The following is a 69,525-nucleotide window of genomic DNA, read 5'->3' as shown; positions in this document are numbered from 1 at the left end:
CTATTATCAATCCAAACAAAAACCCCTAGACCTAGTTTTTAAATTCATTTAACCTTACCCCCCCCCCCCCCCCCCCCCCCTCTTTTCTACCAGAAAATCAAATTTATTCTTGACGATGACCTTGATGTACTAGACTCTGATTTCAGGATACATTGCAACACAGCAAATATACATGAGAAAAAGGTGCAGGTTATGCAATGAATTAGCTAGACTTGTAATTTGAATTTTTGGTTTGTTTGAGGATTCAATGTACTATTGTTGCCATAGACATTGTTTTGTATTGAATTTGGCACACCATATCGCTTAATCAAGCCCAAAGTAATTACTCTCTCAGCTCTAACTGTTTCTGAAAATCCTAGGCACTTTAGAAAGCATCCCTTGCTGTCCTGCATCAATAAATGCAGTACATGCTTGTTGTTGGACGAGAGGAATAATAGCCATTTGGACGATATGATAATTGTCATCAAAATATTGATGTATTTATTTTTTGGTGCACTTGTCTTTGAATGTGTTATCTACTCTCTCGCACATCCAGCTTGAAAATTTCAAGTCAAAATGTAGTGAGAAGTCAATGCATTAAGCACACATCTTAGATGAATCTTAGGCATGGGAGGGACCATAGGCAATACATGCACGAAAAGAAATAAAAAACGGCAAGTGCACACGAGTGTGGGTTGGAGGGTGGTGGAGGTGGGGAGGGAAAAAGAGAAAAGGTAAGTGAAGGAGGGAGAGGAAAAGGGGGCAGGTGGTTTTCCACTTCAAATCAATCATGACCCATAAATCACTAAACCACTCCAGTACTAACTGCAAGAAAAATGTAATATTGCTACAATATTATAGAACTTGAAAGACTTTTTTCAACTTTCCTAATGAAACTATGCTGGTGTGGGCACCATCATCCAAGTTAATAGTCTTTATTCTTATCGTGGGTTACTTAGAGACCAATATCGTTTAGCGCAGAGGGACTTCCTAGTTGAAGGCGTGTGATATCACAATCCATAATTACTCTAAACAGGGTGGTAAAGACCAGATTAGCAACCAAAATCATTTAGCGAAAGAATGATTCAGTTAAAGCATAAAAGCATCCATTCCAAAGTGGGCAAGATAGCTTGCAGTGAAATGCAGAGGGAAACCCTAAAAATTACAGTGAAAATGAAACACCGTCATAACTATTATCCTTCAATATTTTCTGTTCTGCAATACTACAAATTTAAGCCAAATCTATCTTAAATTGTTTTTATATATGTTTCTCTTTTTACCCTTTTGCTAAATCACTCATATATGTGCCCAAATCTAACACTTGTGTTGCTGCAGCATTACATTAAGTACCCAATATTCTTCATACATAAAAAAGTGAACTGGCTTTAAAGTCACTTTTGGGTCTAGAAAAAGACACCATCTTTCTACAAGAATGAAATGAGAAACTTTTTTGATGGCAAGCGAAAGACTTTTAAGGAAGCTTGTATATTCGGTAAATGGACCGTCTTCTATAAATTCAGTATGAACGTTTCATGGAACAAAATAGCTGGGAAGGATATACAAAATATCGATATGCTTGATGCCACATAACTGTTGGTACACTTAAGCTGATTATTGATGGTTTCTCAAGTAATGTTTGATCTACTTGGTTAAGTATAAGCACTTCCACTCGGAAATAGGAAAGAGACCTTAGTGACATATATAAGAGTAACACATAGCAATATCAATGGACTGAAACAATGGTTTGTTTTCTGAAAGATCAGGAATCAAGATTAAATACCTAGGACAATAAACAACACTTTTAGTAAAAAAACAAGGAGATAGGGTTTGCATTGATATATCTCTTCTTGATTCAGCTATAACTCTTCAAAACTTAGCTATATTTTCCCCCTTTTTCTCATTTGAACTTTAGTGTAAGGAGATGATACAAAGAGTAAACTCTACAATCAAGATTTAATTCAAATATTGGATAAGAAATTTTCTAAAGTGACTACCTCCCGTTCTATAACCTTCAAATCATTATTTGAAGAAGAAATTAAGAAGATATTACAGCTAGCATGACAGATGAAGGTAAGATTTTCTTTCGACACACCACAGAAAACAAAAAGAAAAAAGGTGAGGTAAAAGGGCACCCTCATATAACAGTCAGTCAAGAAGAGGGTGCATGAACCTTTTTTTTTCTTTTTTGAATGAAGAGGGTATAGCAAAGATAGAATGATGAGGTGGAGTCATATGTAAGAGATTCACAAAATTAAACTTTAAGATATGTAAGAGCCAAAACTTGATATGAGCAATTGAAGCATAAGAGGCTTGGAATTGTGAGAGAGTCAAAAGAGGCAAATGGAACATCTAGGTAAATTTGAATGAATGCTGTATGTTATAATGTTTTTGATAAAGTTACCATTTATGCACTGGAGACATCCTCTAAGCCAGAACCTTATTTATTATGCAAAGCATGTTTACAATTAATTACTAACTATGAGGTGACGTATCTAAGTTAAAGGGATGCCTTTCTTGTGATGACTTGTCATTGATTCAATTTCCACATTTCTATCTAAATATTAATATGTTTGAATTTTGAAATATCTTCTTCTAAAGGTCATTACTATTACAACCAAGGTATGTTAAACCCAAGCTTGGTGAACCTATCATCAGTAAGAGCAAGGTATGTCATAATGTACCGAACTAGACGGTACGGGACATACTATACCATACTGATTCGGTATATACTGATTCGGTATCCGTACATAGTAAGGGGGCGTACCCATACTTGGTAAGCCGAATCTGCCCCCATACCAGGCGTACCGACACAATAACAAAGTGGCACCGGTATGAGGCCCGGTACCAAGATGGCGTACCTTGAATAATAGTAATAAAATTAAGTACAGAAAAGTCTGGAGCTATCAAACTGATTACGAGTGATGAAGGCCAAGACATTCAACACGTACTAAACTTCTATAATCTACAATTCCCAATGCATGAGATAGCTTAGAAGTGACCAAAGAGGAAAACCAATTGCAAACTAAAAATCTTGAACTGTCATAAAATCATCTGAATTATGTCGTCCCTTTAAAGTCTGTTAATTCTCACCTTTCATAATTCATAGTGACCACCACATGGAAGATGGAAAGCTTTCCAATGCAAAACAAAAAGATAAGAAGATCCATTTAATCTAAACAAAGGGCAATTTGGGCATATACTAGAGTTTCATATTTATATTGCGTCAAAATTAACAAACTCACTGAGATTGACACCGACATTTGTGATGAGAAACAATTAACTTTTAACAATCCATATTTTCAAATAGAGGTCTTTATTAAGAGACTCCCCTGTTCATCCCATTATCATTTCCAGCAAGGAGCTAGATTTACCAGCTTGTTTTACAACTTGCATAGTTTTTTTAATTTCTAACACTCCACAATAAAAAGAGTAGCTTGTCCATTCAAGTGATTGCGGTAGCATGTCCATTTTCTAGCATAAAACAAGTCAGTAAAGCTTTGCGTTGAATTATAAATATTATTCAAAGATCTAGAATAGAAGAAACATTTTTATCATTAAAAATTAGAAATATACTTACTGTGACAATATGATGCCCCCATCATCAATTCCCCCATCTTTTTTACCAAATGCAGCAGGTTTAATTCCTATAACAAGTAACAAGGAACTTATATATGTTAGCTCCTAAAGTGATTATTTTGAGCATATGCTTAGTTGCAACTTCCAGATAATAAAATTTTCCAATTTATGACAGCAGAGTATATGTTTCGGAACACTGAAGCAACATGAAATCAGCATTTGTAAGTATTGCAGACAACAATCACTAGTTGCAAATACTCTGAAAGAAACTACACTAGACTGAATCCAATCAGTATAGTCTAGGCTCACAGAACATGTCTAGTAACACATTCAGAAATTTGAGGTGCTAAAGAAAATATATCTGCACTATTACAACTCAGATTTTAAACAAGAATTTAGCTTTTCTATGATCCTAAAAATCTTTCTCCATTAGCTAGCAGATAGAAAATAGAGATAGCAGTGAATGTCCTAATTGGTTGCAACTGATGTAATGATCTGGAAGTGGCAAATTCCAAAGTACAACTATAATAGGTTATAGCCCTCAATTGTGACGCAAACATGTGCAATATAATAAAGAAACAAATCAGTTAATCAAGCCATAAATCCCATTAGAGGGTTGCCCGATGACTAAATCTCCCTTAATTATTAGCTTATGAATCAATCTCAAAGTTAATATTACACCAGTCATAAAATCATGAACTCCGTTTTATTAGAAGAAGATTACAAGCAAATCATCACAATTATATCGCAAAGCATGGTATATAAGGTCCTAAGGTAATGTAGAATGCAGGTTAACTTAAGCTGCCATAGAAAGCTTAGTCTTCCATTCCGTTCTAAAAACATTCAAGTTGTGGATGTTCAAAGACCTAGTCGTTTGTTTGCTAAAATAGGTCAAGCATCTAAAATCACTATCATGGTTTTCCTCTAACCATTAAATTAAGACTTAAATTTTGTGTTAGCCCGTAAATCTTGCTTACAAATTAACTACCAAATTGAGGGTAAGCCTTGGCATAACGGTAAGGCTGCTCTGTTGTAACCTAGGTGTCACAAATTCGAAACACATAAATAGCCTCTCCACATGTGGGCATAAGGCTATGTACACCTAACCCTCCCCAAATACTATAGTAGCGGCAGCCTCATTCATTGGGCTGCCCTTTTTTACACTAGCTGCCAAATAAAGAATTTGACTGACATGCTATTAGCATAAATGCAAGTCAGACTTTGGTAAGTAATGTCTAGCCCAACAGGAGCAACTTAATTATGAGGCAAACCAAGGCATGCATTTCCAACCTATCAAGTCAGCCCAAGCCTAAATTTTTATACTTGCATTGAGTTTTGAACCAAGACTGGGCTTGCTCCAAGAAAATTCATTCATACCATGCCCAAAAGTTAATTTTAAAACTAATATTAATATATATTGCCTAAACCACATTCTCAATACTAAAAGGCCTCTCTCCTTTATCTCGATCTCCCTCTAAGGTACACCTCTTCCTCATTCTTGCTTATTCTTTCTCTTCCTCCTCTCCATGGTCCGACGTACTGGCCCGAACCGGACGGTATAGCGCATACCGTACAATACCGATTCGGTACCGATACACGAAAACAGAGGCATACCAACACTCGGTACACCGAAAAAATCCCATATTGTATCGTACCAACACAGTGCTAGAGTGCCACTGGTACAAGCTCCAGTACCGAAACGGCGAACCTTACTCGACTCTCTCCCTCACTTTATTGCCATCAAAACCACACCATCTCTAAATCCCCCAGCCACCCACACTCCACAACTACCATCCCTTACCTTTAACCTGCCCTGCCTCTATCTCTGCCACTATTCCTACTCCTACCCTGCCCCACCCCTCCTCACCAATGCTGCCATTAGCACTCTCACAAGTTACCACCATCCTTGCCTTTGTCTTGGAACCTTTCCTCATAAGCATCAACCCCAACTCTCATAAACCTCTCCCCTCCCCCCTCCCCCAACACACACACACACACATGCTTGCCATGGTTGGGCAGTAGCATCATTGTAGACAATTGTCTACCCTAGGAGACGAGTAAACTAGGCATATACCAAGTCAGTTGGAGCTTACTACAAATAAAGGTCCAAGTATGAAGCCATGCCTAGGCTGCAAATAGTTACCAAAAGACAAGGCCAAGCTATAGTCGAGTCAGCATGCTGGGACTTGATGTTTAGGTCGAAGCCTAGTCCAAATCCGAATGCCTATTTCTTCGATGCCTAGAGCTAAAGTAACTTAAATTTAAAAATCTGGATATTTGATTGTCCGTACACTTATGCGCTTAGTCAAAATCCAAATGCCTCTTTCGTCAATGCCTAGACCTAAAGTAACTTAAATTTAAAAATTTGGATATGCAATGTGTCCATACACTTAAGCAGTAAGACACTTCATGATACTCCTGGACACTTCAAATCAACAAACTGTAGTGTCATTATTGTCAAGTATCAGCTTTAGCCACTTAATACCTAGAAGTTTTCAAGTCAAAAATAATACTTAGCAAAAAATTATTAATTTTATGGAATTTGAAAACAATTTTCCAAAATAATATGCGTTATATACTGAGCACTTATCTACATACACATCCATATATTATGTATGTGTCCCCATATCCTATTATTTGAAGGTTGCTATGTCAAACTTTATTGGACACTTTAAGACCTAAACCTATGTCACCTGTTCAGGTAACATTCTCAAACCTAAAGGCAGAACTAAGAGATCAAAGTTGCAGCCCACTAGATAGCCAAGGTGATCTTTATGTGAAGATAGAATGTATAATAATGATTCACCAAATGGTTTCCATCTAGATCATAATTTTCATTAGAAAAAAAAAATAAAGGATCTACGTATCTGATAGAGCTTCATAGAATTCTCAAAATAATTATTTAACAACTAATATCAATGATAACATGTTTAATTGATATTTCTCCAAACCAAGAAATCCTTGAAATTTTGGGCTAATCAATTCTACATTTTGAGTAATGAAGTGGGGATACACAATTTCAGAGCTGCATAATTGCATATATAACTTTGTCAGTAATGCTTATAGTATAAAATCTCATATAAATAGGAGTCATTTTTATAGAAGATTAAATGCACAGTACAGTTTACAGATGAGTTTGCCATCGATTGAGTGGACAAATATGTTTGGAAGGAGAGAATTAGAAACTATAATGCCAGAAGTACAGAACTGTCCCAGACAGGGAATAACTTGGGAAACTTCAGTTCAAATGATTATGCATACAAAGTTAGATACAAATCATATAAGGATTAACCTTCAATCTATGCACAGAGCCAAGAAAAGGGAAGATCTACAATAGGCCCGAATGGATATGGGAAAGAATACAATTCCATGAATCTTTTGTGCAAAAGCTCATGACCTCAGATGGGAATAAAAGTTTTAAAGAGGACAATATTTTACTCCAAATAGCACGGATATGATTTATCTTGGTGACATTAACAATTCCCTTAGGTTATGGCAAACAAATTCCAACATAGCACATTGAAAAGGTTGCAGCCCACAGCACATCATTTATGACGAACAAACCCAGATGCATCTAACTAATCCGTTCAGTTCATACTGAAGTAGTACAGTATTTTTCTAAATGAAATAAATTCAAAAAGCTTAGAAACTAAGAATTACCCGTACCTATAGTTTGTGTTTCTTCAAGGTCCCCATCTGAGTCAGCAGATGTAGATGAATTATCTGAGATTGCTTTCATATGATCTTCTCTGTTGGTAATCACAAACTCATCATCAGTACTTTCGCTTGTATCATCATCAAAGATTGCACCAGGAGTAGCTAACGAGGGCTTTTCTTGTTTAGAATGATTAAGAACCTTCCCAAATCTTTTACTTGGAACCTTCCTAACTGCAACTCTATATCGCTTTGTTCGATGTGGCGTATCTTCAGTGCTGTCACTAGATGCGGACAGATCAGCCACTGCATCTTTACAAGCAACATCAGCACTATCACCCTGAGTGGCAGGTGCACCTACAGCATCACCTTTGATGACAGCATTCATCTTCCCAGGATGTGGGACTTCATCTGTTGAGTGCACAATGGCAGTGCCATCCTGATGGTCATGAGATTTAAGCTTACTGTCAGAAGCAGAGGTCTTTTCTTTGGGGTGACGCACATGCTTTCTTTTCTCATCCCTTGACAAGGATGCCTGATGGGAAGTATCAGATTTGTACTCTTGAAGCTTCTTTTCAGGCCTGCTATCATCATGTGAGTTTTGTGGTGGCCTCAAAATAGAAGAAGTATCACCAAAATTCATATTTGATTTACTTGACCTCTCTCTAGTTTTTTCATCATGTGTTGTTTTAGTTTCAACTTCCTTATTTGGGAGCTCTGCCATAGAATCAATCAGAATATGATTACCAGGATCAGCATCCTGGTATTTACTTTTATGCACATGCTGCTCATTTGAACTTAAAGGCTTTACAGTATCAGCAATGGAATCTTGTGAATGCATGTTTAACTTTCTTTTCCTTTTACTTTTATCCTTTTGTAATTTCCCAGTTTCAGCCTCCTTTAATGGAAGTTCTTTTGCAGAAAGAACAGATTCATGCTTGGTAACTTTAGGGAGAAAAGAATCGAAGTTAGTCTTGCCACTACCAGACTTGGAAAGATCCATTTTTTCATTTACTTGAACAGAATTCTCATCAGTATTTCCCAACAATTCCTTTCTGTTCTCTTGGGTTATGTTTTTTGTTGAATGGTGGGCAGTCTCATGCTTGTTAGATGAATCATTTAACCATCCAGTTGAATCTAGTTTAGAAATAGTTCCATGAGATATATTCTGGGAAGCATCTTCAGGAAGCATCACTGCATTAGATGTATTACCTGATTCTCCGTTAGTAGTTCTGAATGCTTTCTCAAAATTCTCTCGAGTACTCTGATCCCCTGAAAAGAGATCATGATTGCTGGATGTGCTATAAAAATGTTCTGCTTTGGCTAACTTTTTCTTGCGGTGACGCGAGATTTTATCATTGTTACTTGAAGGAATGACTAAATCTACTTTTGAAGGACTTCCAAGAACTGCAGGTTCTCCATGACTCGTCGTTGCCTTAGATTCTTTACCCAAATCTTTATGGCTGGTTTCCAATGTTTCTTTGGGCTTCTCTTCAACAGGTTCTTTCCCCAGAGAGTAGGCAGATTCTTGTTGGATGAACTTATGATTTTGAAGTTTGGATTTTGTTGATTTTTTGCTTCTCCGATTTGATTTTCGGTCATCAATATTAGAAAGCGTACCAGAATCCACTACAGGAGAATTTTCAAGAGCGACAGCCTCTCTAAGAATAGTTGCTCCCTCAGATTCTTTACCAAGTTCTCTATGGTGGTCACATAATGTATCTTTATAGTCCTCTGCACTGACTTGATCACCTGAAGGATGAGCAATCCCATTTTTATTAGGTTGCAGATTGGTCAGTTCAGCTTTCTTTGTATTCTTTTTCCTCCGATGATGTGAGCTTCTAATATTAGTGCCAGAAGGAACTTCAATATCTAAATTTGCAACCTTATTAGGATCCCCAATTTTTTTTGAAATGGTTGCTGCATCTGATTCTTCATGCAGATCTCTACAGTTGTCTCCAGATGCTTCATAAGGATTCACATGTTCCGAAGGATCAGCAGGATCAAACCTGCTCGCTGTGTTATTTGGTAATTCATTCTTGGACCTTTTCCTGCTGCAAAATGAGTTAGTTGGAACTTCAGGACCAACTACTGCAGGATTTGTAAGTGATGCAGAACCATCTAGAACATTAGTTTCTACACTCTGTTCCGTATGGCTATGATCAAGAGGATCTTCATGGTTCTCTTCAGTGACATTCTCTGTAGCTTCTTCAAAACGGGCTGCAGCATCAGGCTCTTTGGTCAGAGTTTTATAGTTGTTTACGCCTACCTCCTCAGCATTACCTTCAATAGCTTGTTCACCTACTGGAACAACAGCACCAGTTATGTCCACTGAATTAACGGATGGTCCAATTTTGATATGTGGTTCTTCCGTGCAGTGTGATAAACTAGTATTACCATTTTTGGATGGAACAGCTGACTCAACTTCATTGTGATACTTGGATGACTTTTTTCTCTTTTTCTTTTTCCTTTTATCATCAGTTAGATTTTCTGGCAATGAGGAGTCACCTTGGATTAGTTTACCAGATAATCCCACGAAAAAAGCCAGATGTTTCTCCTGAGAATTAGTTCCTGGAGGAACATTTTCCAATTTTGATGTCTCCTCGTCATGGACAGGCCTTTCAAAGTTATTTCCTGTTGCAGGAGCCTCAAGAAGTGACTCCTTAAAAGAGCCATCTTTTTCCTTCTTCTGCTTTTTCTTCTCTCGAGAAAGATGTTCTGAATCTACATCCAAAATGAGATTGTTCCCTGAGACTTTACTCCTTTTACTGATTTTTTCTTTCTTGGTATCAATAATAGAAGCACCTCCATCACTTGCTCCAACATCGGGATTCTCGCATCCTTCCTCTCCACCATCCTTCTCCTCTTGACCCCCAACCAGGCTAGTGTTGTACTGTTCTTGTGGTTCAACCTCTTCAATGACCTTACAAGTTCGTTCTTCATGCATATCTGTTACATCAGGAATATGATCAGGTTCAGACACCACTTTTTCTCTTAAGTTCATGCCCTTTGATGCACCAACATTTGTATCACCCATATCAATCTGATCATGTGAAGAACCTTGCATGCTATCAATTTGACAGCTTCTAGCATTTGGCAATGATGAGTTACCATGACTGGCTAATCTGTCCAGAGAAGTTTCAAGCAATGATTGCTTCCCATCAACAACACATTGAATCTTATCACTGTTGCAACCCGGCAAGTCACTAACATTAGGCTCCACATGAAGCTGATCGTGCTTTTCTGCTTGCTCAACATTCTCACTCACAACATTTTCTACAGTTCCTGCTTGACCTTTCACCATAGAGGCAGGAGAAGCATCAATGTGAAGAAACCAAGTCCCTTGGATACCATCAAAAGCACTTCTAACAAGCATTGAATCTGACAAATGATAGAAGGACGATCTGCGCTTGACCTGCCAACATTAGAATGTATTCATAAGTTAGTGACAAAAGGCATTTCCATACGAGAACAAAAAAGGAATATGACAAGATAAGCGCATCCAAGGACCCCAAACTTAAAACTTCACAACAGCTTCAACTTGCAAGCATACCTTTATTGCCTGGATGGTGATTTCTCCGGCATTTGGAAAGCAAAGGGCATGCTCTATCCTTATCTTCCCTAAGCCACAAAAGTATGAAATTTATACTGAATAACAAATCTCTAGACAAACAAACAGACCAAATATTTAATACAAGTGGAAACAACACAGCACAAATTACAAACTCTTGCATGAAGTATGAGAAGCAGAAATGAAGATAGAACTGAAATGGAATCACAAACCATAAAAAAGAGGATAAAAATATACACATATAGCATGAAAATGTTATAATTTACTGCGAAGCAATTAATCGGTACAGTTACTACACATCTCCAATTGTCAATACCACAAGGAGTTGAAGACCATAAATTGATAATTTATACGCAAATGACCCAAAAAAACACAATTTCTATAAATTTACGAAGAAAAGAAAAACATAATAGGATCGAGGGAAAAGAAAAAATAAACATCGTACAGAGATTACAGAATGCATGGAAACAAAAAAAAAACATTTGGAGCAAAAGGAAAAGGAATCCGAACTGAGGAACACAAAGAGGCGACGAGACAACCGTATCCAGATCGAGAGAAAAGATTCGAAGAAGGGGGTGAAGGGGATCGGGGTCTCACTCTTGAGATCGGCGACGGTGTCGTCAGGGGACACGACCATGGCGAGATGAGTATCGAGGTTCGAGTCGACGAAGACCGGGAAGGACGAAGCAGCCGCCGGCGGCGGAGAAGGGCTTCCTTTCGCCATTGGAGGTGGTTCGTGAGCTCGTCTTCTCGCCGGAGGGGAGGCGAAGGACGAAGGGTTTCTAGAAGGAGAGGGCTTTAGTGGCTTGGCTTGCAATAATATTTTGCACTGGAGTGTGCATATATAAATATAAACGAGTTTATGGAATCTGGACCGTTGATTTGTTCATGGCTGAATCATGGTTCCATCTCAATGGTCAGTGATGAATAATTGCTCTTCGGATGCATGGAATAGTGGCAATAATATCCTGCACACTATTGCAAAAGTAATATGAGCGGATGCCAGACACGTGTCTTTGAGTGTTAATCTCAAAGCACGAAAGAACCACTCCACGGCGGGAACAAAAACGATCCTGGGCAGGCACTTCAGAATATAGTGTGGACGGGATTTTTATTTTACCATATTTTAAAATAAAATCCAAAAATCAAATAATAACGAAACTCCTTTGTCAATTTCTTAATTTTAAAATAACAATAAATTGTACGGACCAAGAGAAATCATTCATGTAGAGTATGGCGGAAATTAGATCGGATACATATTTGTTTTGTCTGATGAATATAGATACAGATACGGATATTAGTCGGATACAAAAATTTATATCTATATTTATTTTAAACGAATATGATACAAATTGGATACTGAAAACGTAGATATAAATATGGATATAAATTGGATAATTAAATTTTATTACCATAGAATTAAAGATATTACTAAGTGAATGATAAATCAAGCTAATAGCATATTCATGTGATCATTTATTTTTCTTAAAAATTCATGAGTGTAGTAAAAAATTAAATAGGATTACAAATAGAATCGGATATTTGGATAAGAATCTAATAGTTTTTTATCCATATCCTTTTTTTTATGGGATATAGATATGGATACCGATATTAGTTAGATGCTCAAATTTCTATTCATATCCGAATAAATTTGGATACAAAAATAGATCCAGATGGATATTATCCGATCTACTTTCACCCCTAACGAAAACTGATCGTCCACATCTTTTTTCTTCCTCATCAAATCTCTTCATTTATTCTCTTTCTTATCAAGTTGTCTATCCCATCCCATTCATGAGATCTTCCTTCTCCTCTCAAGTTTTTTTATCCTCCAAATCTCCCTCTTTTTTTTGGAATCTTTGCACCTAAAAATTCATGAAATTTAAGAAATAGTACATATAGAATTTCTTATAAAATTTAAGAAATAGTATGTATATAATTTCTTTTCTAGAAAACCATGCATTGGTACTGATGAATATCGTGTTTTGAAATTATGTATCGATTTATTTAGAGATGTGTATTAGTTTGTTAGACAACTAATTTGTTTGGTGTGTATCATTTGCCTATGTCGTGCATATAGGTAAAAAGCATATTCTGAAAATTGCATATTGATTTACCTGGAGGTGCATATTGAATCATCATTAAGTATGTATTGAGAAGTCGATGAGTATATATCACCGGCCATGTAGTGTATACTGGTAAATATGATATTCTGAAAGTTGTGTATTGATTTGCTTAGAGATGTGTATTGGGTTGATAAATGATTAATTTATTAAACATGTATCATCTGACCATGTATTGTGTACTGGTGAATATCATGTTCTACAAACTATATATCAATTTACCTAGATGTGTGTATTGGTTTGCAAAATAACTAACCTGCTTAGTGTGTATTACTTGGCCATGTAGTATGTACCAATAAAAAATATATTTTGGAAACAAGGAAGAAAGAGGATGCCACGAACAATTTCTTTTCTTTTTTTTTTTCTGTTTTATCACGAAATTGACGACTCCATTAGTAGAAGTCTATAACTTTTGGTTTTCTTCTTTAAAATGAACACTAAAGGAATCATGGTAAAATAGGAAGCCTATCCTATATTTTTTTTCTTTGGTGCCTGCCCCATATGGTTTTTATTCCTACAACGGAAGAATAAGACGAAATAGCGAAAAAAAATAAAAAAAAATAAAAACATGTTGTGTCTTGCCCCTCCTAGTATCATAAGAGTTTTGCACCATAGAATCTTACCATCATGGATAGCCACCACATTATCCATCTCGGAGATGGACAACTCTCATTTATCCTGAAAATATGTCCATGGACATTTTAGCATGACATACGACATGTTGTAGAGATGAAGGAGAGCCACCCATCTTCGAGATGGATAATGTAGCGACCATCTATAATGGTACCGTACTCTTCAGTGCAAAAGTTGCACCATAGAGGATAGCTCTTTCCATTGTCCCTCTTCTTCCACACAATGATGCGTCCAAATACTTTTCAGTATGCCACACGATGCATTGCGAGGATGGAGAGCCATCCATCTTCAAGATATATGATCTGGTAGTTATCGACGATAAAAGTTGCATTGTAGAGGATCCTGTTCATCCTCCTCCTCCCCCTCCCCTTCTCCCTCCTCTTCCATGCTTTAATCTAACTGTTTAGGAGCCACAACATTGTCTCTCTCTCTCTCCCTACCTCCCTCCCTCCCCTTCTCCCTCTTTGCAAAACATTTCTTTCCCCCTAATTCTATCTATTGCTTCATACAAGGCCAAAATGTAGCTCCATTTGCCTGAATTATAAATTTGTGCTCTCTCCACAACAACCAAGGAGCAAGACATATAGCAACTTATCTCCAAATCAATTATCCTCCTTTACCTTCTTATATTTTTTATAGAGTACCACGGTCAGCCGGTTCAGCTCGATTTCAGCCGACCTCAGATTCGTCCAAGCTGCGCTCCAACCTTAGTCAACAGTAGTTTTATCACTGATAACTACCAGCAGCATCAAAGAAGAGAAGAATGAAAGAAAAAAAAAAGAAAAAAAAATAGAGAAGACTTGGAGAGACCTCTTCTACATAGAGGCTTCTAAGTTACATCTGCTGAGATGAAACCTGGTCAGTGCTGCTACAGTTTGCTGCTGCTCATGAAGCTGTTATTTCTCCCGTTACCCAATGAACCTGTTATTCGACCAGGTCTAACCCCAGGCACCAAGTGATTCCGTAAGTGCAATATTCACCACAAATCTTGACCCATGAGAACCATGCATGTGAATCTGTGACCACTCAGCCATATCTATCTGTGGTTCATATTGCCATCCTGCAGGACCAACCTGTGGTTCAGATTAAACAAGCTTGACAAATTCAGCTGTTGCACCATCATTTAAAGGAGGCTTTATTGCCCACACTATTCTAACTGTTGTGAAAAATTAAGTGATGCAATCAGCTGATGCCAACATCCCTTTTCAGATAATTATGTACAACCAGTAGCATCATTTCTTCCTTGAAGGGCAACAACCAACTCACCTACCTTGGCCTCCCAAGTCAGCCACATCTAATTGTATTGATAGAACCTCAGGAAAGCTACCTCTTCTGCATTAAGTTTTACAGTCTCTACAGGTTGGTGAATAACATATACACAAAACATATATGCATTTTTAACCCTAAGCATTAGGCTCTGATACAGTCAACCACTGAAATACCAAGAAGAAAAATGAGAACTAATTGAGCTTTGCATCCAAGTATACAAATTAAACTACTGAGAACAAGGGAGATCATCAAAACAGATACACTGAAAAGTACAGAACAGATGTTCTAGGTTGATGTCATCGAGATGCTTGGGCCGGATGCTATTGTTCTTTCTTTTTGGCATCTTTGAGCTGCCCCCTCTTGCGGATGCCAAGGCAGAAGCCCAGGCGCCATTTGTCAATAGCAGCCTCTGGCAGCACGGAGAGCAGACACCATAGGAGGGAATGCGGCCAGTAGGGTGTGCATCTTGGTTCGTAGCCAATCCAATGTAAGGCAGCACGGGCATAAGTGTCTGATGATGGCACAAAGAAGGAAGATCTCCTGATGGATGCCATTTTTGTCGCCACGTACAAGGGTACCTGTTGACAAGGAGTAATATGTGATCAAACAGAAGAATTACAATTCCAGAGAGATGATTTGCTGAAGTGGATTAGTCTGACAGAAGAGGACGTGCATGCAGCCTATGTCATTTGCAGATATTTACCATTGACATTTTTTTTCCTTGACACTGATATCAGACCTAACAACAGCATTAAAGCCCAAGAAATTTATATTTTTAAGGACATCATTAGAATACTTCCGAAAAAACAAAATACCAGTTAATGTTGCAAAATAACAGTTATAATTTCTGGAAATATTATATGCATGCCCTTCGATATATAGGTAGTAGAGGCAAGTTGACCCATAAAAGCGATTTCTAGAACATTTAGCTCCTCTAATTTTCCCATAGCTAATGCTTGGAACTAATTCCAGTTCATTGTTATAAAGATTTTTTCTTTAAATTTTCAGAAATATATAGGCATGCTATTCTTCTCAGTGATTTACCATGTCATTACTTAAACCATAAGAAACATTTGAAAATATCTACAACTGAAAGCACCACAATTTAAATCATTCAAGTCTGCAGCTGTGTTTTTGCCAGAACTTCCAGACAGAAAGCATGCATCAGACAGAGAGGCAAGTATAGTGGTAAATCCTGTTATCCTGAGTAGCATCTATGTTGCACTCGTACAGTCATATGATCTCAACATCTTCCACTTCAAAATTGGATAAATAACCCTATTAAAGGATATCATTAAGACATCAATAGCAATTGTTTCTGAAGTAGAAGCTAACATTTTTAAATACACATAGAACCGTTTTGGCCTTAGGATCTTTAAGGGGAATCAAGTTTAATAAGATGAAAACCTACTTCAATATTCAGGATGTCATGAAAACCGGTCCATGGAATAAATTTTATTTACTTATTTATTTATTTATTGCTGACACTTGAGGAAGAAACAGTATATGCTATGCCCAAAATTTTCTATAGCTAAAATTTGGATTGAAAAAAATAGCCTTTGCTTTAAAGAAGAAAACTTGCATTGCAGTTTGCAGACTACAACAGCAGCGTTCTTTGGAAAGCTCTCCCGAAAAAAGATCAAACAGCATATAGATATCAAGAAGGTTTTCTAGGAACTGCAAGGAAGCTGCACCGATGATGACAACAGTGTTTAATCCACTGATGCATATATCCTTGGTCTTTCACTGCAAAGCATTCTAATAATTTGCACCAGGCTTATTTTTTACCTTGAGACTGTAAATCATCTATTAAAACAATGTGCAGCGGTTACTGCCTGCCTTGACATCACAGCTATGATATCATTGTCCGCAATTTCCACTATTTTAAATAAGGACTAGGACGTTAAGCTGTAAAGATGACTGCTGTCCATTATAACAAAGTAAAAGAAACAGGGTACTCAGGTTTCTAAATGATTTCCTAATCTAGGTGAAGAGGAGCAAAGGGAGGTTGAGGGGAAGCTGATAACATTTTCTCCAATCTATAGTAGATGTCTGGCATTGTAGACATCATATAAGCTACTAAACTAATCAACCAGATTCTAGAAGAACTTTCTAAAAGTTTTCATCCTTTATGTGTTGTTATTAAATTTACTCTGACTATGGCATCTGCTTAGAAGGATGAATGTGGTTCTCACAGAAAAACTTGCCTTTTCCTCCCTCGTCTAGACTACTTTCAAGTGTAGAAAAGCCTTGAAGAGGCTTCCTCCCTGGTTATATAAGCTTAAACTACTAATCTTTGAATTCCTGCCGGCCAAGTAACAGTATATTATTCCACAAGGCCCTATCTTGTCCGGATATGCCCATGAAAGGAAGTGGAAAACAATTTAGAAGGATAAACTGAGGTAAGAGCTGGTTGTAATGTTGTCTTGAACTTAGATGGACTTTACTTTGGTCCTTAATGGAAAACACGTCGATGATGCAACGCATGTTGGTTTCAGCTATCTTAATAAGTATTTCATCTAATGAACACATTATCCAATCCCTGGGTTTCTTTTTAATTATCTTCAATTATCTAAATTGAACAATGAAGCATATCCATTATTTCTACTCTGTTTATTAGTCTACTACTCTAGAAAAGTTCCCAGTAAAGAAGTTTATGTAATAACTTTATTATTACTCTCTCAGCCAAGATTGAATGACCTCCACTCTTTTTGCCCCCGATTTTATTGGTATCTCCATTTTTTCCTACATAATATTACCAGCTTGTAGGATTCATTTTGATTTTCTATGAAGTGCAACCTATATCAAAAGTCAGAAATATGGCATTACTAGTTTTCCGCCCTCTTTGGTTTACTTCTCAAGTCTTTATGTCATTATTAGAAGAGAATAAAATGAAGAAATCAGAGAAAACAGAATTGTTAAAAATGCTTGCATAGTCGTGCCCTATACACCACAGTGTTGACAGATTAAAAGAAGATGAAAATAAGACAAAACAAATTGTCTTTTAACTTTATGAATCTAAGGGAAACTAAATCTATGTAGGAAATTAGTGAGTAACAACAAACTTAAAAGAATATATTAAATATATGTCAAGGACAACTAACAGTATTGGAGAGAGTAAAATAGCAGCACAAAGCACAGACAAAGGTCATATAAGAGAACCTTAGGCTATCTGAGTAACTCAGGTATAATAAGGCTCCAAGGAGCACCAAAAGGGGCAAGTAGCCTATAGCAACCATTTAGATTGTGCTTTACTTCTAGGCAATCTTGCACCATTTATACCTATTTCAAGGATAACCAACAGAGCCACAAAAGAAAGTAAAATAGTAGAGTAAAGCTTGATCAAAAGCTGTATAAAAAAGCCTCATGCCATCAGAGTAGAAAGGTTTATGAGGCTAAAATGGAGAACACTAAAAGAAGCAAAAACTTATGCCAGCTGTTTAGATAGTGTGCTTTGTTATAGATAATTTTGCACAGTTCTCATGGATAACTGACAGAGTGAGAAAGTAAAGTGACAGACTAAACTTCAGTCAAGAACCGTAAAAGAAAACCTCATGCCATCTAAAGAATAGATGTACTCATTGTACTCATCAATGATACATAAGCAAAACAAAGAACAAGTTACCTGGCATTGCACATCTATCCCCTTGTTCTTGTACTCAACATAGAGGCATCTCGAGAATTGATCGATGTACCTGATAACAAACAAGAAACCCTTGTTAGCTGCAACAAAGAAAGGGACAAATGCACATCTTTCAGCACTCAATTCCATATAACACATCTGTACCAACCAAACCCAGGAGAGAAGAAAAGCCAAAATGATTATGATAGATCTAATCCAAGCAATAGCTCATATGAACTAAATGATTTGTTTCAGAAAGCTGGCTCCTCTTAGGATTTTATCCCTGATAAAATGCAACCATTGAAAAAACAGTTATATGAACCAATCTTCCAAAACCAGAAGTGCAAAACACCAAAAATAAATTGGGGTTTTCTAACAAATGGTATGCTTTTTATAAGGATCACCAAACATCACTTATGCAGGGACTCCCAATGATTTCAAAAAACAAAAAAAAAAAAACCTTTTTTTTTCACCTCCTCTTGCCAATAACCCGGATCTCTCCCAAATTTTTTCTTCCGGTCATCCATTTCTCACGCTAAACTAAGCCACAAAAGCCATCCAACAAAATCTTTCATAACAAATTCAAATCTAACAACTAAAACATAAAAATAAAACAACAAAAAAATAAGTTGCATGTTCAATAAGGATCACTATATACCACCAATCTACAGTCTCCTAATGATTTCTTTTTTCTAAAAAAAATATTTTTTTTTATGATCCCTCATTTCCCTTCCCTCGAATCATCCATTTCTCACACTAAACTAAGTTTCCAAAACTTTCGAACAAAATCCTTGTTCCCAACTTCAAATCTAACAATCAAAACAAAAAATCTAGCATCAAAACTACCAAACAAACACAAAACTTACGCTTTGGTGGCAGCATAGACAGCATAGAGCGGATCAGATGGAATAACAACGGCGGCCCCCGAACCGATGTTCACTATGGCGCCGCGTTTCCTCTCCAGCATCCCCGGCAACACGGCGTGGGTGACCCTGGTCACCCCCCCGACATTAACCTGAATCAAATTCCTCATCAACTCCTCATCCACCTCATGGAAAAACCTCGCGTAGGGGTACGACACGCCGGCGTTGTTCACCAACACGCCGACGTCGAGCCCCACGATGGCCTCCCGGAGGCGGCGGACGCCCTCGGCCTGGTCTCCGGCGAAGTCGATCACAACGGTCTCGATTCGGCAGCCCGCGTGCTTGGCTCGGATGGCGTCGGAGACGTCACGGAGCTTGTCGGGGTTACGGGCGACGAGGACGAGGTGGAGGCCGCGGCGGGCGAGCTGGAAGGCGAAGGCCCTACCGATGCCGTCGGTGGATCCGGTGACGACAGCCCAGGAGCCGTAGCGGGCGCGGAGGTTCTTGGCGGGGCGGAGGAAGGAGACGTAGAGCCAGCGGAGGACGGCGAAGGAGAGCTTGAGGGCGGAGAGGAGACCGAGGGAGAAGAGGAGAAGGAGCCATGACGGCAGGGCTCGGAGGCTCTCAAGGCAAGTGCAAAGCTCCATCTTTTATTCCTTCCTTCTCTTCTATGAAGAAAGAGAGTGAGGAAGATAGACAGGGCCGCGGGCGGTTTATAAGAATCCGAAGGAGACGAGGTGGGATCGGGCGGTTGAAGTAGCTGAGCTGAAATTAATTATTGTCATTTAAGATTACCGTTGGCAGCCAGAATTTATTTATTTTATTATTTATTTATTTACTTATTTACTTATTTATTTATTTATTTATAGGATTTTTTTGGCACCTGCAAAAAAAAAAGGCCAATGAAAAGAAATGAAGAAAGCTCCTCGTTTAGTTAGAATTTTCAAAAAGAAATAGCTATCAGAATAAAATTTTCATATTTTATATAAAAAAATTTATGAAAGACTTAGAAATTAAATTTTTTTAAAAAAATTATTTTTAAGTTGATATTTTTTTATTAAAAATATAATGGATATTTTACACTATTTTTTAAAAAAATAGATGCTTAATCAAGCATGAGCCAAATGTGTCATTTTTAATAATCAATCAAACATGTCAAAATTATTTTTTAAAATATTATATTTTTAAAAATTAAATTTTTTAAAAAATATTTTTGTGAGAAAAAAAATTTAAGAGGAATTAAATGGGCCATGGTCCCATGGATGATGGGGGTTGGAGCTATTAAATGCTGCATTGGAGAGGTTATTAGGTGGGCCGGATATATTATGTATTTATGGTGAAATTGTATATATAAAAATGTTATTTTATTCTAAATTTATAGTTGATTTGATCCATATAATAATTTCTCGTTGAAGAAAATTTATCGTGCGTACAGCATGAGGTGGTGCATGGTGCATGGTGCATGGATGGAATGGAAAAAAAAAAATTGCTGTTGGATTTTATGTGACAATTTATAGAGAGAGTATTATATTTTGTTGTGCAGCATGCAATGTGGAATATATTTAGTTATCTTTAGCATATATTTCGAGACTTTTATAGGTAGAGAATCCATGGGTTGAGTCCTTAACTTTGACGGGATGCACCAATATAATTAATCATATATTACTAATTTACTATATCGAAAAGTGGAGAAAACAATGAAAATATAAAAATAAATTAAATTCAGATCTGAACAAAGAGCATATCTTTTTGTCATTACGATTTCTAGTGATCATAGTTACACCGTGCTAAAGCACCAAATGCATTGAGCATCAAAAGCTATCGGAATTCGGTAGTAGATCTTTTGCATATTGGTGGCTCAATCTACTGCATCATTTGCCTTTCTGCCATGAATTTGGGCTTGGCAATGATCAAATATTGGATCCATTGAGAAAGCTTTTCTAGCATCTCTTCCTTCGACTAGCAACATCTCCCAAATGGATCGCACACCATGATTCCCAGCTCCAGCTAGCTTATAGAGGAGGAAGAAGAACCATCAGTATTGAACTCATAACAATCCAATGGTGTTGGAGTCCATTTCACCTAAATCATGTCTTAAACTCTGGGTTTACCTTTTATTTTTTCACTTTTATTGTGAAGGTAATCAAACTAACAAACCAGCTTGTGAACATAAGAGCCCTAGGCAGAGACAAATTGCTATGAAGATACAATTTCTCTTGTGAGCTAATTCTTGGACTTTTGGGGTATGTGCAAAAGAGTACGTTGATTGAGAGTAAGTTTTTTTTTTTTTTCTTTATGTTTCTACTTCTCTTTGGAATTATGGGCTTCGATATTATTAATAATAACCATAATAATAATAATGGTTTTTCTCCACATTACAAATGCATGTAAAAATACCCACATTCATAATTCCCTTTGCGAGCATGGAAGAAATTTTTTCCGAATGAAAAAATTTTATAATTAACAATTTTCTAAAATAATCAATGACTCTCTAAAATAACTCTACATTTATTTTTTTTCTTTATGTGCATGGACTCTAAATGGTCCATACTTTTTTTTCTCAAATAATTTAAAAAGATTCTCACTCAAATTCAAATTTATTTCAATTTTTTTCTCTGTATAAATTGAATTAGTTAATAGCTTTCTGAAATAAATTTTCTAAAGAATTTTTTTTGTAATTAAGTTTAATATAGCTTCATAAAATAATTATTGGCTTTCTAAAATAATTATAAATTCAATTTTTCCTCTATGTGCATGGATTTTGTGCGATCAATAATTCTTTTTAGAATAATTAACATCAACAACTTTCGAAAAGACCTATAAATTTGAATTTTTCTAAAATAAGTAAGAAGATTCTCACTCAAATTTAAAATTTATTTTTATTTTCTTCTATCTGCTTGGAGAGAAATATGCTGAAAAATAAAAAAAATTCCATCAGCTTGCATGGAGGTTTCTTGCAAGAAAATTTTTCATAATTAATGACTTCCTAAAATAATTAACAACTTTCTAAAATAACTCTAAATACAATTTTTTCCTCTATGTGTGGACTCTAAATAGCTAATAATTATCCTAAAATAATTAAGAAAATTCCTATTCAAATTCAAATTTATTTTAATTTTTTTATAAAAATAAAAATATAAATATAAATTAATGTAATAGAATAATAATTAATTTCTCAAAAAATAGAATGAAAAGTAAATTATTAAGTGGAATGTATTTAATAATTTAAAAAAATCGAGGCGAGCATTTTCTTCGGCCTCCTGCTTGGTCGTCGTGATATATTTTTTCCCTATATGTTGTAATTTCTAACATACTTACATAATTTCACCATATTTAACTTTATATCTAGTTACTTTTAATTTTTATTTAGAATTTTAGATAATTTTTCTATGACAGGATTAATATATAATTTTTTTAAATTTTTATAATAATATACAATATAGAATATGTATCATACATCCAAGAAGAGCCCATAGGTACTCCAAAAAATTTGTTCGAGTGGTCAAAATGTTTTTCTTAGAAAAGATTTAATAAATCTAGATACTCGAAATTTACTTATCACTACATAAAACAGTATATGTTATAATAAATAAAAATTAAATTTCTTCCGTAGATAAAGAAATTTTAGAAGAATATTCAGCAATATGGATTGTTATCCTTCCAAAAACTTTACATATTTATTTCCTAACTTCTATAATTTTTTATTAAGTTTTTTTTTAAGACAGACGCCTTACCGTACAAAGGTACGAATACATCTAATAAAATTTGAAAATAAAATATTTCGAAGAGCTCTGGGCAGCTCTCCACTCTACGTCTATAAAGTGCCGCCTGAATGATTAACGTAGGAAGCCATCCCAGCTTTGTTGGCCTCTTTAAAAACATATTTGGTAGGGGGGCCCGACTTTTTTATTAGAATTTTTTAGGTTTTTACTGGAGAGAGAGAGAGAGAGAGAGAGAATCCGGAATCTTCTCGTCACCAACCCCTAGTCCCGTACGTCCGTCCCGAGGCCAAATCCCTTCCTCCCGAACGCGCTTTCTCTCTCTTCTTTGCGTCGACCTGCGCTGGCCTTGACCTCGCCCTTTTCTTTTTCGCCGTCTCACCAAACTTTCGCGGAGGCCGCGCGGGTCATCAGGCCCCTTCCAGCCTCTACCAACTCCTGGAGATCATATCAATTTGGCCCAGAAATCCTTCAAGTCGTCAAGAGAAGAAGGTGCAAGCCAATCCCGCCATGGCTTCCACCAACTCAGGTATAGCTTTGTGTTAATCACGATATTTTGATGATGTTTGGTGGAAATTCTTTGCTGGATTATTGATGTTGTGGTTTGTTTTCCTTCGACTTTTGATTATATCTGTTTGTTGCATGATTTTTGATGCATCCTAGATCAAATTCTAAGGTATTGGTTTTCTCTGATTTTCTTCTGAATTTGAGGATTTTTGTTAGGGAAAGCTTTAATTTCTAACTATGGGCCCTTGTTTCTGCAACTGATCTGGAAAGAAGGATAAGAGACGGTGGATTGTGAAAAGAAAAAGGAGGTGTAGAAATTTTGTGGTCTTGAAGGTTTGTGTGGTTGCTTAGCTGCTGAGTTTATATTGGTATTCCAAAGATGGGTAAGGATTTATACCGTAGAGCAAGCAATTTGGTCGAGTAGAGGAGGCGGAGAAAGGGAGAAGTTGGGGAGGCAGTTACAATTGCATGAGTTTTTTAGGATTCTGGTATTTTTGTAAATGTATTATGTCGAAGAGTATAGACTTCAATGCATATATTGTATTCTAATCCCTTCTTTTTGTGCCTTATTCGGTGATGAGGTTTAGGAATCTTGTATTGCGAGAGCACTTCCTCCCACCAATATTCTTTAAAATAATGAAAAAAAAGCTTATCTCCTTCATCAGCATTTTAAGGTCTTAATGATCCATGCATGGCTATCCGCTGTAGCAAACAAATTCAGAAAAGGCTTACATGGTAAGAGTAAGAGTTTGGCCTTTTCAAGCAGCTGATAATGGAACCGGATGCTCTCAAGCCATGCTGCCAGAATCAGAATTAAATAGTAAATCATAGAGTGTTCTATATTAGGTTAAATCACAGGCCATATTATTTTTTTTCCTGATATCTTGCGAAATATTTAGAGAAATAAAAGAAATATTGAGTTGAAAAGTAGATGAATTAAGAATAAGAGGCTATGCAATTCCAGTTTCCACCATAATAAACATATATATTGTGTCTAATGAAACAAACATAATGCCTAGTTATTCAAGATAACTGGTTATTCAAGATAACTGTGTATTATCGTTTTAGGTAGGATAATTTAAAGAATATTTTGACAAATGGATATAAATTAAAAATTTTGCCTGTTGATTGAAGTTCCATAGACTTCAAATCTTCTGTTTCTTCACTTTTCATTTTTCTTCATCAAAAAAAACAAAGAAGATAAAATCTCCCTACTACTATTATAATGTAATATTTTTTCTTATATTTTTGTTTCTCTACTTTGCATGCTACACATTTGTTGGACTACAAGAGGCATGCAAATAAGGCTTCAGTTTTTGCATATTGTTTAACTTCCAAGACTAATATAACATTAGGAGATTTACTACTGATGGTAGTTGCAAAAAATGAGGTTGATGAAAAATGCATGTTCATCTTGATGGTCAAATTGAACATTCCCAGGTGCAACTCCACCTCCAAAACCTTGGGAACAAGCAGGGAACTCATCTGGTCCTGCACCTTTCAAGCCACCATCGTCTGGAAGCACAAGTGAAGTAGTTGAAGCATCCGGGACAGCAAATGCAGGAGAAATTGTTCCTAATGCTCAGAGGAATACTTCAACAACAAATACTCTTGGGAGGCCTCTGCCACCAAGGCCATGGGAGCAAAGTTATGGGAACAGTTAGGGGCATGTTAACTTGAAGTCAGTTTTCTTATTAACAAATTTATGTTATATATAATTCAGGTTGTGATTTTAGCTTCCTGAACACAGGCTATTACAACTCAGGCTATGGTTCCAGCTTATTCAGTCCATATAGTACACTTGGTGGTCCATCATATAATAATGGTCTTTATGGAAATAGCATGTACAGAGGTCTTGGAGGTTTTGGAGGCAACATGTATAACAGTGGATTTGGTGGCCAATTGGGTCCTTATGGGATGGGCATTGGCGGTCCGTATGGCAATGAGGATCCTAATAACCCATATGGCCCATCATCGCCTCCAGGCTTCTGGATATCCTTCATTCGGCTGGTAAGAAAATCTCTTTGTTATGAGTTTTCTTTGTATGTATGTATGTATTTATATATGTATATATGTAAGTATGTATGTATGTATGTGTGTGTGCGTGTGTGTACACACACACACACTTATATATGTATGTGTGTGTGTACAGAATATGTACATGTAAATGCTCCATCAATATTCAACCAACTTACAGTAAGCTTGTAAGTTCTTGATTCATAGATGAAGCTCAAGTTGAAATTCTGTAAATCTGACATCTTTTGCAAAGACAGTAATACACACACACACACACACACTTATATATGTATGTGTGTGTGTACAGAATATGTATATGTAAATGCTCCATCAATATTCAACCAACTTACAGTAAGCTTGTAAGTTCTTGATTCATAGATGAAGCTTAAGTTGAAATTCTGTAAATCTGACATCTTTTGCAAAGACAGTAAGTGTCTTTATTATGGTCGTTTCATAAAGATGCTATATATTCCCTTGAGGACATCCTTCCTTTTTTTTTTTGGGGCACCAACTTTCCTGATTCATTATTTGAGTTGTTTTGTGACACTGGTGACAGATGAATGGAGTTGTGAACTTTTTTGGTCGGATATCAATCCTTATCGATCAGAATACTCAGGCCTTCCATCTGTTTATGTCAGCACTTCTTCAAGTACTGTCTAAACTCAATTTAATCTTGCTCTTGCATCTCCTTCCGTAGCCATGTTTAGTGTTCCTGGATTAATTTTTCTTTTTCTTTTTCTTTTTCTGTTTCAGATCATTGACCGGACTGGCTTGTTATATGGTGAGCTTGCAAGGTTTGTGTTCCGGTTGCTAGGGATCAGAAAAAAGCCTAGAAAACACCAACAGCTGGGATCTTCTGAGCTTTCTGGTAACTCTGAAGTGGGATCAGAAAAGTACATTGAGGGCCCTAGAGATGCTAGCGGTTCGTGGGATAATGTCTGGGGAAATGGTGTCAGAGGATCCAGCTGAGAGAAACGTAGACAATGCCAAGAATGAAACAGGCATGGGGTATGTAATTGAGCATGGAATTCAAGAAGTGATTTTTAATACAGCAATGAGTAAAGGTTGTGATGTATGTTGAGAGGTATTGTTCTTGTTTCTAGTCTTGGGCATGTTCAGATTATAATGGATGTTCAAGTAAGCGATTTCTACATATTTCTGTATGGGAGTAAGTTTTTCAACTTGCTTGAACAAAGATCTATAATTCTTCTGTTCTTAATCAAGGTCTTATTTCTCCAGTGTGAATTGTTTCCTTTCAAGACAGTGCTGCCACCATTGTGCATGTTGTGATCAAGTGAAGAAGTCTGATAGCTGTGAGAACAGTTGCATTTTACATGTGCTATCAGTCAGCTGTCAGATGTGCTTCTGTGATTTTAAACAGCCAATATCTGTTCATTCTCAATTGATACATTCAGCATTGCACATGCCTCAATTGCTTTTTGCTGGCACTTATTATGACCTCAGAATCGAAGCTGAAAAGAATGGAGTGCCGACCCATTTTAGAAAATAGCTAAAGCCATTGCAAATCAAATAATCATTTAGGTGCTCCCAGAGGCTTTCTTCCTATTGATCCCTGGCTACATGTATACTGAACAAAGTTGAAACTGAGAGATTGGTTTTTCTGTTGGACTGTTGGTCTTGCTTTCCCTTGTCATGTGATTCATGAGCTGAATTTTTTGTCCTGTGGTGCAGGAGGCAAGTTTTTCTTTGTGAGTGATTGAAGTGGCGTTCTCTGGTTCAGGGCTGGAGCTAATTTGATGCAGTAGCCTAAGCACTTCCATTTTGTGCAACCTCAGATGTTGATTTGTCTCTAAGCTCTGCAAGAGTTTGGAAATGACTGCTTAAACTCATTCCTCCATAAAGTTGTCATTTCTCAGGGTAACTAAAAGCTGATGCAAAACTGTTGCATTACTGTCAGGTGCCAGCAAGGCCCCACCCTTCTGTCCAATTTGTGGGAACACTTGAAATAATTCAAGTATGATCATACTTGAAACCTCAGATGTTGATTTACATCGGCTTGATATCAACTCTCTAAGCTTGATACGAAAAATGTCTGACCAAAGGCAAATTTAAGCAAAGAAAAATCCTGCCATGAAACCTATGATGTGAGCCCTCCAAAATTAATGTGAAATTCCTAAACAAGGCAGATGTAAGCAAAGAAGAAGCCTTCTATAGAGCCTATTTGATAAAGTCTGTGATATGTCATCCCTCTAAAATTAGTGTGAAATTCCTAGATAAGGAAAATGTAAGCAAAGAAGAAGCCTTCTATAAAACCTATATGGTCAGTTGGTGCTTTGGGAGATTTACCTCATCGGTCACAGTTTAAGCTCGTACAAGTGGGCAACTTTTGGAACTCTCCTAATATGTAAACAATGTGAATGGTTAACAAAAATAAGTTTTGATATAGGGACCTCGATTTCTTTGAAAAGCACAGATAAACCAAAGGATCGAATGAAATGCAGCTCCAATTCTATAGATTGGAAAGATAATGTTGCAATAATTTGTAACTCAGCATTCGGAAACACTATATTTTCTAAATCCACTTATGACACCTGCAACAAATTAATGATGATATTAATCTCAGGCGACTCCATCTTAAAAGAAATCCATAGGCCTCGGACATGGGGTTTAAATCGGATCAAATATAGATTGGATACTAGTATATTCATATTTATATTTATTTTATTTGAAAAATATATACATAGATATGGATGTTAATCGGATGTAAAAATTCATGTCCATATTTGTTTTAAACAGATATGGATGCAAATTAGATACTAGAAGTACGAATATGTATGGATATAAGTCGGATAATTAAACTTTATGACCACGTCAAAGATATTACTAAGCGGATGATAAATCAAATTAATAGCATGTTAATATAATCATTTATTTTTTTAAAAAAAATTATGAGTGCTATATAAAATTACATAGGGTTGAAAATAAAATTAAATATTCGGATATGGATAGGGTAGTTGTCCGTCCATATCCATATCAATTTTTTTCTGACAGATATGAATATGAGTATGGATATTAGTCGGATGCTTAAATTTTTATCCATATTTAAATAGATTCGGATACGAAAATGGATCCGAACGGATAATAACTTCCAACCATACTTAGACAGGCAAGTGCCATAACCGAACATGTGATGACTCCAAGTTCTAAAAAGCATCCTCTGATCATGAACCTGATACTTTAGCATCTATATTTGCCTACTTATGTTGTGAAGAGGCTTGGTGCATTAATATGAGTCGCATAAAAACCAAAATTATCCTTCTTTTTATGTGAACCACTCTATCCTTATTGAACACTCCATTGCATAGAAATGTAGGAATTACTTGCAAATTAAGTTAAACAAAATAGCAAATATATTTGTGGATTCTAGTGATGATATGAGAATTCTGTTGGAAAGATTTTAGATGTGATACCACCTCGGGATGTAATCCAAACACCATTGCAACTAAGTTTATCCCTAGCAGTCCAAGCAAAGGAATAAACTAGAATTGAGCATAAAAAGAGCAGTCTTCTCATTTCGGATCTCCTATGCAAAAACTTTTACTGTCTGCAAAAGAGAGGTTTATCATTAGTCAATAAGTTGGATCTTCCAGCAAATCGGAATGGCACTCGTCAAGGCTTGAGCTGTTGCCCAGGTGTCAGTCATACAGACCATTCTATCCTATCTAAAGTTGGATATTCAAGCTCTTAATAAGGGTGCAAAGTTTTGAGCTGAAGAATATATGCTGTCTCCAATTACTTACAAATGGTTAGAAAAAGGATTTGACAAGAAGAGCGCAGCATAGCAAGATGAATTTCTTGCTTCCATTCATTAAACAGATTGAGCATGTAAGACCGGTTCACAAAAATGGACCATTTATAGTTAAAAAAAGAAAATGTCATTGAGAACATATTGGCATGCCTGCAATCTCACAGTGAAGCATTTATGTTACCAACAGGAAATCATCTTTCCAATATTTCTTTGGATTTGATACAACACTAATTACACCAAGCATGTTGCCAATTTCATTTCTATCTTCACTATGTCATGCAAAAACCGGTAACATGGTTGGCAGAACAAGCCTGGGAGATATACAACTATGAGCTGACATATTGTTTTTGGAGGAGGTTAGCACAAAACGTCAAGTCGAACCGAACCTCAGGAGGGTCTCCAATACAATCAAATACTGCATCTGCTGTCACAAAGTCCTCCTCGGCAGTGTAACTGCAAAAGAAACACAGCGACGCATCTGACTGACAAACAAAGATTATATAATGCATGCATTCTATTTTAGATTCACATATCTATTAAGTTATAAAATGGAGGATTAGGATTTATTTTTATCAAATACGTAAGCTATGTACGGTGTTTGAGTGTGTTATTTAACATTATTTTCACTATTTAGAACGTCTAACCTCTTAGTATCTATCTGATTATATTCGATTCTTTGCATTTCTAGATTAAAAATTCTTTTATATTGATATATGCAAATTGAAATGCTTTGGTCAAACAGCTTAATTATCTGCAACAGTTAATCCCAGAAAGATTGTCCAGTTGACTGCTAAATTTGCAAATCTGTTGAAGATAAGACGGTTATTCTGCATCAAGTAGGCTTCAGCTTCATAATTTTATATCACCTGACCTAAGATTAGATTTTATACTTCAGCTGTTTATGAATGACCTCGTAAAGTTTCTACTGCCTGTAAGAAATATTATCAAAAATTAACCACAACTTTTATGAGTGCATCATATAGTTCAAAACTTCAAAATTCAAATAGTCACCGGTAGTCCAAGGACAAAAAAGGAAAAAAAGAGCAAAAAACTGTGGATGTTTCAGAAACACTTCTAAAGCCACCATCACTCAGATATCACTCATGTAACAATGTAATGTAACAACGTAGCACTGCATCAACATTCTAGTGTTGTAATGCAGACATCGATAAGAATATTCAACTTGTTGCATGAATGAACATTATAGATTGAATAAAATGTTTCAAGCATGGGTACAGAACTATAATTGCCCTGTGGCTAATATTTGGTACTACATGATAAGCCCCATGCACTGATAGCTCTGCTGAAGAAAATAAATTCCATCCAAGTATATTAAAGAATATATATTAATGGGCTCGAATTCCCTTTAAAACTTGAAATCAGCTATCTTTAGACCATATAGCATGCTTTAGTTATATCATTTATAAGTGATTAGCTCCAGTTGAAAAACATACCTTCAAGAAACCAATTTCAACATTTAATGCTCAAAAATGACATATGGCCCATCGTCTATTTATGAATGAAAATGTAGGAGAGAAACTATGCTTACCCGCTTTTTGTTACTATGCACTTCATGCCAGCAGCTTTTGCTGCTGCAAGACCTATGGCACTGTCCTCTACCACAACACAACTGGAAAGCATGGAAAACAAAGATTAAAACAACAAACCCATTTCACATTTGTTCCTTTGAAACATTATAAAAGATATAATGAAATAAGTCTCTGGATAATGTAAGATTAGCAATAGACTTGACTAGAACTAAAATGGAAATTTTGAAGTTCCATTGGAATACAAAGGCCAAAAAGAAAAGTTGAAAGTATGACAATCTGTATCATACATTTTGCAATACCTTCTTGAAAATTCATGAAGGGGAAAGAATATTAACGTATATATATATACAGATGTGCATATACACGTACATGTATAATATGTATGTAGATCTATATATATGTATACATGACGGAGGATCAGAAAATGAAAGTGGGCACCTTGTAATATTATAGATGAAAATAGGTGCTGCCCGTTCAGAAAGCCTCCTGATGACAGACCACTTACAAGCTCCTAGACAAAGCTTCATTCCTCCAACCATAGCCCACACCCTTTCCACTCTCTAATAATGTAAATGTAGAGGCATTTGGAAAGGCCACTTCTTTCACAAGGTAATTCCTCCCACCATGGTCAATTTCAAAGAGGTCTTTGAAAAGGTCTTGGAACTACATTCCCCTAGCGAAAGTTATGGTTTCTCTATTTGTGCTTTTAGGTTTTTTTAGCTAGTAGGTATTGGACAAACAAAAATAGTCACAGCTTCATCTTAGAATTGTGTTCGTCAACCTTAGTCAATGTCACTTCTGTGATATACATTACTGCAGGCACTCCAAACGTGATGAGTGTTTGGCTCAGTATTTTCTAGTATCGGATATCTTTCTCTCAGCTTCTTCACCACTCAGGTGCTTTGCTAAAGTATTTCTGGACCTGTATGATCCATTTCATACCTGTTGCTGGTGGTCCAAACCGAGAACGATTGACACGACGGTGTGAACGGGGTTCCGCCTGAGTTGTCTTGGTTGGTGCTGGTTGCGCTCCACCTTCCGCCAAGGAACCTGCAAACAAGCCTTGCACCACCACCAGGGTGGTGATGGCCCTCCGACGGTCAAGTCAGAGGAGATTGGAGGAGGAGAGATGATAATCACAAGTGGGAGAGAGTGCTCTGGGAGGTATTGCTTACCCCCCCCTTCTCCCCCCAACCGCATATATACCTGGCAGGGAGGTCTCTCAGGGGGGTTTGTCGTCGTGGGGCACGATAGAATGGCCACTGACATGGCCGTTACGGGGCGTCGTGGAGCAGCGCTGGGTACGGTCATGGCAGGGCGTAGTGGAGCTCCGCTTTGTACGGTTGATACAGGAGATCGTGGGCAGCATCGGGTACAGCCGTTGCAGGGAGTAGTGGAGCAGGAGGCCGCGGCGTGCCTCTGGAGAATAGCCTGTCGTTATCAAAAGATCTCCGACTCGGGGTCGGAATGCTGGATCATAGGGCAGCCGACCCGGGGTCGGGCTGCGAAGCCGAGGAGGTCCGACTCGGGGTCGGAGTGCTGGATCATAGGGCAGCTGTAGCTTTCCTGGATACGCGTGCCGATCACGTGGGGCATGGCGGCTCAATTCCCCCATAACAGTAGCCCCCCACTTCCGAGCCTGGAACCAGAAGGGGAACAGGTGAAGGGAGTGATGTTTCGAGATTGCCGCCATCCTTCGGAGAGGCGCGCGCGCTTCAAGCTTCCCGCCTTCTTTATGGCGTATGGCGGTTGCTGCTGACCTGGCAACCTGAGGATTTCGGCGGACATCCTTCCTTAATGGTGTCGATTCGCCTTTGGGGTGCGAGCGACCCTTCGGCGGCCAGGCGTCTTCTGGCGTCATCGAGGTGTCACTTGCCCTTTCGCCTATTTAATCGGGGGCCCTCCCCCGTCCGTCTTCTTCTTTACGGACATTTTCGAGTTTCTCCTTTGCGCTACCATTGTTGCCGCCGAAACGTTCGCTTGCTTTTCCTTTGACGCTCTCGGAGCCGTTCTTCCTCCTCTTCAAGTGAGTTTCCCACTCTTCTACTTTGAGCTCTTCATACTTTTTCTTTTTTTTTTTTTTTTTTTAGCTCTTGGTTGCTTCTTGCTGACTTTTGATTCCCGAAGTTCTTCCGGCGCTAGGCCAGGCATCCGAGGGTTAAACCTCAGGAAACTCTTCCGGCGCTAAGCCAGGCATCCGAGGGTTAGGCCTCAGGAAACTCTTCCGGCGCTAAGCCAGGCATCCGAGGGTTAGGCCTCAGGAAATTCTTCCGGCGCTAAGCCAGGCATCCGAGGGTTAGGCCTCAGGAAATTCTTCCGGCGCTAAGCCAGGCATCCGAGGGTTAGGCCTCAGGAAACTCTTCCGGCGCTAGGCCAGGCATCCGAGGGTTAAACCTCAGGAAACTCTTCCGGCGCTAAGCCAGGCATCCGAGGGTTAGGCCTCAGGAAATTCTTCCGGCGCTAAGCCAGGCATCCGAGGGTTAGGCCTCAGGAAACTCTTCCGGCGCTAGGCCAGGCATCCGAGGGTTAGGCCTCAGGAAACTCCTCCGGCGCTAAGCCAGGCATCCGAGGGTTAGGCCTCAGGAAATTCTTCCGGCGCTAAGCCAGGCATCCGAGGGTTAGGCCTCAGGAAATTCTTCCGGCGCTAAGCCAGGCATCCGAGGGTTAGGCCTCAGGAAATTCTTCCGGCGCTAAGCCAGGCATCCGAGGGTTAGGCCTCAGGGAATTCTTCCGCTCGCTGGTCGGCCAAGGCTGGCGCAAGCCGAAGCGACCGGTCGGGGCTTCCGGCTAGTCTGCTCCCGGGATGATCATCGGGTTAGCCAGGCATCTGAGGGTTGTCAAGCCTCAGGAAAATTCCGCTCGTTGGTCGGCCAAGGCTGGCGCAAGCCGAGGCGACCGGTCGGGGCTTCCGGCTAGTCTGCTCCCGGGATGATCATCGGGTTAGCCAGGCATCCGAGGGCCGAGCCTCGGGAGATTCCACTCGTTGGTCGGCCTGGGCTGGCGCAAGCCGAGGCGACCGGTCGGGGCTTCCGGCTAGTCTGCTCCCGGGATGATCATCGGGTTAGCCAGGCATCTGAGGGTTGTCAAGCCTCAGGGAAATTCCGCTCGTTGGTCGGCCAAGGCTGGCGCAAGCCGAGGCGACCGGTCGGGGCTTCCGGCTAGTCTGCTCCCGGGATGATCATCGGGTTAGCCAGGCATCTGAGGGTTGTCGAGCCTCAGGGAAATTCTTCCGCTCGTTGGTCGGCCAAGGCTGGCGCAAGCCGAGGCGACCGGTCGGGGCTTCCGGCTAGTCTGCTCCCGGGATGATCATCGGGTTAGCCAGGCATCTGAGGGTTGTCAAGCCTCAGGGAAATTCCGCTCGTTGGTCGGCCAAGGCTGGCGCAAGCCGAGGCGACCGGTCGGGGCTTCCGGCTAGTCTGCTCCCGGGATGATCATCGGGTTAGCCAGGCATCTGAGGGTTGTCAAGCCTCAGGGAAATTCCGCTCGTTGGTCGGCCAAGGCTGGCACAAGCCGAGGCGACCGGTCGGGGCTTCCGGCTAGTCTGCTCCCGGGATGATCATCGGGTTAGCCAGGCATCTGAGGGTTGTCAAGCCTCAGGGAAATTCCGCTCGTTGGTCGGCCAAGGCTGGCGCAAGCCGAGGCGACCGGTCGGGGCTTCCGGCTAGTCTGCTCCCGGGATGATCATCGGGTTAGCCAGGCATCCGAGGGCCGAGCCTCGGGAGATTCCACTCGTTGGTCGGCCTAGGCTGGCGCAAGCCGAGGCGACCGGTCGGGGCTTCCGGCTAGTCTGCTCCCGGGATGATCATCGGGTTAGCCAGGCATCCGAGGGCCGAGCCTCGGGAGATTCCACTCGTTGGTCGGCCTAGGCTGGCGCAAGCCGAGGCGACCGGTCGGGGCTTCCGGCTAGTCTGCCCCCGGGATGATCATCGGGTTAGCCAGGCATCTGAGGGTTGTCAAGCCTCAGGAAAATTCCACTCGTTGGTCGGCCTAGGCTGGCGCAAGCCGAGGCGACCGGTCGGGGCTTCCGGCTAGTCTGCTCCCGGGATGATCATCGGGTTAGCCAGGCATCCGAGGGCCGAGCCTCGGGACATTCCACTCGTTGGTCGGCCACTTGTCGCTCGCCGCCCATCGGGGTTTCTCTGTGCCCAGCCGCGACCGTGTTTCTCCTCTCCTCCAAGCGTTGCCTGGGGGGAACACGAGAAGGGTATTAAACGCTAATTAATGCGTTACCTGGGAAATCGGATCGCCAGTTGCTGCTGGTGAGGAGTGTTAGTTGAGCGGCCGCGATACGCGGGTTCTTCGAGGAGGATGCGGCCTGGGCGCGAGCGGAGACACGTGGACCTAGGGGTATACGTCACCCGGATCGTCCTGCACAAAGAATGCGATTTAAGGAGAATGACGCTTAGGAAATCGCGGGGAGATACGCCTCGGGAGCCGGAACGGCTCCGGATTCAGTGCGCCTGCATTTATTGGTGCCACCCGCATCGGAACTACCAGGGGGCCGCAGCTTGGCTATAAATACAGGTGCAGGTACGATGGAATTTGCCAAGCCGGAGCTGCAGGTTGCCATGGATCGCGGACCTCCTCCTTGGCATATGACTGAGAGACTCCTGTCGAAGGAAAGGGGAGGCGCTCCCCTTACAACTTCAGCCAACTAGCCGTTTCATCTGGGATCAACAAGGAGGGTCTCCCCGGCGGAACTCCGCTCTAGGCGTTTCATCCGGGATCACATCTCCCCTCCTTGAAGTTCAGCCTCCCGGTTGAGCTCTGCGCCGGACGCTCAATCCGGGACCGCGCCTCCATATACTCTTCCCCCTTGAATCCCTTCTCTTCCCTACCACTGGGGAAGATGGGAATATCCTTTGGAGGCGGCGTTCCCCTGGGGGCAGCGGGAGCTTCTTCTGCGGCGGCTCCTCCTCTTTTTGGTGAGGTGCTGGATGGCGCCTCCGGTTAGAAGCACCCACTTCTGGTGGGACTGCAGCCGCCCTGGGTTGAGGGTTTGGGTCCCCACCTCTTCTTTACTTTCTTTACTCCCTAATTCCCCTCTGGGAATTCCTTGTAATCACACGAGCACGCCATTGTAACCAGAAATTATTGAAATGAAAAGTATTGCACCTTTTTAAATTGTCTTTCTGGCCTTGTTGTTCTACTGGTAATACATCCGCAGGTTAGCGGAATTCCAGCCCCTTGGAATTTCTCGGCCATCTAGGGCTTCCAACTGGTAGGAGCCAGGTCGGTTTACCCAACGAACTTTATACGGGCCTTCCCAATTTGGCGCTAGCTTCCCACCTTCCGTAGGTTGAGATGCCTTAGCTCGCCTCAGCACCAGATCTCCAATTCTGAAAAGCTTCGGTCGGACTTTGGAGTTGTAATATCGGGCCACCCTCTGCTGATACATTGCCATCCGAACCTGAGCCATTTCCCTTGCCTCTTCCAAGAGATCCAAGTTCCCTCGGAGTTGCTCTGAATTGGCCTCGGGTCGGTGCGCGGCCACCCGAGGCGAGGGGAGTCCGAGCTCCACGGGGGCAACGGCTTCCGTGCCATAGGTTAGGCTGAAAGGCGTCTCTCCAGTAGGAGTCCGTTGTGTGGTCCGATACGCCCAAAGGACATTCTCGAGTTCCTCGACCCAAGCTTGCCCCGTCCGGCCGATCCGCGCTTTGATACCTTGGAGGATTGTCCGATTTGTGACCTCGGCCTCGCCGTTGGTTTGGGGATGCGACACGGATGTGAACCGATGCTCGATCCCGAATTCCTCGCAGAAGTCCCGGAAGTGCTTGTTATCAAACTGTCGACCGTTATCCGAGATGAGGACCCGAGGTACTCCAAATCGGACAATGATGTTCTTCTTCACGAACTTCCGGACTTGTGCCTCCGTGATGGTGGCCAGTGGCTCTGCCTCCACCCACTTGGTGAAGTAGTCGATGGCGACAATCAAAAATTTCCGCTGGGCCGAAGCGACGGGGAATGGTCCGAGGATATCCATTCCCCACTGTGCGAAGGGCCAGGGCGCGGTGATTGGCGCCAAGGGGACAGAGGGGACTCTCTGGACGTTGGCGTGGCGCTGGCAGGCGTCGCATTTCCGCACGTGGTCCTTCGAGTCCTCCAACAAGGTCGGCCAATAGTAGCCTTGCCTCATGATCTTATGCGCCAAGGACCTAGCCCCCAAGTGCGATCCGCAGATGCCTTCGTGGACTTCGCCGAGGGCGTAGGCCGCTTCCGCGGGGCGGAGGCACCTTAAGAGGGGGGCGGTAAACGAGGTCCGATACAGCCTCCCTTCATAAAGTACGTAGTGGGCGGACTTCTTTACAAGCCGCCGGGCCTGATCTTCGTCTTCAGGGAGGATTCCTTCGGCGAGGTAGGCGACGAGCGGGTCCATCCAAGACGGCTCCGGATCAATTGCCATCACCGCTCCAGCCCCGTCAATGCTCGGGGCATCCAGGGTCTCCAGGTAGATTGCCCTCGACAAGTTGTGCGCGTCTGCGTCCACTAGGCGGGACAACCTGTCGGCCCTGGCATTTTCGCTCCTCGGGACCTGCTGAATGTCAACACTGCCGAGGTCGGGAATGAGTGTTTGCACCTTCCGGACGTAGCTCTGCATGGTCGGGCTCCGCGCCTCGAACTCCCCTCGAACCTGCCCGACCACCAGCTGGGAGTCGGTGAAGACTTTCAGATGCCGGATGCCGAGCTCCTTGGCGAGTTTGAGTCCCGCGACTAGGGCCTCGTACTCCGCCTCATTGTTGGTCACTGGAAATCCGAACCTCAAGGCATACTCGGCTATCACTCCATCGGGATTGGTGAGGACCAGCCCAGCCCCTCCACCTTCAGGGTTCGACGACCCGTCAATGTGGAGCGTCCAGATCGGGAGATCGAGGCTGGGTGTCTCCGGCGGCTTAGGTTCCGCCTCCTGCACAGTGCACTCAGCGAGAAAGTCCGCGAGCACCTGGGCCTTGATGGCTGGTCGGGGCTGGTAGCGGATGTCGAACTCACCAAGTTCTACTGCCCACTTCACCAGCCGTCCCGCATTCTCTGGATTGCTGAGAATCTGCCGCAGTGGTTGATCGGTCAAAAGGGTGACAGAATGAGCCTGGAAATAGGGGCGAAGCCTCCTGGTCGCAGTCAGCAGCGCGAAGGCGATCTTCTCAGCCTTCGTGTACCGCGTCTCGGCATCCCGGAGGACTCGGCTGATGTAGTATACAGGCTTCTGAAGTCTTGCCTCTTCCCGAACCAGTACTGCGCTGACTGCGGTTGGGGAGACCGCCAGGTAAAGGTAGAGCATCTCCCCCTCTTGCGGCTTGGACAGCAGGGGAGGAGACGCCATGTACTCCTTGAGCTGGTCGAACGCCGCATGACATTCGGCCGTCCAGAGGAAGTCTTTTGGGCGCTTCAACACCTTGAAGAATGGTTGGCAGCGTTCGGCCGACTTTGCCACAAATCGTCCGAGCGCGGCGACCCTTCCAGCGAGCTCCTGAACCTCCTTCACATTGGTCGGAGGGGACATATCTTGGATGGCTTTGATCTTGTCCGGGTTGGCCTCGATCCCGCGCTGGTTGACAATGAAACCGAGGAACCTCCCGGCCGAAGCACCAAAAGCGCACTTCGCTGGGTTTAGCTTCATGCGAAACTTTCGCAAGGTGGTGAAAGTCTCCTCCAGATCTGCAATGTGCTGGTCTGCATGGCGGCTTTTTACCAGCATATCGTCCACGTACACCTCCATATTCCGGCCGATCTGCTCCTTGAAGATTTTATTGACGAGGCGCTGGTAAGTGGCGCCAGCGTTCTTCAGACCGAAGGGCATTACCTTGTAACAGTACAGCCCCCGGTCTGTTATGAAGGCAGTTTTCTCCTCGTCCTGTGGAGCCATCATTATTTGGTTGTAGCCGGAGAAGGCGTCCATAAAAGACAGTAGCTGATATCCGGAAGTCGCGTCGACCAGTTGGTCTATCCGTGGAAGCGGAAAGCTATCCTTGGGGCACGCCTTGTTCAGGTCGGTGTAGTCGACGCACATCCTCCACTTCCCGCTCGCCTTCCGGACAAGTACGACGTTTGCCAGCCACTCGGGGTAGCTCACCTCTCTTATGAAACCTGCCTCCAAGAGTTTGTCTACCTCCTGGTCGACCACCCGGATCCGATCCGGGGCACAGTGTCTCTTCTTTTGCTTTACTGGTCGGTGGGTCGGGTCGACGTTGAGGGCGTGAGAAACGACCTCCGGGTCGATCCCAGGTACATCGGCCGCCGACCAGGCAAACACATCTGCATTGGCTCGGAGGAATTCCACTAACCGGAGCCGAGCTTCCAAGTCGAGGTTGGCACCGACCCGGACCGTGCGGTCCGGGCGGCCTTCTTCGAGGGGAACTTCGATTACGCCCTCGGCCGGCTCCCCGTGCCGCAAGGCCACTTCGTCTCTGGCGTCAAGTGACTCGACGCTTAGGGCCTCCATGGGCTTCTTCCCTTTGAGAGTTGCTAGGAAACACTGCCGTGCGGTCGGCTGGTCACCTCGGACCTCTCCAATCCCGGCCGCTGTGGGGAACCGCATGAGCAAATGGTAGGTAGAAACCACCGCGCGAAGGGCGTTCAGTCCGGGTCGTCCGAGGATAGCGTTGTAGGCCGAGGGGACACGGACGACCAAGAACCCGAGCCGCACCGTGGCTTCTGCGGGTGCAATGCCCGCAGTCACAGGCAGCTCGATGACACCTTCGGCCGAGATAGCGTCTCTAGTGAATCCTATGAGGGGGGTGGATGTTTTGTGCAACAATTGTCGGGAAAAGCCCATCTTTTGGAAGGCCTCGTAATACAAAATATCAGCTGAGCTTCCACTATCCACAAGAACACGCCTTACATCATAGTCCGCCATAGTGAGAGAGATCACCATGGCGTCATCGTGGGGAGTCTGAACCCCCTTTACATCTTCATCACAAAAAGTGATTACATTTCCGACCCGCTGCCTCTTCGCGACGGCCACTCCTGATACTTCCGCCGAGCCCCCTGCGTTCCTCACGGGCCGAGAGCAGCCCCCAGTGATGGTGTGGATCACTCCCGCAACGGGTCGATTCTGCTCCCGAGGCTCCTGAGGGGCCGGGTCGGCTGGACGCGGGTCTGCGGGGGGACGTCGGTCGTTTACATATCGACCGAGACGCCCTCGGCGAATGAGAGCCTCGATCTCGTCCCGAAGCTGGAAGCAGTCTTCGGTATCGTGGCCGTGGTCTCGGTGGTACTCACAGTACGCCCGAGAAGGCTTCCTCCCAGGGATCTTCTTCATCTGCCTCGGGACCGGGAGGTCCTCCCGCCCCTTGACCTCCATGAGGATCTGGGCCCGGGGGGCCAGGAGTGGGGTGTACCGGTTGAAGCGTCGGTGCGGAGAACGAGGGCGTGTGGCGCCGTGGTTCCTTGCTGGTGACGGGCTTCTGCGCCGGCGTTGAGGCGTCGGGCTCCTCCTCTGGGGTGCCTCTTTTCGCCTTTTCTTCCCGGGCTTTAGAGGGGCCTCGGCGGCCTCCTTGTTCCGGTGGGAGGCTGCCTCCTCGGCGTCTGCATACTGGTTTGCCCGAGACAACAGCTCCGGGAAGCTCCGCGGCAGGCGTTTGTCCAGGGAGAAGGTGAGTCTGCCCTTCCGGAAGCCTCGCTTCAGGGCTGAGAGAGCCACCTCCTGGCTCAAATTCCGGACCTCCAGTGTTGCCTTGTTGAAGCGGGTGAGATAATCCCGCAGGCTCTCTCCCTCGTTCTGCCGGACATCGAAGAGGGAGTCGGAAACCAGTCTTCGCCGGCTACTGACGGCGAAATGGCTGATGAAGAGACGGGTGAACTGGTGGAAGGACTGGATGGAATTAGCCTCCAGGCCGGCGAACCACGCCCTTGCCGGGCCGCGGAGGGTCGCCGGGAAGGCCTTGCAGAGGAGAGGATCCGATGCTCCATGGAGGAGCATAAGAGTCCTGAAACTCTCCACGTGGTCCCGTGGGTCCGCCGCCCCGTCGTAGGGTTCGATCGCCGGCATTTTGAACCCCGGCGGGTTTAGGGTTCGCAGGATCCTTGAGGCAAGCGCCGGCTGGGAGGAGATTTCCAAGTCGGCGAAGGGATCTTTGGAGTGGCCCTTCAGGACCTGGAGCTGTCTGTGGAGATCGTCCACCCGCCGGTCCAGGGAGCGCGACCGGTGGGTGGGAGACAAGGAGCGGCGCGAGGGGGACCGACTGGAGTGCGGGCCCCTCGAGGACTGGGGTGTCTGAGAACGCGCCCGGGTCCGCCTCTCGTACCCCGCGCAGCTCCGATGAGAAGGTCCTGGCAGAATGGACCGCACTCGAGAATCCTCCCCGCGCCGGCGCTCCTCTCCATGGGAGAGGAAGGAGCGCGGGTTGTGAGGAAGAGGCGAGTGCTCGGGGAGCAGCGGCTCCTGAGCCCGCTGCGGCACCCGAGAGATCACACCCTGCAGATTCTGCACTGCCTCCGCGAGGGTGCGAACCTGCTGGGCTAGCTGGTCGAACTGAGCAGGTTCGACCGTCTGAATGGGAGGAGAAGCGGTGGAATGCTGCTGAGAGTGTGTTGGGGACGCAGCAGCCTCCCGGCCAGAGGCGCGAGAGGCTCCGCGACCGGAAGCATTGGAAGCTCCGCGACCACCTCGCCGTGCCATTACGATCGTTCTGAGATTCGTGCCCTTCCTCTAGCGCCAACTGTTGCTGGTGGTCCAAACCGAGAACGATTGACACGACGGTGTGAACGGGGTTCCGCCTGAGTTGTCTTGGTTGGTGCTGGTTGCGCTCCACCTTCCGCCAAGGAACCTGCAAACAAGCCTTGCACCACCACCAGGGTGGTGATGGCCCTCCGACGGTCAAGTCAGAGGAGATTGGAGGAGGAGAGATGATAATCACAAGTGGGAGAGAGTGCTCTGGGAGGTATTGCTTACCCCCCCCCTTCTCCCCCCAGCCGCATATATACCTGGCAGGGAGGTCTCTCAGGGGGGTTTGTCGTCGTGGGGCACGATAGAATGGCCACTGACATGGCCGTTACGGGGCGTCGTGGAGCAGCGCTGGGTACGGTCATGGCAGGGCGTAGTGGAGCTCCGCTTTGTACAGTTGATACAGGAGATCGTGGGCAGCATCGGGTACAGCCGTTGCAGGGAGTAGTGGAGCAGGAGGCCGCGGCGTGCCTCTGGAGAATAGCCTGTCGTTATCAAAAGATCTCCGACTCGGGGTCGGAATGCTGGATCATAGGGCAGCCGACCCGGGGTCGGGCTGCGAAGCCGAGGAGGTCCGACTCGGGGTCGGAGTGCTGGATCATAGGGCAGCTGTAGCTTTCCTGGATACGCGTGCCGATCACGTGGGGCATGGCGGCTCAATTCCCCCATAACAATACCCATCTGCACCAGATATTTGGCCACTGGATTCTGCTCTATGAATCAGTCCACCAACGATTGTCCATTCCATTTTAGTTAATTAAAAGGAATCATCTAACCTCCGATGGCGACAAGGGACCCAGAAAACAAGATGGTAGTTGAGAAAGTTGCCACCTGGAAACTTCGGTAGAGGTTTAGTTAAATATGGTGCAAAAAGGAGGATTTTACGGTGCATGTTTCCAATAAAAAAACAACCAGCTAACAGAAATGAGGACTGGAATAACAAATTTAAACACAAATTATGGGATAAGTTGGATCTTTTAGCCAAATGACATTTAAAAATCAGAAAAAAGGAACAGAATTGTATGAATGAAGCATAAGCATCATAAAGAACCATGATTAAGATTTTGTACAGGTTCAGGAAACAAAAAAGAACCAATTTAAACTAACCAAGTTCTCATAGTCAAGCAACTGTGTATTATTGAGAGAAGCAAAAAGATTCTACACATGGGCTTCAGCATGCTTAGAGAAAGCATGCCAGAACCAATTTATGTAACTCTATGGATGTAAAACAAAAAAATCAGGATAGATGAATTAATTAAATCTTTACACCACAATAATGGCAAGCACGAGGAAGCAATAAGTAGTTTGAGTATTCACAAAGAGATAGAATAATACTTTTCGATATAGCATAATTGCAATCATATTAAAATGGAATATATATATACACACACTTAACAGTAAGCTTATATAAAGTGCTTCAAGTCTCCATGTAATGTTAAGCAATACCTAGATGGCTCAACACCAAGAGTATCGGCTGCTAGTAGATAGATGGCCTGCACAAAGAGAGAGAATAATCAGCATCATAAACTTTTATTCAGAAAGATACAAAGTTATGCTAATAGAAATTTGGGTGAATAACTGACAATAAAAAATTATTAACAAGCACCCAACAATACATGGAAAATACATCTGAGAAGCAGCTAGTTTTCCCCTCTTCCCTGTTACTTAAGTACTTGAAGCATGATTTTATTCAAATTCTGTAAACCAAATACCCAGAGATCCTTCCTAAATTGCGCATGAGAAAGGAGATTGCATAAGATGGAATCAAATTGTATTTTTTTTGTTTTTGGCATCTCTATGATACATCAACTATTCCATGTGCGGTTGATCAATATGGCATTTGTTATGTTAGACTATTAATGTGTAGAATCTTGGATGAATAACAGCTGTTCTGCGTAGAACTGAGAATAAAGTAAAATTATTGACCTTCATTTGCATTCATTTGCACCCTAATTTATAAGCCAAAACACCTAAGAAGGAAAACCCATTAAAGTATTATGCAGGTTTCAATACAAGTGAATTGAAAGTGATAAATAAGTATAGAATCTATTTAGGTTGTCATATGATCCTTAAGTCCAGGAAACTATCTGCTGTAAGTCATTAAATATAACTGCTATCATGGAGAAAAAGTCATATTATGCTGGATATCAGAATTAAAAAAAGAGCTAACTGAAAGAAAAGACTTTAATAATAGCTAAATAAACATTCAATGAGAATCCAAATCCAAGTCCCTTGAATTCCCATTTTCATATTGTGATTTTTGATTAGAAAAGATTAATTGATAGAATCCAAAAAATAAAGTTTTAGTGAACCTTGAAACCAGAGGAAAGAGAGGATAAAGATTTGGATATTGGAATAAACAAAACAACACAAACCCAAATAGAGAAAAATAGTTACCGGATCAGGCTTTTTACGAGGAACCACGTCTCCTGCAAATATTGTTATCTTCTCTGCTCGTTCAGGGCCTAACAGGAAGGAAACTATAGCTGCAACCTGCATCCAACATATGTATTCAATGGTCAAAATGTTTAAAATTTCCAGTAATTAAAATTTTTAAAATTAAACAGGAAATTGTAAATAACTTTTTGTCCTGAGAATTTTTTCCAAAAATATATGGATTCAGGTAGAAAATGGACTGCCAACATCTCACTATGCAGGCAACAGGATTTAGTATAGACAAGTAAACTTTATACATGAATTTACAATAACAGATTCTAAAGAGAAAAGCTACTAATACAAAAGTGGCTATCAGAAAACATCAACAGCGTCCCCTGAACTTAATGATTCCATGCAACATCCTTGGTGAAAGGTTCAAGCCTGATGATTTATTCTAGTTCAATTTTTAAAAATTAGACAACCTTCTGAATCAATTCTTTTCCCATTCTCTCCTGTGAACTTTTATAACATGATATGAGCAATTTAGGAAGCTTAGACACAAGAAACAGAAGCCAAATTGTTACTCAAAGACCAAAGCCTATTAAAAAACAATGAATAAAAAAGAGATGCTTCAGCTATTACAAAAGACGAAAAGGAGGACGAGCAAAGTACCAGTTTAATATGTGGACCACTGATTTTCCCTCAAGCTGAAGCGGCAAGCAAGGTAAAAATAGCACCATTATTGCTTACTTAAGTATTTCTACCTAATTTGGCAAGTGAGTCAGCTGAGTAATTTATTTTGCAAAACTAGAACTAGAAGGGATTGATTTAACAAGGGTTATCACTAGGATCTGCAGAACTGAACTTAATTGAGATCCTATCCAGATTCATACACCTATAGATATGGCGCAGATCCATATATAGATTCAAAAACCATATAAAATATTGAAGGTATCGAACTGATTTTTGTGAGACCACCCTGGACTCAAACACAGTCTGGACCTGATAGTTCATACAGTGTTTAATGTACAATTTTACTCTTATTCCTTCATGTTTCTTCTTGTAAAATTTATCTATGATACTTTTTAGCTGTCACCAGCGAATTGTTTTGAGAATATATAAAAAAATAAGCTCACCAAATAACAATACACACTTGAACAGTTGAACCAATACCTAACCCAATCAGTACCCCAGTGTCAACTTAATTATCTTTCTCTCTCAGTGTCCAATGTCAACTTAGCATGCTTTCTTAGGCATAAACTAGATCTCTCCAGATCATTTCCAAAAAACTTCATGAGAATGTTTTGCCTTAACTTAATATGCCTTTCTTCCATTGTGTTATACATCTCCTTATGAGTTTACGCTATGATGCTGGACTGGGTTATCGAACATGTTCTTATATCATGTCCAATGGGCTAAGTGAGATACAAACTGAAAGTTTTTTGCTTAAGATAAATTCATGTTTAGGAAGCCAGCATATCATCTACTAATAGACAGGTCAATCAGAAATTGGAAACTTGTAGGATGCTTTAAACATGGCTTTGAGATTTGTGCATGACAAGATGATGGCGGAAAGCTGTTACTAGGCTCAGGCAATGGCGATGCATCTGCTGTGCAAAAATCTCAGAGCCATTAATGGAAAACTCCTGTTCAAATGGAAACTTGTTCTCATTGCATAGCAAACTTAAAACCGCACCCGTCCCACAGTTCTAGGATTTCTTTTTATAAAAACATGATTGAAATGCCAGCATCTAGGATTGAATCCAGAAAATCTCCCTAGTGCACACAAAAGTACTGTACCCAAGCTCCATTTATCACATCATTCAGTGAATAGGAGTTGTGAATAAGGTGACTGTTTGGGCATCCAAAGCTCTGTTGGGGAAAATATATTACATCAATCTAATTTGTGCATGTTTTCTCTGCGGACCATATTTCTTTTGCAGGGTTCCTTGAATTGACATCAGGCTCTAAAGACATGTACAACATGAATAGAATCAAGAATCTTAGTATAGGAAGAATGCAGACCACAGGTGGGCCACAAGTGACCAATTTATTGAGTCATTGCCTTCTTCAAATCCCCTCACTTGAAATCCCTTATCTTGTTTAGCTGTTCTTTCTCCTTAGTTTATATCATTAGTTATTGGGTCATGATCTAAGGGATGTTTAGCCCAAAATCTAGCTGTAATAACTCCTTCGCCACTCTTGCCTTAAAAGTAAAAGGAGAACAAGTGTGGAATTGGTCAATGGTCGACACTACTTCAGGATTCAAGTCTTATCACCATGGTTGCTTCAAGCTTCAAGTAAAGACAGAAGAGAAAGCGACAAGGGAAGAAGAAAAGAGAAGGACAAGAGAAAAGAAACAGGTTATCCTAAGGCTAAGATATTTACAATTCCTCTAAACATCTGTTACACTGACAATGACAAGCCTAAGAGATGACTTTCTCTCAGCATCTGCATTGCTATGGTCACAAAGATGAGAACCTCAAGATAGAACAGAGGGTTAGTGATGGGGTGAATTTTAGGGTTTAGGTGTTTGCAAGCATCAAGAGAATATAATACACATTTTAGTAAGACGCCTCTCTCAGTTGCTTGCAAGTGATGGGCTGGGTGGGTTAACCCATCCTGGTCTTAAAATGTTAGCTAGTACTAAAACAGGTATACTTCATGTATCTTCATTATTTTCATTAGCATGAGACTGATGAATTTAATTATGTTTAAAAGGGATTGCCATATCATAAATATGTAAATCTGATTTTATGAAATGAAATTTAGGTTTTCGGAAAAGTTCATCCAACCCTACCTCAAAGTCAATTCAGGCCTCAAAATTTAGGCCTAGTTAGGGCTGATGCCTATCTTTAGAAGCTCATATATTTAGTGTCAGTCCAAGGCTAATACAATAAACTAATAAGATGGTGATAAATACCTCAATTTTGAATCTGTCGACATGGTTATGGCATGGTACAACATAGTAAATACTAGGTCTATAATTTTATTAGTTCCAAAAGAAAGAACAGTCTAAAGATGGAAGATCCCAAAAACTAAAAAAGAAGATGTACATATGGTGCATGTATATCTCCAAACCATCAAACTCCAGAGAATAAGTTGAACAAAAACAATATAGAATGCAGAGTCAACATGTGCATGCCATTATAATTGTGGGCGTCTTTGTAGTTGTCAGTCTAAACCCACAAACAGCTGTAGGCTACTTGCTAACTTTGTATAGAAAAGTAAAGCTTTGTAACTAGAAATAAATGAATGCTTTAATGCTGTTTGTACTCATAAATGCATGTGCTTGTATGGAAGAAACATACATAATGTAGCATTCTAGCATCATTTTACAACAACAAATTGCAGTTCCATGCCAAATCTATCCTGTAATGCAATACCCTTTGGTCCTCTGCAATTCTAGCTCATTACCTGCTTACACGATATTTAATGCAGCAATATGTAACTTATTGGTGGCTTGCATCTTTCCAGCATCAAGTATGTTGACCTACTACACTATATTTCACTTATAAGTGTGTATGGATTCAATTATACACATTGAAGTCAAATATCATTTGGAGGACCTATTACAATTAAGAGAAGCAAGCATAGTGATGAACTATAAATTAAGATATAACTTACCAGGCTACAAACTATGAGTTTTTAAAAGTAAACAGAGTTCCTAGTTAGTAGACTACAACTATTCTACAAATTTATTTTCCTGAGCAAAATAATATGGCACATGTAATTGTGGAACCTGATAATTCATACCGCCTTCTCATTAGAAGTGCTGCACACGGCAACTTTCACCCCTTTTGCCAGAGCCTCATCAATCAGCCTAAACAATTAAATAAGTTTAAATTATTAAAAAATCTAGTGGTTAAATGAATAACATATTGTAGGAAACCCACAGACCTTAGCATGCATTATCACAAGAAATCGAATATCCTTTTTTCACTTTTTTCTTGTTCTTCCCGAGAATAATGGTGGGAGCACGATGTGTTAGAATTATCTGGGTCAAATACTTGGAAAATAACACTACCAAGATTTGAACTTATAACCCTCATCCACATAGAGGGATGCAACACTAGGCTAAAGCCCAACTTGTAGACCAATTAATTGGTGATTTCCATGACATGGTTTCAATATAAGCTTTGATTTCAGAAAGCCTTGTGTTAGCTTATATTTTGTTAAACTTGCATAGGCAATCTTTTTGATCATGCAAAGCAAAATTAGTCACCACAAATTTAGCTTCACTAACAAATACCAGCATTAAAGCATGATTTTTTGTATAAACTTTAGAAAAGCATATTTTAGCCTAAAAATCTGAGCAAACATCAACAAAATGGCCTTGCAACAATGACATAACGAACCAAAATGAAGTTTGTGTTGTCCATGTGGAAGGTTTCAAGTGATGCTGCTACTGGACTGGGTAGTGCCCAGCATAGACATGACATGCCATGCTAAAATTTGAAAAACAGAAAAAATGTAGCACCCTTTTTACTAGCAATTTTTTAACAAACAAATTAATAGATGTCTTGCCTACCATTTCAGTGCCAATACTAAACCAGCATGGCAAGTACCGGCCAACACAGACTGGCATAGACTGGCACTTGAAACCTTGCCGACACACATCATTTTTTCCTTCCTTTTAAAAATTGGTCATAACTTGTTCGTGCATGCTCATAGAAACAGCAAATGGAATTGGGCTAGATGTTTTATTTCTATTATTATCACTAGCTCAGGTAATAATTTGTGGCTGCTGTAGGAGAAGTTTGCCACAATCATTCAGAAAGAAAGGAGGAGGGAAGGAAATGGAGATGAGGAATCATTCAAACACTTTTGGTAGACCACAAGGCCAGCAATCACATCATGGCAAGAACTCATTGCTCACTAGAGTGCATCTATAACCCAAGGGAAGGTCCATAACTCATGAGACATCCAAAAGATGTAGATCACCTAATTTAAATAACCAAGCCACCCAGGCACCAACTTAGTGGATCCAACAACCAAGATGCCCTCATAAGTGTGACCACTAATAAAACTATTTCCACATTCTTGGGTATTACGAGATCTATCGCAAAGAAGGATATAAATAATATTGGCATGTGCACCTATATTTGTAACTTGTAAGTATATATATACATATTAACATACACACACACATAAATAGATACATAGCATTTGGTATCCAGTGCTGTCAATACCAAATCAAATAGTATCCCTTTCAAAATGAACATCCAAACCATTGATCATGATCTACAATCTCTAAGTTACCTAGAAACCGTAAATCATTTGTTTATATGTCTCTTATCTACAAATCAAATGACGAAATGAGCATTTTAACAATATGATACCATGCTTGGATTTGATTTATTGTTTAAAAGCATCCATATTAGTTTGATTTTTGTTTTTATGTGCTTTAAGATGTTTTCATCAAGATCAGTGGTTTGAACTTCAAATTATATTAGCCTATCAGGTAATTTATCTCAATAACTATATTGCAATCATCCAGAACCTCTTGATGTATGGGTAAGAGACCTCCAAGACACTTATTTTCTAGTTTCTAGGCAATTTAACCATTGTAGATCATGATCAACTCTGTGAATTTTCATTTTGAAAGATCACCATTAAATTTGTGTTGATAGTATTTGGAGCCACAAATTATCGATGGCCTGGTATAACCAGCAGAAGACCAATAAATATCTATAACTACTCAAGGGCAGGCATCCAAGATATGATGCTTTGACTTCATGTATGACCGACCATAGTACTTTCACCATTTAATAAATGAATTCTACTTCATAATGCTTTCACCGTTCATCATATGTTGGCCCGTATGCACTTGCCTAGTTGTACAAACGAACTCCATGGGACCTTTAATGGGAAAAATTATACCACAATGCACTTAGAGTTCAAATCCTTCATCTGCTGCACTTAAACTTGCAATTAAATTCTGTTATAGTGTTTTTTGCTTCATAAAATTAGGATATTTTTTACAAGAAAGGTAGAGTAGCCTGCAGTCTACCACATTTCAATTGGTAAACTCGCCCAATTAGCATTGAAGAAACATTTCACTAGCAATTGACCATTTTTCTAAACTGGAACATCTCTTAAATGTTGGAGCATACAAACTACAATATCAAAATGAGGCTACCTAGCAGCTTTTGTAATTGGATAATAACACTGCCATGCCATCAAATGAAGAACTAGGCACATTATTGTGGTTTAATTTAAACTTCGAGTAAGCCTTCCCAATGTCCTCAGATCATTTAATTCTACTCCATAACCTGTTTGTAGTTTTCCATCAGGATCCACCAGGGCATAGCTTGGTTTTCTTTTGAGCATCCTCTTTCTTGACAACACATTCTTCAACATTTTCCTTACTAAAGGCTGATGTCTTCTTTGGAACTAGATATCTCAACATCAAGGAATGAGTTAGGATTACTAAGGAAGCTTATGCTTTACAAGTAGAAATATAAATATATGATATTATTACGGTATTGTCTTAGTAAGTTGTACTTAACATCATAAGTTCAGGGTTGTAAATGGCATTATCTTCCTGAGAGGGTGTGGGCTTCAAAAGCCGATCTGTGAGAATGACGTTCTTAAGAATTCCAAACTTCATAAAAACTAAGGCAGTACACCATGTAAGATAATGGATCAAAAACTGCAACAGATCTCAATTACAGTTTTATTTGATTGGAAACTTGAAAATGTCTGACCTTGCAACACCAGGTCGGAGAGGAAGCAGCTTCTTCTCAATAAGGGCCATGAACAATTCTGTTTTCCTTTTGTGAAGAGAAGCTATAAAATCTTTTCTTTCTTCTTCAGAGTTTGGTGCTTTATCCGGCCAACCCACCTTGTTGAAATATGCTGTCATTCTAACATACCATGGATACATCATTAAATAGTCAGAAATCAAAGTAGTTAGAATAAAAATTAGGCAAGAACCTAGAAAAACATCTCCAGATTAACCAATTTTTATATAATATTTTATTTATGAACAAATATCTTATTACAAAGAAAATGAACAAAAAATCCACTAATTCAATTCATACTTCAAAATAGAAGAATCAGATGCCGCATATTTTTTAGTTAGATTTCATTTTGGCATAATAATCACATGGAAGTCCCAATATGTCCTTCGACCAAAGTTGTTGTAGCCCTAACGCATAAAAGGTAAGTATTTAAATTTGATCATCCCTTCATTAAAACCATTAATGATGATTGACTTCATAAATCAAGTTAACAAATTAGCATGATGGGGCTGGTATAACCTTCAAATCAAGATTTTTAAGATATAAGAGCTTTTACCTCTCCTTTCCACCACCGATCTTGAGCAATTCACCATATAGCTCCACATCCCAGCTAACACCCAATTCCTTCTGTAATTGTACCAACGAACATCAAAGAAAAAAAAAATCTTCATTTTCTTGACAAGAAAAGTTTTCTATTTGTAGTCAAACAGACCACAGGAACTTCACAGTCAATCTCCAATTTGAAAGATTGATATCAAGGACTCCATACTTCTTTACTAATCGGTACAGAAGAATAGCATCTTTCATGATTGAACTACAACTCATATCAAAGAAAACCATTCAATTTTACAACTGACTTCGAAATAAGATTCATCTGATTGCGCAAAATGTGAACTTTTGCCACTACACAAAGAGGCTCTGCGGCTATAAATGATTCAAAATGCTTAAAAAGCCTATTCACTGGACTAATCATAATACGGCAAAGCCCAAAACATGTATCAGCAAACCAATTCAAATCAAAATCTTTATTAGCATATAAGCATCGAATTCCCAAGCTAAACCAGAAATTCTAGCATCAAACCTCGGCAAAGGTCTCGTTAAAGGAAATCCGGTGGCCGTCTTTCTCCGTGTCAACGAGCACGCCATCGCAGTCGAAGAGCAGAGCTGCCGGAAGCAGCGGAGTCGAAGAAGAAGAAGAGGAAGAAGAACAGACCACGCTTCGCCGGCGACTGCGAGGAATCGCTCCACCTACCCACCTCCTCCTTTCCAAAGAGGAGGAAGAACGGAAAGGTGGCGTCCTTCTGCCATGGAACTGGGGAGTGGGAACAGAAGTAATAGTTCTCGAAAGCAAAAAAGGAGAAGAGAGGCTTTTCTTCGATAGAATAATTACGCAGGAATAAGCTGGAGAAGCAGCAGTCGCGGCCATTGGCGACCGAGCTTTTCACCTTCTTTTTTTGGTTCTTTTCGGCCTGGAAAAGAAGGCTTATCTGGAAACCCGCCACAAATTTGGGCTGTGAGTGTTGTACGGGTTCGGCTTGTATCGGTCTTTTTATTTTAATTTTAATTTTATTTTTATTTTTTCTAAAACGGGCAGCCTCACAATATACGAATATAGATCCATCCAATAAAATGTAAAAACAAAATATCACGGAGAACCATAGGCAACTTTTTCTTCTGCATCTATAAAGTACCGTCTGAGTAACTAGTCACGTAAGAAGCCACCAATCTGCGGTTCTATTGATCTTCCTATAAATATGCTTCCCATTTTTGTCCATGAAGGTTGTATCGGTTGCGCAAAAGAATGATGTTCTTCCTTCGTACCATTGGAGCGCTCTATACAATCCAAAAGTAATCTTTTTTTTTTTTTCGTTCATCCATCTGCATAAATTACAAAGCAAATACTATTCGATCGAATGGTGGATTGACAAGAAGGAAGGTGAATCCTTCTTTCCCGTGATGGATACGACCTCCGTTCGTCTTGCACAGCATTTCTTTCCCATAACTATCTGCCTCGCCTTGTGAACGGATTGGGGGAGAGCATCTGGGGCTTGTACAGGATTTGAGTTAACGGCCAGGTCAATGGGAGAACGGCTTCGTTCTCTCCATTCTTACTCTTTCTTTTTATTTTTGCTTCTATTTGTAAAAGTAAAACTTGTATCCAAAAACTTATGTTACGTATCAAACTATATTTTCAACTACATTTATATGGCAATGTAATGATAATGATTCAAAATTATTATGTTATAAACACATATATATGATAATGAAATTATTTTAAAATATAGTTTTAAGTATTATTTATATATATAAGATTACGAGTCGACCTCATTGATGCAGATGATGAGCTAACCATGAACCTTAAAATAAAGGCCAAAAAACAAATTGGCTCATCGATTGGTTCAATATGTGGCATCATTTGCTACTCACACTCACTCATCATTTGTATCAATATAGCTTATGACAGGATGAGCTGGAATTTTGTGGTGCATTGCCTAGAGGGATTTGGCTTCCATCCACAGTGGATCAAATGGATACAGGGTTGCATTCTGACACCGTCCTTTACACTACTAATTAATAGCTCGCCGTCTCGCTACTTCAAGTCATCGGTGGGACTCCAACAAGAATGTCCCCTATCACCCCTTCTGTTCATCATATGTGCAGACACCCTGTCCCGATTTTTGCAGCAGGCGACGTCGACGCAAGAGATGGAGGCCTACAACCCGACGTAGGGGATGACCCCGATCTCACACTTATTATTTGCAGATGATTGTATGCTATTAGCTCGTGCGACGAGGAGGTCAACACTAGCCATCAGAAGGATCCTGGGGACATACTGTTGGATATCTGGTCAGCAGATCAACCTGTCCAAGTCAGCCATCTGCTTTAGCCCGAAGACTGAGCATGGGGTGAAGGCGTCTATCATGAGCATCCTGGGGATCGGTGAGCAGGAGAGGACCCTCAGGTACCTCAGGATTTCGATCACGGGACGCCGACTGCGCAGGAGGGAGTGTACGAGCATGGAGCAAAGTATCAGACATAGACTGGAGAGCTGGCAAGTGGGTGCACTATCGATGATGGGCAGAGTTATCCTGGTATGGTCAGTCCTGAGCTCCATTTCCATCTACTTGCTTTCTAATACCATGGTCCCACTTGCAACTCTACGAGGTTTGGAGAGGTTGTTCAGAAATTTCATCTAGGGGTGGCAGGGTGACAGAGGGGGTGTCCACCTTATGGCTTGGGAAACCATCTGTCAGCCGATGAGCCAGGGTGGATTGGGTGTTCACTCACCGATCGAGCATAGGAAGATACTTTCGACCAGGCTGGCAGCCAAGTTTCTTCTGAAGCTGGCTAGTTTATGAGGCGCTCTGATGAGGGCGAAATATGATGACCTGGCAGCCCAGGACACCATGCACGCTGGACGAAGAGCATCTTTCATATGGAGGAAGATTTGTGCGCATATCCCGAGGGTGTTACCGAAGATCAGATGGGAGATCAGGGATGGCTAGACAGTCAGAATTTTGGAGGATAGGTGGTTAGCTAAGGGGATATTGTAGGGTTGGCCCACCATGGTTGACCATGGATGGCTGGAGGGCCGAAGGGTATGCGAGCTCTTCGTCAGAAGAAAGCGGAGGTGGGACATGGATCTCATTGGGCACATGTTCCGGGAGCATCTGGCTAAGAGGGTTCTAGTTGTGCCCATCTCGGAGAGGGCGACAGCTGACAAGAGAGTGTGGAGCATGTCTAGGTCGCCGATGGTGAGGGCCCGAGACCTCTCGGGGCTGGTCCCCGGGACCCTTGACTCGACAGATGGAGAGCAGATGGATTTGGAGGCTGCACATTCATCCTTGGGTTGCCTTATTTATCTGAAAGGTGGTCTGGGGATACCTGCCTACTAGAGCTGTGTTGGGGAGGCGGGGTGTGAGGGTCCCTACAGTTTGTGTGACTTGCTCGGAGGTGGAGGAGACCATTTTCCACGCCCTCATAGACTGTTCGCGGGCCAAACAGATATGGTGCTATGCTTCGGGCTAGCCGGATCAGTGGCAGAGATGGTCGTCTGCCGAGGAGTTTTTATGATTTCTGGAGGCCTCGGCATGAAGATCTGTGTTTGAGAAGAGGGGGACATCTGCTGCCTGTCTAGCCTACCAGTGTTGGCTGGATAGGAATGCCCGAGTCTTCAAGGGAGTCAGCCCTCATCCGAGGGTGATAGCGGCTAGAGCCCTTATGCAGGAGGCTGAGATCACCGGTGTTACAAAGGCATCACCTAAGTTGGCTGGGGACATCTGGGCCCTCCATTCTGCTCACACAACGTCTAGGACAGTACTCATCTCCTGGATGCCCCCATCCCCTGGTTTTCTCGAAGTGAACTTCGACGGCAGTGTGGATGATGAGGAAAGATGTAGTGGCGTGGGGTTCGCCATCCGAGATCACGACTCCAAATTAGTTGCGGCACATGGTCGGCGGACTTTTGACTCAACAGTGGTGTGTACCGAGCTTAGAGCAGCCTGGGAGGGCATCTACTATGCAAGGCGGACACTGGGTGCGGACCATATTATTCTCGAGTGCGATTCAGCCACAGTGGTTGAATGGATCCAGAGACAAGGATGCACTGCTGAAGACCGGCTGTTGATCCATGAGATTTGCAGGTTGATGGAGGAGTGTGACTCCCACCAGGCTTCACACGTGTTTAGGGAGGCCAACGAAGCAGTTGATTGGGTGGCCTCCTATACGGCCCACCACTCCGGTGGTTTTGTTTGGGTTGGAAGTGGGTCTATTCCAGGGCCATTATGTAGTGTTTTATTTTCTAATTTTGTTGACTGCATTCACATCCGTAGTGTGTGAGCCGCCGTTGCACCAAAAAAAAATAAATAGTGTGGCTTCATCCCGAGCATTCAAATGCATGGTGCCCTCTGACCCCATACGCATAACATGCAGTATTTATCAGGAAAGATTTTTTAGGAATACTTGTAATGTTTCTCTTCGTTCATGCATGCTCCTTGTCCCTCCTTTTGCGGTTGGTAGTATGATGTTTAGTATTATTTCTAGGTATGCATCCCATAGGGAGAAAGCAAGATTCTTGTTGCCACCTATTCTAAGTTTGTTGAAAGCTAGTGAAGGGCTTATGCCCTCTCCAGCTTCTTTTAGCATGTAGTGCCTTTTGATAGGTATCACTCAGTAGCACATCATGTAATTTGCAATCTCATCATAGATTATAACCCATAAGCCAATGAGGTAATGAATTACATGACTTCATTCTCATATGGCCATGCTAAAATGGATATCTTGAAAAACTCCTCCATATAGTCGGTGTTCTTCATCTTTTCAATATTCGCTTATTAATGTTGATTATTCTCTCACCAAATAAATGGATAGCCTTATAATTTAAGAGTCATGATCTTCATTTTCATATGGTTGAGGATGCTTATAGCTTCAAAGAACCCTTTGGTTGTGGTGATCCAGTTAAGGAAGTCCTTTGGATTTAACCTCCCATGAAACTTAAAAAACTCAAGTTTAATGCTAAAGTGCCTATCACTATTTTGCATAGCTCGATTATCAAATCGGGGAAGTCGAGCTATGCCATGATTTAGAGAATGCAGTGAAAGGGTTGATGGGATGCTTAGAAGATGCATTCAACAGCACATCATCCTTTCAATCTAATTCTCTAATGCAGTGTTCTTGACCGAACTATGATCATGCTTCATTTTTAGTTGTTTATCTCCACATTTTTGGATTAATCTCTAACATATAGAGCATTGTGGGTACTTCGGAGAACTATGATTTCAATGTCAATCAGAGCATCAGGTCTAACCAAAACCGCTCTGATACCAAAATAATGGACGTGGTGATTTCTCTTCAAAGGGAAAAAGGATCTATCTAACAAAGGAGTAGCAAGAAAGGAGGAACAAGCTACAAGAATAATAAAATCAACTCGCAGAAAAATAGAGAATAGAACTAGAATTTTAATTCAACTCAAGGTGGTTTTTACAATTTCTAGGTATTTCTATTTATAATTGTAGGACCCTTAAACCTACCAATGAACACGTCCACATTTGTTTCTTGCTGAAAATAAAAGAGATTTCTACAAAAAAGAAAAATAATGGTAAAATAGAATCTCCCGACAAGTGTACTAGGATTTGATTTGGTACGAATATGAAAAATAGTTAAGGAAATAATCTCCTCATGATTGAATAGAATTATTAATTGATCTTCATGCTGAACCTTTATAATGTGCCTAGATCAGTATTATTTGATCATATCTCTAGGTTTATCTTCTTAATTTGTATTAGCTTTTCAAAACTGACTTCGATCTGAGCCTGATGTTGAACCTCTTTGTTTGACCTTAGACATGGACTGAGTTAAATACGTGTCCAAATTTTTCGTATAGAAATATGTTTTTGAGAGTATATAGAGGTAAATATGTTAACTTGGTGGAGGAGCCTGAGGAAGTGGTTGACTTGATAGCCTACAAAAATCTTGACATTTTTTTTAAGTTCAAATTCAACATTACTAGTTATGTCGAGATGGCATCACATTACCTATGTCCTCTACATTTTTTTTTTGCTATAACGGATAATTCATACATTTCTAATATGGATACATCCAATAAAATTAGAAAACAACAAATTCTGAAGCGATCTAGACAGCTCCGCTTTCATAGCCCACAAGACACCTCCTGAGTGGCTGGCCACATACAACGCCATCCAATTCGTAGCCCTGTTTACCTCTCTAAAAACATGCTAAGCCTGAAAGGCCACACCATCCCTCACCATTGCCCATATGTCTCGAAGCAGAAGGTGGCCCCTTCCACCGTCGCTAGATCCACCCTGAATCCATCAAATCACGGTGGCAGAATCTCCCTCAAGTATAACAGAGGAAGTCCTCAACCCTCCCGGGCGTGGCTCAGGCCAGCTATGCCACCCTCAGGTCTATTTCAAGAACCGAGACATCAAAAATCTGACAGCCACCACTCTAGAATCTAAGCCTCTGATGACAAAAGCCGGTACTACCCCACCTGCTGCTGTCTTTTACATGGAAATCAACATATAGAGTGTTGTTTAGCAAAAGTTGCAGCCAGATTTCTCACCTTTATTCCGTGAATACCATGACCAACACAAAGCTAGCCTGCGACACCAAATACATCTAGAACTGTAAAATTCAATACAAATTAAACTTTGTTTCCCACAAGAGCCATTAAAGCCGAAAATTATTTTTCTAGCAAGAGCTATCCTCCTTTATCTTCTTACAAAGTCGCAGGGAGCAAGATGTTACTAAAATAGCCCCACCCTCGAGGAAAATTAACGCCAGATCCTTATTTTGATTTCCATTATATATTTAGTTCAGTTAATATTTTATATTTAGTCCCTGACACAAGAATGGGATAATTAGTATTTAGGGCATGAATAGAACTCTGAGGGTTCTCCTCATTAGAGGAAGCACAACTCAAAGGCATGTCGAGCAGAATCTCACCGATGGCCAAAGTATGCAATGTTTGTGAAAAACACATACAGAACTTAATCACCACTGGTGCATGGATGCAGTTCGGAAGCTGCGGTGGTGCAGCGAACATGCAGGAGAAGCACACCATATTTCCCTTGTTCCCTCCTGTTCGCACCAATCCATGAAAAAGAATGGTGATTGGTGTTATAAGTTACAGGTGATCATTACATCATTGCTTGGCTATAGATATAACTTAATATTTTAACTCGTTCGATATAAATCACTAGCAAAACAAATAAAAAAAAGGCTACCTGCATGGCATGGAGGATACTCTCTTACAAAGCTTTAATGAGATCAAGGGTTACACACCATCCTGACATCTAAGTTTATTTAAGCTGCTTGATGCCAAAATTGACCATATTACTCGACACAATCCTCTCCACTTCAACCACAAAGTCTTTGATAGAGTCTGTACAATGGCAGCATCAGCATCCTCTCAACTATTAACACAATCTCTTACCAGAAGACTACATATAAACAAAACTAACAGCAATTTTGAGGGCAAGCTAAGATGATACTAGGTTCAATAAAAAAAGCAAGCATGTCCTCAAGTTACACATCACATTTGCGCCCCGAGGGGCATTTATGCAATTGTTCGTGATTAAATGGATTGTCAGTGCACCGCACACAACTTAGTCTTGGAGAGAGATCCCACCCCGCAGGCTCAGAACTGTCAGGTTGTCTTGGATTTTCTTCTTTGAACTTCACAAAATTCATAGATGACCAGTAATCTTTCAACAAATTCTTTGGAAAACAAAAGACTAGTGACCTTGTAGTTGCTGAAAGTGGTAACAACTAGTAATACCAAACAATTTATTTATAAATAAACTTACCATTTTCATCAACTGCATCATCTCATTTACTGCATGGTTGAAGAGATCAGGGTGAGCAAGATCCAGGGTGCCTAGGATTTCCTGACGGGTCCTGTGAGATATATTTATCTCCATTTCTGCACCTGACATATGAAATTGGATAATCTTAGCTGTTAGCTTATGGCAAAAATCCAGCATCGAAATAGAGTTCACAAAACTCGTGAGAGAAGCAGAGTGTTCATGAGAACTCTGGATGGAAGCAAGGATGACAATCCGGGGGCAGTTAGACCCCATTCACTCATTATTCATTTACTCATTCTAACTTTCCAGCATCAAAATAAAAAATAATATAAAGTATGGTTGGTTTGTAATACCATAGTTGCTAAAATAACTGGTGATGACGACACCAGAACAATAACATACCAGTAACAATGTAATTCTCAATGATGTGCCTTGCCATGTAAATTCTTCTTACAGGATCATCGAGAGGTATCTTGCCCAGCTCATGTACTTCTTCAAAGAAATGAACACTCTCACCAGCAAGACAACTGTTTATCAAATGAAGAATGACAATAAGGTATTATACATATCCACTCTGATGGTGCAGGTGGAACAAAAAACACAAACAGAAAAAGTAACCTGTCTGCAAAGTCCATGAAAGATTGACGAAACCTCTTGTCCTGCAGCAGTTTGTCCAAAGGTTGATGAAGATCTACACCTGCCACAGATGCTGTCTGTACGAGCAATCCACAGCCTGGTATCCCCAAAGCTTGGCCCATAGTTACAAACTCCGTGGATTCTCTTTTCCTTAAGCTTATTTGAGACAGCAGAGGTTGAGAAACCGACATTGAAAAGAAAACCAGCACAAGCACACTTGCCTACAAGGCAAAGGCAACAAACATGAGACATGTCATCTTATGTATGTAATAGCCACTGATTGCATTCAAATAAAAATTGAAGAGGGTGTGCGCAACTGAGTAGCAGAGGTTGCACCACCAGCTGGATACACAACAAGCAATCACAGATCTCAATGTGCAAGTACAGTTCTGGAATACCAGGCAACCAAATACAGACATTCTAAGCATAGAAGATTGTTCATGATTGATTGTTGATCCAGCTGAGATAGCAGCAGTTATACTGCCACTTGGGTTGCATCGAACCAAATTTCAATTGCAATATGAGACTATGCATAATTCAGAAAGACGAAGGTTTATATAATTCAATTATGATAAGATACACCATTTCTCTCCAACCTGGTATCATGGTAATCTAGCAAATTCTTTAGTATGATGCAGTTTGCTGGCATCAAAACTACAAACTGAAGAAGAGCATGCTACGGACTACATAAAACATAGGAAGCCCAGGCCATACTCTGCTTGGGATGGTCAGAACATGGTCAGCTTCAGGAAATGGTTACCAGATCATCTGGTGATATCAGTAACTTGCTTTATATGAAGGTTTAACATGCCTAGTGATGCAGCTGGTAGATCCAGACTCAGGACCAAGAAAGTCCTGGTCCTACAAGTACCTACTTGGTAATCATCCTTGCAGATCTACTGGAAGACTTGTGTAAGAAGTAAAACTTGCGAGCTTGTGACTCCATCGTGAGGATCCTGGTTCTTCATCCAGAGTGAGTCTTTTCCCTTAAGCTTCCTAGTCTGTCAACTCGTTATCTTTGGGAATGCATGGTCTTCTGATGTTAATAATGTGGAGGCACCCTCGTAAAATGAAATCCCTCAACTTCGATAGTTGATTACAACCAAAAAGAGAAGGAAGCCACACATACCCCTCAACTCTTTCTTGTCAAAATGTATCACTCTTATCATGAGGTATCCTTGTTCCAATGCTCCTTGAAAAATCATTCACAAAGCATTGGCCTTCTTTTAAGGGATAAGCTGCAAGCAGCGAGATTGTCTGATTCTTGGTCAAGCAGTTCCCATCATAAGTTAGTGTCAAATGCTTAATGATCATTCTAGAAGCATAGGCCTTCTGTCAAATCCTCTCTAGAAACTTGATTCTGCCCTGCACGACTCTGCAAGCAGGATCTTTTTCTTGTTAGTATATACTACAAAATCAACCTTAATCATTTCGAAGCTTTGATATATATGGTTCTCCCATTTCTAAATCCAAATATGTAAATGGAAAGGAGGTTAGTCTCAACACTTGATGTTGGCCCCTATAATGGGAATCCTTCATTCCCTGAAACTACTTCTACTTCTAGCACTTGTCATTTCTCCATCATACAGATTCCTGACAAGAGCTAAACTTTACAGACAACTTTCCTCCTTAATACCAATCAAACTAGAACCCATAATATTGGATCATTTGCCTTGTTCAAGTCAATAAAGACCACAGAATAGATGATTTCTTTTACTCCAGAACTTTCCATCATTTGCCTAATGAAAAAAAAAGGAAAAAAAACTAAAACTATCAGGACACCAGGATGGTGGTCTGAGTTGTCAATATTTTCTTACTATTTTGTGCCACCACCCTCTCCCATAACTTCCAAGTGTGGCTCATGCATTTAAATTGATGATATTTGGTAAAATTTTGTATATCATTTTTGTTTTTATTGATTGTTACCATTCTCCAACCAATTACATTTCCCTTACGTTCAAGATCCCAATAAATAAGCTCATTTACTATATTTCCTTAACTTAATGTTATTTTATGTAGAGCTAATCCCTGCTCTGTTTCCACTTTTTACCAAAGTCATAACTAGCCTGAGTATCCTGATTCAATGATGGCACAGATGGAGTGTACCCATCCACCTTTTAGACCAACATTTCCGACTTTCCAGCATCTTTCAACAAATCATACTATCCTATGCTAACTACATCTATATTCCAGGTTTCAATAACCTGAACTACATATGCCTCCAATACAAGCACATGCCAACCAGAAAAGGGACGTGCTTTAGTGACTATCATATAGTGAGGAATTGTTTGCCCTGATTTGCTTGTTTTTGAATGTAAAAGATATACCTCGGCAAAATAATAAAAGATCAACAATAAGTCACATAAATGGTTTCTGATATCTCCAGCTTGGATTTGATCATAATTTCTTCAGATATTATATATGACAAGTATTCAAGATGAATTAATCTATCAAACCTTAAAGAAATTAAGCTTTCAAATCTTCTAGTTTATGGCAAGCAGTGAAACTAGACAATGAGCAAGAAGGGAAATGAGATAAGTTGGAAAGCTTTGTGTATGGTGTTCCCCAAACATTGCCTTGTGAAAACTGCATAAGGCTTAGCTCATTTTCTATGATATTTCTATAAGTATTTTAAATATTCCAACTCTATTCCTTGTGAGACTTGTGCAAAAGTGGCCAAGCCTACCATAGCCGACCTGGAAAGGCCCTATTTTTGCTAGGGTTGAGACAAGGATTTTGGCCTGATGGGCTGGATAGGGCTTTCATTTTTCAAGGCCCAATTGAAATTGGGCAGGCTCAGGCTCACCAATTTTTAGCTTAGCCAAACCCAAACTTTTTATAAAAAAATTAGATATATAAAATTTATACTCAAAGTAATAACTCATATGTCCCATTAAAAAATTAAAAAAGTAAATAAGAGAGGATGGGATGACCCTAAAACTCTTCCTCCCTCTCATGCTACCCCCTCCTCTTCACCCCCCACACCTACTCCCCATCCTTCATCGACCCCCTCCCTCTCTCTCTCTCTCTTCGACGTCTTCCCAACATGGCCTCTCTACACCTCTTGCCCCAAATCCCCACAGGCCCCTCTCTCCCCCCACCCCTAAGGGCTCTTTAAATTCCTTTCTCCTAACTTCCTCTCACCCTCTCCTCTTCTCTCTCTCTCTCTCTCTCTCTCTCTCTCTCACCATGGCTTCTCAAAGAGGTAGCAACAGAAACCTTAATTTCTCCCTCTCAATCTCATTTATTCCCCCAAATCTTTCCATTTTCCATCTTAATCTCCCTTCTCTCTAGGCATTACTTCCGCTTTGGGTGGAGATCACAACCCACAAACGACTAGGGTAAACTCTCTTTTTCTCTCTCTAAGCATCCGCTCATCCTCCTCTCTCGCTCCCTGGGCCAAAGGCTAGAACCACCAACATCACCACCTCCTCTTCCTCCTTTCTATTCCCCCTCCCACCCAGCCAGCTGCCACCACCATCTTGTCCTTTCTTTTCCTTATCTTCCATGGTCAAACCTGTTTCGTTGTCCCCAACCCCCACTCATGGGTGCCCGCTTGGGTGCGGCCAAGAATGAATGAATCTATGTCTAGGCTGTGCTGGTCAGGCCCAAGCCCTATTACATTGCACCGAGCCTGGCACATGCTTGGGATTTCAGTTCGAAGATCAAGCTGTGCAAGGTTCAGGCATAATGGATATAATGTTAACTAGGCTCAGCCTTGCCTAGCTTAGTGGTTGCACAGGTCAATTCCTCGCATGTCTTTTTTGGTAAATATATTCCTCAAATGTTACTCAGTCATATCAAGACTCAAACAAACAAGAGAAATGCTAGGGAACCTCATCTAAGACTCCAAAGCCAACCTACAATGCCCTATGATTAGCTATAACCAAGCTGGATGCCACAAACATCAAATGAACTAGGCTTCGCAGTTTTTCAAAGAAGTCCAAATGAAAAATGAAATGAATTCCCATTCTAACCAGCTATAAACCCCATCCGCTGATTCTTTAGTGCTTTCTCTATTTCTTTCTGGTTTTTTCTGTATCATCTCTTCTCCACCCCTCTCTCCCTCCCTCCCCTCCCCCCTTGCACCATAACAATCTACCTCCCACCTCAAGATTGCGCCTTCCCCTGCCATATCTTCCAAAGAAGAGGAAGATTTGAGTAATTAGGGAAAACAATGCAGCAATGATGTCAAATGGCAGTTTTCTGGTTTTGTCCTTGGAAACTATCACCAATTTCCAAAGGGCATGTTGTGATGAGGCAGTAAGCTGTGTTCTCAAATTTAAAGTGCTTCAACAAGCAATAATACAAGGACTCGGGCTACAGGAAATCATGCACAACCACTGGAGGCTCCTTTCCTTTATCTTCATTGGTAAGTCATGCAGGATTGTCTTGATTTCAATGCAGGCCTGCATGTTGAACTTGAATTTTGAACCGTTAACTAGTCTTGGATCTGAGCTTCATTGCTACTTCGCTACTTTACACCTCACTGTCCATAAAGCTTGAATAACTAATTGCTTATAAGTTATAACCCACTTCCTAGGCATTTTTTGTTTTTTCAATGTAATACTCTCTCCTATATTTCAAGTCCCACATATTTGTGAGCCTTGTCCCAATGATTCTGGTGAAGCAGGTGGGATCTCAGTTAGAAAACGTAGCCAAAGTAAGTGTCAGGGTTTAGGAACAGGTGTCTTGGATTTTGCAGCAAAGAGGCTGCAGGGTATAATTGCAGTAGTGCTTTTGTTACTGGCTGAGCCCAATGGGCATGGGAAAGTTAGGCATGGCTTCCTTGCTTTCCTCAAAAAAAACAACATAACTTTCATATATTTATCCTACAAGCAATGGGAAGATGAATGGAAGAATCAAAGATGCTTAACATGGGTTTTCCCCCACTAGTACATCTCCTGATATTAATGCTTTGCAGATGTGCGCTTTTTGATATTACTGCTCACATCTAAACAAAACCTAGTCTAGGGGTGCACATGCGTTTGAGTTAACCTGAGAACAGACCGAACTGGCCTTATTGGATTGGTTTGGTTCGGGTTCCTAATGGGATTGATTGCTTCCGGTTCCAATTTTTACAAACCTGGTTGGTTAGAGTTTGGGTTAAGAGATTGGGCAACCGGGACTTGGACCAAACCCAATCAATATATATACGTAAAGTTAATTTATAATAGTATATTAATTATACATTACAAAATATGGTTGATCTTCATATTTCTTTTTTTGAGTGGAAGATTACATGCCATTCTTCACTATGATTTTGGTTTAATATTCTTTCTTTGAATAACGTATTAATTACTGAGATTGTAATTTGTAACATGTTATATTCTAGATTTATAAATATGTTGAATTTTTATTGTTATAAGATGCCTCTAAATATATTATATATTACCTTTTATAATTAAAACTCTATTATTAATTTGTTCTATTAAATAAAACTAATAGTTTTAGTTGCTTTTAAAAAAACTTCTGGGTAATTTGAGAACCCTGACTTTTTATTAGGTTGCTTTGGGTTGGGTTGGTTCCACCATTGATTGGTTCGGATCTAATTCCAAAAATAAGAACCGAACAGAATTGGGTTACTTCTAGGTTAGCCTCTAACAAGGTTCGCATCTGTACCGGTCGGGTACCGGTCGGTACCAGAGCGTACCGTACCCGTACCGATGGGTACCGTATCGGTACACCCAATGTCGGTACGGTCGGTACCGAGCGTACGGTACCGGTACGGGGTTCGGTACCGGTACGGCGAACCTTGGCCTCTAACTCAAACCAACCCGACCCATATGCATGCTATTGTAGTCTATATTGTGAGCCAAGATTCGTTGTCTCGGTACCGGGCCCCGTATCTATTATAGTGTAGGTACACGGTGCGGTACAAGACTGCAAGATGTACCGAGTGTCGGTATGGTACGAGAGTGCATAGCAGTTCGATACCGGTATGGTACGTCTGGTACGGTATAGTACCGACCGGTATGGCAAACCTTGTAGTGAACAACTAAGTATAAAAAAATCAATCGATGCTCCTGCATAGCCATGTGAATTTGGAAAACCTATGGAATATGCAAATAGACAACAAGATCTTTAGAGATTTCATATCTTCCCTCCATTTTTTTAGTGATTGTCCCATAGATAGGATGTACAACTAGGACATTACATGTGCACTAACCTCATTCCATCAAAAGGCAATAGATAACAAAGAAACATTCAAGATATAGGCATGATTAACTTAAATCTTTCCAGCATAAATTTCTTCTATTAATACAATTCCTATATGCAAATGTAACACAAGTTTACGGTCCAACCAAACACTGATGTTTTAATTGAATAATCAATTGCTTCATTTGTAAGAGAGTGAGCCTTGGTGGAACAGTAAGGTTGCTCCACTATAAATCTGGGTGTTACAGTTTCAAACATAGAAATGACCTCTTCACATGTGGGGGTAAGAGTGCATATATTGACCCTCCCTAGACCTTGCATTAGCAGGAGCCTCATGCACTAGGCCACCCTAGTTGCTTCATCTATGGATAGTAGATTCAAGTAACGGCATGTCATAGCACGGTACAGAATTATACATACTGCAGCTGTGCCTTAGTGGCATGTTCCTACCATGGCAATGTACCAGAAGCATGCTAGTATTCAGCATCCTGTCATGCTAGTTCACGCAAAGGACTGGCATGGCACAGCATTTCATGCCACTACCAGACCAGCATGCCACAAGCACATGATATTACAATCCTTGTATAGACAACCTAAGATGTCAAAGTATCAGGCAAAGAAAAGTGCAACAATTTACATCACCAGCCCTGCTGGATTAATTTGATCAAAACACAGCTTGTTCAAATTCAACATTGGAGAAAAATTGACCATTATAAACTGTTAGAAAAAAAGAGCAGAATACAATATCCAATTTCTTTAATGCTATCGGATGCTAGCTCCATAATCCTATAGAATTTAGGCTTCATGTCTTTGTACATGTACTGCATGTCCCAAAATGAGACAACTAGATACTCCTATACACCAGAAAATGAAGCCATGTCCACATTACAGCCATGAAATATTAAGACAAGGTCTAGAGTGAAATTATTACGAAGAAATAACATACCGTGACTAACAGCAAGAATCTAGAAACAACTTGAACCCATAGAATATCTTTCATGGACTTCATTCAAAATATAAGCACCAATCCAAAATCCTGTCACAATTTTTTTTAAAAAAACATACATTAAGGAAGTACAGTACATAAGATGGCTCAATTTTTTTGGAAACTTAAATGAGAAATGCACCATAAATATCAGGATACAAATTGTAAGTACTGATGTCTAAGTGAGGCAAAGCAAGACAGGGGTGCCTCAAAAGTTTAATCCTAGTAGATAGCAAAAACAACTCACTTTTAAAGAAATATATGTTGTTAATATAGACACTAAGCAAACTAGAGTTCTTAACCAACAAGGTAGTCAAGGCAATTAAGCAGTCACTAGGCAGAGAGAATCTCTAAAGCCCAGTGGCGCTTAGGTTGTACTGCCTGAGTGACTCGAGCTGCCTTTTACTTTGCTTAAGCAAACAAGTTCACAAAAATTTTGCCTTAATAAATCAAAAACTTGAATGACCTGACAATGATCTATTATGTTGTCTATGATATAAGATCAGCTTTTGTCAGAACATTATTGAGGAAACTAGAATGCCTGGAGAAATATGTATCATTTGCTGAGAGGATTAGGAAATAAAATAAAAATTTATGATACTGGAAAAAAATGTGGGCATGCTTCCTATTTTGCAATTATATATCATGATCATGAAAAGTGAAAAATAAATAATATTAATACATCAATTTACATCAAACAATGTTCAATTAAAAAATTATTCTACTTTGAGCAGTATCCTATGCTTCTTAGTTTATGAACTATAAAATATCATAAGAATGACCACTAGATTTGAACTTTTACACAATCTTTTGAGTTTACACTAAATCAACATAATCTGATTCTGGACAAGAAGGAAGTAGAAGAGGAAAAGTAGGACGAAAAAGAGGAATAGGAAAAAGAAAATAAAGAGAAATGGGACAAATGATGCACAAAAGTTTAATGGATGAAGTGTTAAGGAAAGAATTGATAAGACAACAAAAAAGGGAGAAATGGAAAATTTTATTTTAACTATGTTAAAACACAGAAGGAGGCAGAAATAAGAAGAGAGACCACATAATATGGAAGCAACAAGCAGGGCCAGAAAAGAGGAAATAAGAAGAGAGGTGCAAAAGGGGTAGGAGAAAAGCTAAACCTTATTTTACTTTATCAGATGTTCTTGTACATTTATAGATTTTATAAAATGGGTAGTATTGTTTATAGATCTCATAAAATAGACAAATACATTCAAAAACATAAATGGCATAGACCATATAAATAAATACATATGTAAAGCTCAACTTTTGCTAATAATATTTGATCTTAGATTAGCCCTCGTTGGATCTCTAATGGGACACTTAGTCCAAGCAACGATTTAGAAATCGCTGTTGCTAGGCAGGCCCTGTTATTAACACTGGTTCACCAGTGAATACAAAAACAACAATAAATTTTATATCTATGAGGAATCTCCAGGACTAATTGAAATATAATTAGGTTCTTAAATTTCTTAGAGAAATATTCTTTTAGAAACTCCATCTAGATTCTAGACAGTGTCTGAGTTCCTTGATTTAACCAGAAAACATCCAAGGTACAAAGTCCAAAGCTACTAGCCTACTATCGATGGAGTCTCTTTGATGATGAACAGTTTTTGCAATGAATTTTATAAACATATGAAGCATGACTACAGGGTTTATGGCAACTATGAAATATGAGTGGAAGATAACTGATCACAAGACAATGCACAATAAAATTCTCAGCTATCTAGGGAGGCACATCGGCCCAGGCCTGCCAGAAAAATGTGAACCTTGACTCCCACAGTGGCCCTAAAGATGAAAACAATATTTCAATTCCAGCGAGTATGTAAATTTAAATATTGACTTCTGTTACAAGTGCTAACCATCGAACTATGATTAAATTATTGAACATGTTGCATTATTGCCCTTCTATCAGCCTGACCAAGTTATCAATTAGGATTTAGGACAAAATTTTTCATTGAACTGCCAATGGTCATTCCAATGCTCATATGTTGCTGACAATATTTCTAAGCTTTTCTTCTAAATAGTAACATAAATACATAGGATGTAAGTAACTTGCACCTCATATCTTACATAATAGACCAATAGCAGTCTTCATCCAGCACTCTGACAACTTGAGAAAAATTCCAAAGAAGTTCAGATATAGATATCATAAATTGCCGTTATTGACACCAGCAAAATAATTTTCCATAAACATGAATCATTGGTGTCATATGCTGCAGTCTCTTTTCAACATCATCACAATGCTGAAATTATTAGTTGACTCAGCTCATACTACAGCAGTTTATTAATATTCTTGGTGCAGCATATTAACAACAAACTTTCACATTATCGACTACTAGATCCCCAATCACTTTGCAATAAAACAAAAGCAGATGATACAACTATATTGTCGTTCATGACAAAATCCCTGAGCTCGGGCCAAAAAATAAACATGCAGTTCTTTCAAAAGGTTTAGGACAAAGAATCCAATGAATATTTCCTCTATAAACTTCTTATGACAGGATTATCTCATAATATATTATTTCCTTGCTTACAGTACTATAAATAGGTTAGTTTGATACTTTGATTTCATAGGTGCAAGAATAAAGTCCCACCAAAGGTACATTTAAAAAAAAACAACTTACCAAATTCTTTTGCCACTTTGGTTTCTTTACCTAGGCCAAAGATAATATGAATTTCATTCTTTGAATTGCCATATCATGACAATTGACTTGGAAATTATTTTTATTACTGAGCATACCCTCAAAAACAGTGAGAAATTTAGAAGGAA

General features: G+C 40.7%; 6 protein-coding genes across 6 annotated transcripts; 2 read left to right on the top strand and 4 right to left on the bottom strand.

The window, feature by feature from the left end:
* Positions 1-89: 89 nt before the first annotated feature.
* LOC103711598 (dentin sialophosphoprotein-like) lies at positions 90-11,591 on the bottom strand. Its single transcript, XM_026806412.2, has 5 exons — positions 11,378-11,591; positions 10,763-10,830; positions 7,222-10,624; positions 3,557-3,623; positions 90-3,450 (listed from the first exon to the last, which is right to left on the bottom strand). Exons 1-5 carry the CDS (start codon positions 11,502-11,504, stop codon positions 3,387-3,389), a joined length of 3,729 nt encoding a protein of 1,242 aa, XP_026662213.2. The 5' UTR covers positions 11,505-11,591; the 3' UTR covers positions 90-3,386.
* Positions 11,592-14,845: 3,254 nt separating this feature from the next.
* Positions 14,846-20,009, bottom strand: LOC103711599 (very-long-chain 3-oxoacyl-CoA reductase 1-like). Its single transcript, XM_008797814.3, has 3 exons — positions 19,294-20,009; positions 18,431-18,500; positions 14,846-15,383 (listed from the first exon to the last, which is right to left on the bottom strand). Exons 1-3 carry the CDS (start codon positions 19,935-19,937, stop codon positions 15,126-15,128), a joined length of 972 nt encoding a protein of 323 aa, XP_008796036.2. The 5' UTR covers positions 19,938-20,009; the 3' UTR covers positions 14,846-15,125.
* Positions 20,010-23,210: 3,201 nt separating this feature from the next.
* LOC103711600 (peroxisomal membrane protein 13-like) lies at positions 23,211-26,775 on the top strand. Its single transcript, XM_026806413.2, has 5 exons — positions 23,211-23,538; positions 24,957-25,175; positions 25,267-25,526; positions 26,089-26,181; positions 26,286-26,775. Exons 1-5 carry the CDS (start codon positions 23,520-23,522, stop codon positions 26,499-26,501), a joined length of 807 nt encoding a protein of 268 aa, XP_026662214.2. The 5' UTR covers positions 23,211-23,519; the 3' UTR covers positions 26,502-26,775.
* A 2,613-nt stretch (positions 26,776-29,388) lies between these two features.
* On the bottom strand, positions 29,389-52,150 carry LOC103711601 (CBBY-like protein). Its single transcript, XM_008797816.4, has 8 exons — positions 51,715-52,150; positions 51,190-51,260; positions 50,598-50,756; positions 47,644-47,710; positions 43,909-44,004; positions 42,958-43,004; positions 30,851-30,931; positions 29,389-29,754 (listed from the first exon to the last, which is right to left on the bottom strand). The coding sequence occupies exons 1-8, from the start codon at positions 52,057-52,059 to the stop codon at positions 29,628-29,630; spliced, it is 993 nt and encodes a 330-aa protein (XP_008796038.2). The 5' UTR covers positions 52,060-52,150; the 3' UTR covers positions 29,389-29,627.
* A 2,704-nt stretch (positions 52,151-54,854) lies between these two features.
* On the top strand, positions 54,855-55,472 carry LOC120109096. Its single transcript, XM_039122839.1, has one exon. The coding sequence runs from the start codon at positions 54,855-54,857 to the stop codon at positions 55,470-55,472; it is 618 nt and encodes a 205-aa protein (XP_038978767.1).
* A 2,892-nt stretch (positions 55,473-58,364) lies between these two features.
* Positions 58,365-66,818, bottom strand: LOC120109095 (regulator of G-protein signaling 1-like). Its single transcript, XM_039122838.1, has 5 exons — positions 66,702-66,818; positions 59,579-59,817; positions 59,363-59,487; positions 58,961-59,082; positions 58,365-58,871 (listed from the first exon to the last, which is right to left on the bottom strand). Exons 1-5 carry the CDS (start codon positions 66,762-66,764, stop codon positions 58,680-58,682), a joined length of 741 nt encoding a protein of 246 aa, XP_038978766.1. The 5' UTR covers positions 66,765-66,818; the 3' UTR covers positions 58,365-58,679.
* Positions 66,819-69,525: the final 2,707 nt, after the last annotated feature.

This window comes from Phoenix dactylifera, unplaced genomic scaffold (assembly GCF_009389715.1).
Source record: "Phoenix dactylifera cultivar Barhee BC4 unplaced genomic scaffold, palm_55x_up_171113_PBpolish2nd_filt_p 001799F, whole genome shotgun sequence".
Classification (NCBI taxonomy): Eukaryota; Viridiplantae; Streptophyta; class Magnoliopsida; order Arecales; family Arecaceae; genus Phoenix; species Phoenix dactylifera.
Note: the sequence above shows the minus strand (reverse complement) of the source record. Positions and strands in the feature narration are given on the sequence as shown.

Bases quoted from the DNA above. Each gene is read 5' to 3' on its own strand.
- LOC103711599 (XM_008797814.3), bottom strand. From the start codon at position 19,937: ATGGAGCTTTGCACTTGCCTTGAGAGCCTCCGAGCCCTGCCGTCATGG. The intron at 18,501-19,293 runs GTAAGTTTTGTG...GTTTGTTATCAG, and splicing joins GTCTATGCTGCCACCAAAGC to GTACATCGATCAATTCTCGA. The intron at 15,384-18,430 runs GTAACTTGTTCT...CCTTGTCAACAG, and splicing joins GGATAGATGTGCAATGCCAG to GTACCCTTGTACGTGGCGAC.
- LOC103711600 (XM_026806413.2), top strand. The intron at 25,176-25,266 runs GTTAGGGGCATG...TCCTGAACACAG, and splicing joins GGAGCAAAGTTATGGGAACA to GCTATTACAACTCAGGCTAT. The intron at 25,527-26,088 runs GTAAGAAAATCT...CACTGGTGACAG, and splicing joins GGATATCCTTCATTCGGCTG to ATGAATGGAGTTGTGAACTT.
- LOC103711601 (XM_008797816.4), bottom strand. From the start codon at position 52,059: ATGGCCGCGACTGCTGCTTCTCCAGCTTATTCCTGCGTAATTATTCTA. The intron at 50,757-51,189 runs GTAAAAGCTCTT...ATGGTATGTTAG, and splicing joins ATCGGTGGTGGAAAGGAGAG to AATGACAGCATATTTCAACA. The intron at 47,711-50,597 runs GTCAGACATTTT...TTAATTGTTTAG, and splicing joins CTCCGACCTGGTGTTGCAAG to GCTGATTGATGAGGCTCTGG.
- LOC120109095 (XM_039122838.1), bottom strand. From the start codon at position 66,764: ATGAAGTCCATGAAAGATATTCTATGGGTTCAAGTTGTTTCTAGATTC. The intron at 59,818-66,701 runs GTATGTTATTTC...TTTGCCTTGTAG, and splicing joins GATTCTTGCTGTTAGTCACG to GCAAGTGTGCTTGTGCTGGT. The intron at 59,488-59,578 runs GTTACTTTTTCT...TTTGATAAACAG, and splicing joins TTCATGGACTTTGCAGACAG to TTGTCTTGCTGGTGAGAGTG.
- LOC103711598 (XM_026806412.2), bottom strand. From the start codon at position 11,504: ATGGCGAAAGGAAGCCCTTCTCCGCCGCCGGCGGCTGCTTCGTCCTTC. The intron at 10,831-11,377 runs GTGAGACCCCGA...TTTGTGGCTTAG, and splicing joins CACCGTCGCCGATCTCAAGA to GGAAGATAAGGATAGAGCAT. The intron at 3,451-3,556 runs GTAAGTATATTT...GTTTTATGCTAG, and splicing joins GGGGGCATCATATTGTCACA to AAAATGGACATGCTACCGCA.
- LOC120109096 (XM_039122839.1), top strand. From the start codon at position 54,855: ATGCAGGAGGCTGAGATCACCGGTGTTACAAAGGCATCACCTAAGTTG.